Raw genomic sequence first — 72,089 nt, 5'->3', positions numbered from 1 at the left:
AGAAAGGGCTAGTGAGATACCACTATTGTCATATTATATCATGGTTGTTTTGACAACGTGTTGTTGTTTGAGATTTCTTATTATTGCTCGCTAGCTGATTATGTCATTGATATGAGTCATTATAATCTTTAAGAGTTATTGTCGACATGGTTAGTTATAATGTTGGCCGAAAACCTGGGTGTTGTTTAAGCTTATTTATGCAAACAAGAGCAAAAGAGTTCGTGAAAATTTTTCTTTCTCACTTTCAGTTTATCCACTGAATTGCTTGAGGACAAGCAAAGGTTTAAGCTTGGGGGAGTTGATACGTCTCCAACGTATCTACTTTTCTCACGCTTTTCCTCTTGTTTTGGACTCTAACTTGCATGATTTGAATGAAACTAACCCCAGACTGACGTTGTTTTCAGCAGAACTACCATGGTGTTGTTTTTGTGCAGAAATAAAAGTTCTCGAATGGAACGAAACTTTGCGAGGATTTTTTATATCAATAATAAGAATTTCTGGAGCCAAAACCTGCCGGAGAGGGGCACCTGGGTGGGCACAACCCACCAGGGTGTGCCCCCTTCTCCTGGCGCGCCCAGGTGGGTTGTACCCACCTGGTGGCCCCGCTGACCCTGAAACCGACGCTATAAATTCCTATTTTCGAAGAAAAAATCAAGGAGAAAGAATTATCGTGATCCACGAGACGGAGCTGCCGCCAAGCCCTGTTCTTCCTCGGGAGGGCAAATCTGGAGTCTGTTTGGGGCTCCGAAGAGGGGGGTCTTCGTTCTTCATCATCACCAACCCATCTCCATCGCCAATTCCATGATGCTCCCCACTCGGAGTGAGTAATTCCTTCGTAGGCTCGCTGGTCGGTGAGGAGTTGGATGAGATTCATCATGTAATCGAGTTAGCTTTGTTAGGGCTTGATCCCTAGTATCCACTATGTTCTTAGATTGATGTTGCTATGACTTTGCTATGCTTAATGCTTGTCACTTTGGGCCCGGGTGCCATGAACTCAGATCTGAACTGTTTATGAATTCATCTTTATATCCATGTTTTAGATCCGATCTTGCAAGTTATAGTCACCTACTACGTGTTATGATCCGGTAACCCCGGAGTCACAATAACCGGGACTTCTTCCGGTGATTACCGTAGTTTGAGGAGTTCATGTATTCACTATGTGTTAATGCTTTGTTCTGAGTCTCTATTAAAAGGAGGCCTTAATATCCCTTAGTTTCCAATATGGACCCCGCTGCCACAGGAGGGTAGGACAAAAGATGTCATGCAAGTTCTTTTAATAAAGCATGCATGAATATTTACGGAATACATGCCTACACTATATCGATGAACTGGAGCTAGTGTCGTATCGCCCTAGGTTATAACTGTCACATGATGAATATCATCCAACAAGTCACCGATCCAATGCCTACGAATTTATCTTATATTGTTTCTGCTAAGTTACTACTACTATCATCACTGTTACACTTGCTACAAAATTACTGCTATCACTGTTACTGTTACCGTTGTTGTTGCTACTATTATTAAAACTATCAAACTACTTTGCTACTGATCACTTTGCTGCAGATAATTAATCTCCAGGTGTTGTTGAATTGACAACTCAGCTGCTAATACCTTCAAATATTCTTTGGCTCCCCTTGTGTTGAATCTATAAATTTGGGTTGAATACTCTACCCTCGAAAACTGTTGCGATCCCTATACTTGTGGGTTATCACATAACATACCCTGCAAAAACAAGTTAGACATCCTCTACTTTGTTGTTGCAAGTTTTACGTGGCTACTACGGGTTTCTAGCAAGAACCGTTCTTACCTATGGCAAAAACCACAATGGTGATTCGTCAATTTTGTTGTTTTAACCTTCTTTAAGGATCGGCCGTAGTCAAATTTGATTCAAATAAAGTAGGAGAAACAGACACCCGCCAGCCACCTTCATGCAAAACTAGTTGCATGTCGGTCGGTGGAACCGGACTCATGTGCGTGGACATGTAAGGTTGGTCCGGGCCGCTTCATCCCACAATACCACCGAATCAAAATAAGATGTTGGTGGTAAGCAATATGACTATCGTCCCCCACAACTCTTTGTGTTCTACTCGTGCATACCATCTACGCATAGACCTGGCTCATGATGCCATTGTTGGGAAACGTAGCATACAATTTCAAAAAAAAATCGATGCTCACGCAAGATCTATCTAGGAGATGCATAGCAAGGAGAGGGGGAGAGTGTGTCTATGTACCCTCGTAGACCGAAAGCGGAAGCATTTGACAACGCGGTTGATGTAGTCAAACTTCTTCTCGTTTCGATCGATCAATCACCGAACATACGACACCTCCGAGTTCTGCACACGTTCAGCTCGATGACGTCCCTCGAACTATTGATCCAGCAAAGTGTCGAGGAAGTAGATGAGTTTCGTCAGCATGACGGCGTGGTGACGGTGATGGTGAAGTGATCCGCGCAGGGCTTCACCTAAGCACTACAAGAATATGACCAGAGGCGTAAACTGTGGAGGGGGGCGCCGCACACGGCTAACAATTGTTGGTGTGTGTTCTAGGCGCCCCCTCCCCACGTATATATAGGTGGGAGGGGGAGGGGGACAGCCTTGGGGCGCCCCAAGTAGGAGGAATCCCTCCCCTTCCTTCTCTCTTACCTTACCATGTTTTCCGGAGGGGAAAGGAAGGAGGAGGGAGGAGGGGAAAGGAAGGGGGAGGCCGAATCCCTCCCCTTCCTTCTCTCTTACCCTCTTTCCCTTTCTCCTCTGGTGCGGCCCATATGAGGGCGCGGCAGCCCCTACTGGCTGCTGCGTTCCCCCTCTTGGCCCATTAGGCTCATATCTTTGCCAGGGTTGCCCGGAACCCCTTCTGGTGACCCGATATGTACCCGATACTCTCCGGAACACTTCTGGTGTCTGAATGCTATCGTCCTATATATCAATCTTTACCTCTCGGCCATTTCGAGACTCCTCGTCATGTTCGTGATCTCATCCGGGACCCCAAAAAACATTCCATCACCAAATCACATAACTCATATAATACAAAATCGTCATCGAACGCTAAACGTGCGGACCCTACGGGTTCGAGAACTATGTAGACATGACCGAGACACCTCTTTGGTCAATAACCAATAGCGGAACCTGGATGCTCATATAGGCTCCTACATATTCTACAAAGATCTTTATCGGTCAAACCGTTATGACAACTTACGTTATTCCCCTTGTCATCGGTATGTTACTTGCCCGACATTCGATCGTCGGTATCTTCATACCTAGTTTAATCTCGTTACCGGCAAGTCTCTTTACTCGTTCCGTAATACATCATCCTGCAACTAACTCATTAGTCACTTTGCTTGCAAGGCTTCTTATGATGTGTATTACCGAGAGGGCCCGGAGATACCTCTCTGATACTCTGAGTGACAAATCCTAATCTCGATCTATGCCAACCCAACAAACACCTTCGGAGATACCTGTAGAGCATCTTTATAATCACCCAATTATGTTGTGACGTTTGATAACACACAAGGTATTCCTCCGGTGTCCGGGAGTTGCATAATCTCATAGTCAAAGGAATATGTATATGACATGAAGTAAGCAATAGCAATAAAACTGAATGATCAATATGCTATGCTAACGGATGGGTTTTGTCCATCACATCATTCTCCTAATGATGTAATCCCGATCATCAAATGACAACACATGTCTATGGTTAGGGAACTTAACCATCTTTGATTAACGAGCTAGTCTAGTAGAGGCTTACTAGGGACACGGTGTTTTGTCTATGTATCCACACATGTATCAAATTTCCGGTTAATACAATTCTAGCATGAATAATAAACATTTATCATGATATAAGGAAATATAAAATAACAACTTTATTATTGCCTCTAGGGCATATTTCGTTCAGAATTGGGACCGGAGGGGGTGGCGGGTGGGGTGAGGGTTTTTGTGACGTGGGAATGGTGAGTTTTTTTCTTTTTTGAATTGGGTGGTGAGGGTTTTCTGTCCCACAAAGAATTTTGGAGGCAACGGTTTGCTAGAGCCAACCATGTGTGATTGACGCAACAAGAAAAATGAAAGCCATTGCACACGGTTCCAATTTTTGGGACTGTCGTGGATTTAACACGGCAGATGCCCTAGTGAAAGGACTTAGGTGTGGAGCCATCGCAACTATTTTAGCTTAAAGGGGTTGAACGGGACAAAAGGACACAAAGAGTTTACCCAGGTTCGGCCCCTCGTCACGAGGTCAAATCCTACATCCTGCTTTTAGTTGTATTGCTTGAGTCTCGATTACAAGGGAGGGAATGCGCTTGACCTAGCCCTTGATTGATTGTCTCTTGAGTTAACCCGCCGCCGGGTATCACCTTTATATACACAGGTCAAGACCCAGAGGCTTACAGAGTCCCGGCCGGCTCACACAACGCGACCGGCTCGGTTTCTAACTAACCAAGTCTTACAGAGCAAGTCTTCATACATCGGTTCACAGGCCCAGGTCTTGGGCTTTCACCAGGACTGCCTCCAAGAGCCGTCGTCTTCATACTTCTCCTTGGGCCTCCTTGGACCTTCTTCATGTTAAACCACCTACCGCGTAACCCTGCCCCTCCTGGGCAGGTCACACGTCGGAGCTATATCCCCAACGTTAGGCCCCAAGTTGATTTGAACTTGTTCACATCAACCTTCACTGTTTTAACTCAACAGACTGCATCAGTGCCGAATTTTATACAGGCCGCTATAACCCGCCATGACATCATATGACAAAATCATTATAACCCATCATGATGTCATATGAATTAATTTCGCACAAGACCCAGGATATCTCAACGGATCTTTATCTTAATGGGCTTCCCGAAAATCAAGGTGCCCGCATGATTAGTATAATCATTTTGCCTCCTTGATCTCCGTGCATGCCATCTTATCACCTCCTTATAAATAGGGACATGGGGCCTCCTTTTCACTTTTTACCCCTGTCTCTGCCTCTTCTTCTTCCTCGCGACGACCGACGCCTCCGGAGCTCCGCCGCCCCAGTCGACTGCATCAACTTGGCTGACGCATCAACCTGACCTCGACCAGAAAACAACGGCGCCCCTCCACTGTCCACCAGCATCACCAGGTACCCATCTCCCCTTGCCTCCAATGTGCATAAGGGTTCACCTAGTTCTTTGGTGTTCGGCGAAGTTCATCAAGTTCGTCCGTAGTTCACCTGCCATGCCGTTTAGTCAAGCCCAGATGCGATGCCAAAGTCATGTTTCGACTGTTTTAATGTCTGCTATCAATTATAGATCCATTCCCTTCTGTTGAGATTCACCCCCAATACAATTGTTCATTCTCTGCGTATTAGGTTTTATCAATTTCCGCCTATTTTCGAACTGGCGTAGATCCAAAACTGCAAGCGGAACCTGTGAAACTTATTTGCCCAGCACTTAGTGAAATCTCATTCATCTATAGATCTGTAGATATTTGCTTGACCACTGTTATATAGCCGGCTTACTTATGAAATGTTAAACCGCCAACATATGTCCGACATTGATATCACCCAACCGTGCCTTGGCTATTTCTTCTTTCATAACAATTAATATTTGCATATTAACCATTTTTGCATAATAAACTTGCCTTCTCGTAGCTATTGGGCGGCTTATCATCACAAGTTTGACCCGCCGTAACTTCCTTTCTAGGCTTTCACCTGATAAAAAATGACTAAGACTGTCACCTCGTGCGAATGGGTCGACTCCACTGTCACGGAGCAAATTCTTCAAGAATATGTTCAAGTTGGCTTCCTGTCAGCCAAAGATGTTATCCACTGGCGAGCTCCAGGGACAGAAATTAGACCTCAACCAAAGGAGGGCGAAGTCATAGTTTTCGCTAATCATATGAACTGGGGTTTCTCACCACCCGGCTCAAAGTTCTTTCGCGATGTACTGCACTTCTTTCAACTTCACCCCCAAGATATTGGACCAAACTCCATTTCCAACATCTGCAATTCCCAAGTCTTTTGTGAAGTATACCTTCAAGAAGGACCCAACATTGATCTTTTCAGAGAATACTATTATTTGAACCGCCAGACCGAGTTTACAGACGGGCCCAGCCTGGAGCTGGGTGGAATTTCAATTCAAAGACGAAGAGACATTATCTTCCCCTCAGCCGCACTTCTCAGTCACCCTAAGGACTGGAATCAGGCTTGGTTTTACTGCCAAGATACGTCTCCACCTAGCGAAAATCCCCTGCCGGGTTTCCGCGACCGCCGGCTCAGCCCAAAACAGCCACTTCCAGACCAGATCAGCACCGCTGGACGAGCTAAGTATATGCCTACCTTTTCGAAGGTGAGGGCCTTGTTAGCCAATGGACTAGTCGGAGTTGACTTGGTCCGATGTTGGGTCGCCTGGAGGATCATACCTTTGAGCTGCTAGTCCGGCTTAATGTGTGAGTACACTTGCGATGTCAAAGACCCACAATGTCACTGCCAAACGCGCCTGGAAGACAAGGAAATCAATGAGATGACTAAGATGTTGCTCGGGGAGAGCTTAGAAACCTGCAGCAAGACGGGGCTGAACCCCCCACGCTCTTAACCCGGCTCCAGATTTAAGTGCTTCAAGCCAATTTTCTTTAACCATTATTTATGTTAACCTGCACATTCCTTATCACCACTTGCTTTTTTTCAGGCTGGCTCTTCCTTGTGGAGTAAGAAATTGGAAGATAAACGGGCCAAAAAGGCCAGGGCAAAGACCAAAGCTTCCAAGAAGACCAAGAAGAAAACAGACACAACAGAGCAGGTCACCCTGGATGATGAGTCAGAGGTAGAACTTGATTCTCTTGGTTCCTTTTTTGTACATCTTATTGACGCTGACCCCTCTCAGGATGTCGTGGATACTAGCTAGGCAGATGCTGAAGAAGTAACTATTATTTCCTTCGACTCAGAGCCTTTGCCAAGACAGGAAGTTCGGCAACCCGGAAAGTAAGGTTTTCTCACCCTTTAGCTTACTTGGATCAAAACTTTTTTTTGAAGAAACAACAGCATGAAGCTTGGCGTACAACCCGGAACAACAGAGGGGGAGACCTTCATGCTGGCTTACCCACACGCCGGCCCCTCGCAAACGCCGAACAGAGGTGCCTCACTCTCTTTTCCAAAGGCGGGTCTTATCCTTCAACCACTTAATCCTTCCGAATCATATTATCAGGGAACCTCTCACTCATCCTCCGGCGACTCTATTGGGACTCAGATACCTCCCTTCAAAATTGCCCCTGGGTGAGAACATTTGATTTCTTTGTTTTAGCACCTGTAAACTGATATATTAACATCCTCATATGTCTTGTTTTCAGCGTTATAGCCAAACCAAGCAAGAGGTTGAAGATAAGCAAGCCGGTCGAAGAGCCCAGAGTCACTGAGCCAGAGAAACAGACACCAACATCAGAAGCTTCTCATCAGACTCCTGAAGCCACTACTGATGACCCGCCACCAGAAACTCATGATGTCATAGTGGATCCAATGGGTGTTGACCCGTCCAGTGCTAAGCCGCCAAGTCCTATCAAGCCTGCTGAGGAAACTCCTTCGCACCAAACTGTTGAGGACGTCATCATTACTGGTACAGGCTTTAGAGAACCAGGGAATCCTACTATCTTAGCAAAACATAGCGCCAAGGGAGAAGGTTTAACCGCCGAAAAAGGCAAATGGAAATTGGACTTGGAAAGCTATGCCGACTTTAATGCAAGTGAAATCCATGCGGGATACTTGAGCCGCCTTCATACCAGCCGTGACATGGAAAGCCAGTCTGGTAAACTTGATGAAGGAACGCTTTGAGGTAAACAACCAAAACCCTTTTCATATGAATCCATGCCAGCCGCCAAGTCTAGAGGATATGAAAGAAGTGAAAATACTGTAGACTTAAATAATAACTTTCATCTTGCATCTCCTCAAAATCAGTTTATCTCCATTAAGTCCAAATGAGTAGCCCCCAAGGGTCGGCTTAGACTGAATAGTTAAGCCAGGACTTCAAATCATGTTGGCAAAATCCGAACATGTAGCCCCCATGGGCCGGCTTAAATTGAAAAATTAAGCCGGGTCATTAAGTAATTTTTGTTTAAAAAATGACCTACATTAGCCCCCAAGTGCCAAGTAGAGTACTTGTAATGTGCTTGGGACTTTAATAGAATGATCATCATAACTGGTAAGTGCTGCATAATTATTGCTTTTCAGGCTAAATTAAGCATGAAGGAATCACAAGTGGTCGACCTGCGGCAAAATATCAAATCGCGTCAAGCAGAGACTTCAAAGGCCGGGTCAGAACTGAAAACCGCCTTGGAAGTATCTGAGAAATTGAAAATGGACTTCAACGCTAAAAGAGCCGGCTGGGATACTGAGAAAGTGGCTCTATTGAAAAGAGCTGAAGACGCCGAAGCTACTCTTAAGCCGGTGACTAAAGAGTTATCCAGCTTAAAGCGGCACATTAATCATATGACAGTCGCCATCTTTGGTAAGTGACATTGCACTTCAATCTTTCACCATCAATTTATTTTGACCCGCCTGGCGACTTATCAGTATGTTTTACTCAACATGCCCCATGAGCTCCAACCTTGGCCAGGACATGCTTGTGAAGCTGAAAGCCGTGTACACCCTGGTGGAGAAACTATATACTGGCACTCAGCGGACCATAGCGGCTATCTCCCATAGCAAACAACCACCCACACTCATCAGGGAGGTACCAGACAAACTGTGTGTCATGCCCCAAAGACTGGAAGTGATAAAGCGATCATCCGCCAGAGCTAGTGCCACTATCGCTCTGAGCCGGGCCAAAGCATAGCAAGCAGAGCTAGACCCGTGTGACGCCCCCGATTCAATCGTACACTAATCATGCACGCAAACGTGTACGATCAAGATCAGGGACTCACGGGAAGATATCACAACACAACTCTAAAATCATAAATAAGTCATACAAGCATCATAATACAAGCCAGGGGCCTCGAGGGCTCAAATACAAGTGCTCGATCATAGACGAGTCAGCGGAAGCAAAAATATCTGAGTACAGACATGAGTTAAACAAGTTGCCGTAAGATGGCTAGCACAAACTGGGAAACAAATCGAAAGAGGCGCAGGCCTCCTGCCTGGGATCCTCCTAAACTACTCCTAATCGTCGGCGGCCTGAACGTAGTAGTAGGCACCCTCGGTGTAGTAGGGGTCGTCGTCGACGGTGGCGTCTGGCTCCTGGGCTCCAGCATCTGGTTGCGACAACCAGGAAGAAAAGGAAAGGGGGGAAAGAGGGAGAAAAGCAACCGTGAGTACTCATCCAAAGTACTCGCAAGCAAGGATCTACACTACATATGCATGGGTATATGTGTAAAGAGGCAATATCGGTGGACTGAACTACAGAATGCCAGAATAAGAGGGGGATAGCTAGTCCTATCGAAGACTACACTTCTGGCAGCCTCCATCTTGAAGCATGTAGAAGAGAGTAGATGGTAAGTTCACCAAGTATCATCGCATAGCATAATCCTACCCGACGATCCTCTCCTCGTCGACCTGTGAGAGAGCGATCACTGGGTTGTATCTGGCACTTGGAAGGGTGTGTTTTATTAAGTATCTGGTTCTAGTTGTCATAAGGTCAAGGTATAACTCCGGGTCATCCTGTTACCGAAGATCACGGCTATTCGAATAGATAAACTTCCCTGCAGGGGTGCACCACATTACCCAACACGCTCGATCCCATTTGGTCGGACACACTTTCTTGGGTCATGCCTGGCCTCGGAAGATCAACATGTCGCAGACCCACCTAGGCACAACAGAGAGGTCAGCACGCCGGTCTAAATCCTATGCGCGCAGGGGTCTGGGCCCATCGCCCGTTGCTCACCTGCATGTTGCGAACGCGGCCGGAAGCAGACCTAGCCTACTAGGCATTCCAGTCCAATCCGGCGCGCGTCGCTCAGTCGCTGACGTCACCAAGGCTTCGACTGATACCACGACTTCGAGTGCCCATAACTGTTCCCGCGTAGTTGGTTAGTGCGTATAGGCCAGTGGCCAGACTCAGATCAAATACCAAGATCTCGTTAAGCGTGTTAAGTATTCATGAATGCCGACCAGGGCCAGGCCCACCTCTCTCCTAGGTGGTCTCAACCTGCCCTGTCGCTCCGCCACAAAGTAACAGTGGGGGCCGTCGGGAACCCAGGCCCACCTCTACCAGGATGGAGCCACCTGCCCCTTCAGCCCCCATCTCCGAACAGTATCATAAGTAATGTAACAGTATAAAGTTTATAGCATATGCCCGTGATCACCTCCCGAAGTGATCACGACCCAGTAGTATAGCATGGCAGACGGACAAGAGTGTAGGGCCACTGATGGAACACTAGCCTCCTATACTAAGCATTAGGATAACAGGTAAAGGTATCAACATTTGTAGCAACAATGACAGGCTATGCAGCAGAATAGGATTAACCGAAAGCAGTAACATGCTACACTACTCTAATGCAAGCAGTATAGAGAAGAATAGGCGATATCTGGTGATCAGGGGGGCTTGCCTGGTTGCTCTGGCAAGGAGGGGTCGTCAACAACGTAGTCGAACTCAGTGGCATCAGCAACAGCCTCGGGGTCTATCGGAGAAGAAGAGGGGGGAAGAAACAGTAAATACGGAGCAAACGAAGCATCACAAAACATAACGAGGCAATACGCGGTGCTAGGTATGCCCTAACGTGGCACTAGGCGATGCCGGCGAAGGGGGGAAACATCCGGGAAAGTATCCCCGGTGTTTCGCGTTTCCGGACAGATGAACCGGAGGTGAAAAGTTGCGTGTTTGCTATGCTAGGGATGTGTGGCGGACGAACAGGATGCGTATTCGGATTCGTCTCGTCGTTCTGAGTAACTTTCATGTACAAAGTATTTTCATCCGAGCTACGGATTATTTTATATTAATTTTCAAAGTTTTAAACAATTTCTAAATTATTATTATTAAATTAATTTCGAAAAATAGCATTACTGCATCAGCACGACGTCAGCACGACGTTACCAGTCAACAGGGGGTTTGACTGGGTCAATAGATGTGTGGGTCCCGGTTGTCAATGTCACAGATTAGCTAATCAGAGTTAATTAGTTTTAACTAAGTGTCTACGTTAATTAACTTGATTAATTAGGTTAATTAATTTACTAATTGACTAATTAATTAATTAATTTTTTTTGTTTGATCTTATCTCCAGGGTGTGGGGCCCGTTTGCCATAGGTCCAGAGGCCAAATGGGGCGGGCTACCGGGCGCGGGCAGGAGCACCCGCCGTGCGCCGCGCCTAGCAGAACCCAGGGGAAAGGGAGGCGCGTGGGCGCCGGGGTCCGGCGCCGGCGGCTGTGGCCGCGGCCGCTGCTGGTCCAGCAGCAGCAAGGGCCGGTGAGCGGAGCGAGCAGGGGCTGTCGGGGAGGCGCGGTCGGCGCGGCACGGCAGGGCGCGGGGTAGGCGTGGCCGGTGCGGGGCGACGGGCGACCAGGGCTCGCGTCGGCACGGGCGAGCGTGAGGGGAGGGAGCGGGGCAGCTGTGGTAGGGGGAGGCAGGGGCGAGGCCAGGGCGCGGCGTATGGCTTGCGAGCGCGCACAGGGAGGTTAGCAGGCGCGGGTGCCAGCGCACTCCAGCAGAGCGCGGGCGCGCCCAGGTGGAGGCGGGTGTGGCGGCACGCGCGGACATGCGAGGGGCTCATGGTGGAGGACGACTGCAGCGAGTGGGCGCGCGAGGAGCGGAGCTCCTATGCGGCCACGACAGGGCTTCGGTCACGGCGATTGTGAGGTGACTGCGGGCATCGGCGCGGACGCGGGGCATGGCGGGCACAGGGGAGAGAGGTGGCGGAGGCCGGGGGCCTCACCCGCGTTGGATAGACGATGGGCACCGTGGATTGGGGGAAGCCGGTCGGGAAGGTCCAGGGCGGGGCAGTCTGGCGGGATCCAGCAACGACGCGGTCGCGGATGGGGCGGCGGGGTAGCGGGAGGCACCGGGCGGCGGCGGCGCGGTGAAGGGGTCGGGGCCCTCCGCCCCGATCCAGACGAGGGAGGGGAGAGAGGCGTGTGGGATCGAGGGGAGGGGAGTTAGGTTAGGGTTCCTGGGGGTGGGGGGCAATGTAGGCCAGGTGCGGGGTGGGCCGGCTGGCCAGCTGGGCCGGCGTGCTGGGCCGAGGTCCAGTTGGCCATAGGGGGCTGTTGTTTCCCTTTTTTTAGTTTTCCCTTTTCCTTTTCTGTTTCTTTTTATTTGTTATGTTTTGTACTTATCTTAAATAGCAAATAGGTTTAGTAAAATAGGAAACTTGTCCCCATAATTCACATTCCAAAATTAGACAATGCCACAAAAAGTTTGATCCCAAAATAAAATAATTTAACATTTATAATTAATAAAAGGCATTTATTAAATTGGTTATGCTGTTGTTTCATTCCCATTTGAGCATTTAAACATTTTATAAAAGTGTGGTTTCTCCACCATAATTACCTATGCATTATTTTTCTCACTCCGAACATTTTAGTTTTAATATTTGAAAACTTTTATTGTTTGCTTGATTTTGAATTTTATTCGAACCGGTTTCGAACTAACGCGAGATTAGCAACAATAATTGAGGTGACGTGACATCATTAGCAGAGGTTCACTTTAGCTTAATTACCCGGGCGTCACAATTCTCCTCCACTACAAGAAATCTCGTCCCGAGATTTAAGAGGTGGGATAAGGGGGAAAGGTCTGGTTACGAAATTCTAACGAATCTTGTCGGTCTTGTTTGCTCTTCTCGAAGAGGTCGATCCATAGCGTTGATTTCTGCATACCTATGCATCAATGCATCATGATGAAGTTGTCGTCCTTTCTTCGGGAACTCCATCGTACTTACGAAAGAATAAGGGGGGTATTCCGGGAGAATGGACCTCTACAAGGTTGTCTATTTGGTACTCCCTCCGTTCCGAATTACTTGTCGCAGGTATGGATGTATCTAGATGTATTTTAGTTCTAGATACATCCATTTCTGCGACGAGTAATTTGGAACGGAGGGAGTAGATAACATCGGGGAAGGTGGCGGAAAGTAACTCTTGAATTGAAACTTAAGAAAATATTGAGAGCAAGTAAGACGGTGCAATAAGAAGTTTTGAGCGGGTAGGCAATTGTTCATTACCTGAAACAGAGTGTGAAAGGGGTTCAGAGCAATGGGAATAAGTATTGTGTCTCATACCAGAATTGATGATCTCTCGGAAGGTGGTTCGTGAATTACATACGAAGCCAAGCGTGAGGAATAACTTCGTAAATAGGGGTGTACAGGAGAGTCAATCCTGTGGAATTGTGGGTTATGGGCCCACCATGTGGGTTTAAAAGCAACAGGGGCGAAGACATCTTGCATGGTCTTGGTAGCAAGGCATGTCAGAGGATAGTCTGTCATTTAAGTCGGCAACAACATCGGTAACAAGGGCGAGAGAAAAAGAGAACCATTTTCCTGCTCGTTGAATGAGGCGGGCCTGTAGGCAAAGTTCTCGTCCATCGGTGGTTACCGGAATGTCATCAAAAATAGTAACAGGGTCTTACTGACTAGGTTGTACACCAAGGTGTTTACATAAGCAGGAGAATATTACTGCTTAGATCATATAGACCACAAGGAAGGTTAAACAAAACAATGGAAAGGAAAATGTGATTATTAGATTAAACAGAACAATGGAAAGGAAAATGTGTTTAAACACATATTCCAGGGGTATATCCTTCCCAAGGACAAGCAGAGCATGATATCCATGACAGGATATAAAGTAGAAAAACCTTTAGGTAAGGGGAGAGAAATTTCATGACATTACCCATACAACGGTGTTAGGATAAATGCTATAGAGAATTTAGCATTTTGCTTCAAATGCTCTTATTGAAAATCGGAGTACCACAGACATGCTTCGGGATAGCATTGACATGGTCTTCAAGCAAAGATCGGACTTTGGATACACAAAGGATCCATCAGGATAAACTTATTAAACAAGGCATTCAATTTCCTCATGGAAAAATGATTAACCTTGTTAAAAAGGAAACTATAACACTAGGTCCTCTGGTCAGGTGTGCTAGGCATGACATCACCTTACCGGGGCATATAGGGACCAATGTTATAACTCTTGAAAATATGTTCCAACCATCATATCTGACCAAGATTCAGATCTGATTGGTGTCAGGATACCTTAGACTCAGGATGCCTGAGAAGAAAGGTGCAACACAAATTGTCGAGGTGACATTGTAAGATTCTCGGGAATTGAACTATGGAAGCGAGTTCCGAAACAAGAGTTCATCAGTAAACCAACGAGAGGATGAGGAGGTGGCTGATGGAATCAGCGACAATTCATCGAGATTAACAAAAGATGGATTTCCACAACTATGTGAACAAGGAGATAACATTTGTCAGATCAAATGGTATAATGATGTATGCTCGAGGAAAACATACACAATTAAACATTGGTTGGAAGGTGCACCCGAAATATGGGCTCGGTTGCACGATCAATGTTAGAATGGTGACTTAATGAACAAAAGAATTAGAAGGAAACTATCGACCATTCACTTCAAAGCAATAGGGTTGCTAGAAGTTTTGAACTCACACATCAAAGTTCAATTGCCGGTATTCCGATTAGAAACAACACGGGGACCAAGAATGAACGGAGATGGCGAGAAGTATTACTATATCAAGTATTCTTAAGAGGTGGTGAAATTCCCATGACATTCTTGACATAAAAGGTGGTAATACTCCAAGGTAAACAAGAACAGATGCTGGATAGCAAGGAACTCAAGGTATAACACAAAACACGAACAAGTTTGTGTTGGAGGGAAGTCAATAAAGTGGTCGATGACAACACAAATCATCGAGAGCAAGGATGGTATTTCTCATCATGAACTCAATTGATATCCTGGAAGAGCTCAGGATGTTGATGATGATCATGACACATTTGTCGAGAGATTTCATGAAGATGTAATCAATCAGGGACGACATCAAGTCAAAGGAATGATAAAGCAAAAGGTTTTTGGAACCATGGGTACGACATCAACTTGGAATCAAGCTCGCTGTTCGAAGTGAACAATAAGACGAGGAAGATCGACGTAAGCTTAGCTCATCGTCGAAAGCTGTGCTCTGGGAATAAGGACCATGTGGCACAATTTAAAATTTAGCACAAATAATGATATTAGCCAATCAGGCTAGGAATGACTTCAAGGATTATTAAACTCATAAGCAACGAAAATTACTTAGAGTTATCGTATCGGAGCGCGGAATTGATTCACTTATGGATGTTCTCGGTTGACGACAACCCAGAACCCATGGAGTCACTATGACAGGGAAGGTGCTACTTCATCAGAAATTCATAAGACGTAGTGCAATAGCATGATATCCTCGAGATAGTAGGGGGCAATACTCAAGGTAGTTTGGTATATAGGTTGGACAAGCATATTGATTTGCAGAAGACAAGTGCTTTAACTTGTCCGCGAAATGGGATCAAAGAAGAACAATCATGGTCAGAACCACGAATGCAAAGGACCAAAACCAAATACAAGATGATTTTATAATGAGGGAATAATTATTATTACAAGAAGCTTGCATGATAAGTTCCACATCGGGTCCATGGGCATGAACGCAAAGGTTCAAGGTCGACTCCCACTTCTTCAATACACAACTTCTCATTTACTGCTCCCAGTTAAGAATGTTTAGAGTTTGAAAGTTTAACTGGCGGAATACCAGAAGGTTATGACCCATGAAGACTTTTGGGTTCACACAAATTAAGGAAGGTATATGTTCAACCCATCAGGGCATCTTAGAAACAGATACCACAAACTTCGGAGTAAATAGTACAAGCTCGAAAGTAGAGTATGGCTATCAAAGCAGAGGATACAAATTGCCAAAGGCATTATATAACAGGGAAAGAACTTCTCGAGGTTTTTGTATACGAAGGACACTGTCGGATGATATTTCAACAAAGGATCCGATGGTCCATAGCGAAGCTGATGTGAGTATCGACACACAACCAGAGGAAGAAACAATGTGAAGGCATTGGATTATAGAAGCAACTGGCTAATTCAAAGCTCACATGTAAAGGAATTATGATTTCCAAATCAAAGGATTAGAAGCAAATGCTCTGATTAAGGATGGATAAGTTGAGAAAGCTTAGGGGTAAAATCGACAACAATTTTATTGGTCGAGATCCAGCTCATGTTTAAAATGACGTCTGAGCCGAAAGGATGAATTCTAGGATCTGATTGAGGATAGCGAGCATTCGCAACATATTGAATCAATGGACTCAAAATGATAATGACAAAGGATGTCAATAGGATTTTGAGACTTATGGGATTAACCATAATGCATGCAAGCAAGAATTTCAAGAGCAATAGGCGGTTGAGGATTCTCGGAAGATCGAATGGTATTTCGAAGACTTTTTTTTGAAATACATGAATCAACTGGGGAGGAACGGATACTCGATAGGTGCAAGAAATTATCCGTATGGGTAATAATGCGAAAAAGGGTTGCAAAGCAGTAGGCACAAAGGATTCTCGAAATATCAGAGAAATTTTTCAGGATATCAAGTAATAACAAGGGCAACTGGGAACGAAGGTATGAACAGCAAACGGAAGTAGTTATCCATAAGGATTTATCGGTGGGCGGGAATAGCAAAAAGCGGTGAGCATAAAGTCTTGAGAGAACATCGAAGAGTATCTTCGGAATCCTTCGGTGCACTAAGCAATCATCTGGAGTGAGGGGCTCTCCGGGAGGAAGTAATTACGAGAACCTAGAGTTAGCGTTGGTAAAATCATTTAACCCGAATAGAAGAGAGATTAGAATCCCGGAGTATAGATGAGGAATAAAAGATCCTAATACCACCCAATTGGCGACGTGAGCTCGTGAGCCACACAACCATGTTAGTAAAACAGTTTTCACTTACTAGACTCAACTTCGGCCAAGGAGTTTGGAAGGGGGATTCCTACAGGCAGTCGGCTCTGATACCAACTTGTGACGCCCCCGATTCAATCGTACACTAATCATGCACGCAAACGTGTACGATCAAGATCAGGGACTCACGGGAAGATATCACAACACAACTCTAAAATCATAAATAAGTCATACAAGCATCATAATACAAGCCAGGGGCCTCGAGGGCTCGAATACAAGTGCTCGATCATAGACGAGTCAGCGGAAGCAACAATATCTGAGTACAGACATAAGTTAAACAAGTTGCCATAAGATGGCTAGCACAAACTGGGATACAGATCGAAAGAGGCGCAGGCCTCCTGCCTGGGATCCTCCTAAACTACTCCCGGTCGTCGTCAGCGGCCTGCACGTAATAGTAGGCACCTCCAGTGTAATAGGAGTCGTCGTCGACGGTGGCGTCTGGCTCCTGGGCTCCAGCATCTGGTTGCGACAACCAGGAAGAAAAGGAAAGGGGGGAAAGAGGGAGAAAAGTAACCATGAGTACTCATCCAAAGTACTCGCAAGCAAGGATATACACTACATATGCATGGGTATATGTGTAAAGAGGCAATATCGGTGGACTGAACTGCAGAATGCCAGAATAAGAGGGGGATAGCTAGTCCTGTCGAAGACTATGCTTCTGGCAGCCTCCATCTTGCAGCATGCAGAAGAGAGTAGATGGTAAGTTCACCAAGTATCATCGCATAGCATAATCCTACCCGACGATCCTCTCCTCGTCGACCTGTGAGAGAGCGATCACCGGGTTGTATCTGGCACTTGGAAGGGTGTGTTTTATTAAGTTTCCGGTTCTAGTTGTCATAAGGTCAAGGTACAACTCCGGGTCGTCCTGTTACCGAAGATCACGGCTATTCGAATAGATAAACTTCCCTGCAGGGGTGCACCACATTACCCAACACGCTCGATCCCATTTGGTCGAACACACTTTCTTGGGTCATGCCTGGCCTCGGAAGATCAACATGTCGCAGCCCCACCTAGGCACAACAGAGAGGTCAGCACGCCGGTCTAAATCCTATGCGCGCAGGGGTCTGGGCCCATCGCCCGTTGCTCACCTGCACGTTGCGAACGCGGCTGGAAGCAGACCTAGCCTACCAGGCGTTCCAGTCCAATCCGGCGCGCGCCGCTCAGTCGCTGACGTCACCAAGGCTTCGGCTGATACCACGACTTCGAGTGCCCATAATTGTTCCCGCGTAGTTGGTTAGTGTGTATAGGCCAGTGGCCAGACTCAGATCAAATACGAAGATCTCGTTAAGCGTGTTAAGTATCCGTGAATGCCGACCAGGGCCAGGCCCACCTCTCTCCTAGGTGGTCTCAACCTGCCATATCGCTCTGCCACAAAGTAACAGCGGGGGCCGTCGGGAACCCAGGCCCACCTCTACCAGGATGGAGCCACCTGCCCCTTCAGTCTCCGAACAATAACATAAGTAATGTAACAGTATAAAGTTTATAGCATATGCCCGTGATCACCTCCCGTAGTGATCACGGACCAGTAGTATAGCATGGCATACGGACAAGAGTGTAGGGCCACTGATGGAACACTAGCCTCCTATACTAAGCATTAGGATAACAGGTAAAGGTATCAACATTTGTAGCAACAATGACAGGCTATGCAGCAGAATAGGATTAACCGAAAGCAGTAACATGCTACACTACTCTAATGCAAGCAGTATAGAGAAGAATAGGCGATATCTGGTGATCAAGGGGGGGCTTGCCTGGTTGCTCTGGCAAGGAGGGGTCGTCAACAACGTAGTCGAACTCAGTGGCATCAGCAACAGCCTCGGGGTCTATCGGAGAAGAAGAGGGGGGAAGAAACAGTAAATACGGAGCAAACAAAGCATCACAAAATATAACGAGGTAATACGCGGTGCTAGGTATGCCCTAACGTGGTACTAGGTGATGCCGGCGAAGGGGGGAAACATCCGGGAAAGTATCCCCGGTGTTTCGCGTTTCCGGACAAATGAACCGGAGGTGAAAAGTTGCGTGTTTGCTATGCTAGGGATGTGTGGCGGACGAACGGGCTGCGTATTCGGATTTGTCTCGTCGTTCTGAGCAACTTTCGTGTACAAAGTATTTTCATCCGAGCTACGGATTATTTTATATTAATTTTCAAAGTTTTAAACAATTTCTAAATTATTATTATGAAATTTATTTCGAAAAATAGCATTACTGCATCAGCACGATGTCAGCAGTCAGCAGGGGGTTTGACTGGGTCAATAGATGCGTGGGTGCCGGTTGTCAATGTCACAGATTAGCTAATCAGAGTTAATTAGTTTTAACTAAGTGTCTAGGTTAATTAACATGATTAATTAGGTTAATTAATTTACTAATTAACTATTTAATTAATTAATTAATTTTTTTTTGTTTGATCATATCTCTAGGGTGTGGGGCCCGTTTGCCATAGGCCCAGAGGCCAAATGGGGCGGGCTACCGAACGCGGGCAGGAGCACCCGCCGTGCGCCGCGCCTAGCAGAACCCAGGGGAAAGGGGGCGCGCGGGCGCTGGGGTCCGGCGCCGGCGGCTGTGGCCGCGGCCGCTGCTGGTCCAGCAGCAGCAAGGCTGGCGAGCGGAGCGAGCAGGGGCTGTCGGGGAGGTGCGGTCGGCGCGGCACGGCAGGGCGCGGGGTAGGCGTGGCCGGTGCGGGGCAACGGGCGACCGGGGCCCGCGTCGGCGCGGGCGAGCGCGAGGGAAGGGAGCGGGGGAGCTGTGGCAGGGGAAGGCAGGGGCAAGGCCAGGGCGCGACGTATGGCTTGCGAGCGTGCACGGGGAGGTTAGCAGGCGCGGGTGCCAGCGCGCTCCGGCAGAGCGCGGGCGCGGCCAGGTGGAGGCGGGTGCGGCGGCACGCGCGGACGTGCGAGGGGCTCATGGCGGAGGACGACTGCAGCGAGTGGGCGCACGAGGGAGCGGAGCTCCTATGCGGCCACGACAAGGCTTCGGTCACGGCGATTGTGAGGTGACTGCGGACATCGGCGCGGACGCGGGGCATGGCGGGCACAGGGGAGAGAGGTGGCGGACGCCGGGGGCCTCACCCGTGTTGGAGAGACGATGGGCGCCGTGGCTTGGGGGAAGCCGGTCGGGGAGGTCCAGGGCGGGGCAGTCCGGCGGGATCCAGCAACGACGCGGTCGCGGACGGGGCGGCGGGGTAGCGGGAGGCACCGGGCGGCGGCGGCGCGGTGAAGGGGTCGAGGCCCTCCGCCCCGATCCAGACAAGGGAGGGGAGAGAGCGTGGGGGATCGAGGGGAGGGGAGTTAGGTTAGGGTTCCTGGGGGTGGGGGGGCAATGTAGGCCAGGTGCGGGGTGGGCCGGCTGGCCAGCTGGGCCGGCTTGCTGGGCCGAGGTCCAGGTGGCCATAGGGGGGCTGTTGTTTCCCTTTTTTTAGTTTTCCCTTTTCCTTTTCTGTTTCTTTTTATTTGTTATGTTTTGTACTTATCTTAAATACCAAATAGGTTTAGTAAAATAGGAAACTTGTCCCCATAATTCACATTCCAAAATTAGATAATGCCACAAAAAGTTTGATCCCAAAATAAAATAATTTAACATTTTATAATTAATAAAAGGCATTTATTAAATTGGTTATGCTGCTGTTTCATTCCCATTTGAGCATTTAAACATTTTACAGAAGTGTGGTTTCTCCACCATAATTACCTATGCATTATTTTTCTCACTCTGAACATTTTAGTTTTAATATTTGGAAACTTTTATTGTTTGCTTGATTTTGAATTTTAATTCGAACCGGTTTCGAACTAACGCGAGATTAGCAACAATAATTGAGGTGACATGACATCATTAGTAGAGGTTCACTGTAGCTTAATTACCCGGGCGTCACAACCCGGAGGCCATTATGCTCAATCATTGATCCATTCAAGAAACACACTCGAATATTAACTATGCCCATGCACAAGTATGACAATAGTGTTCCCTAGTTGGTGCTTTATAAGAGAAGATGGAGACTCAATAAAAATAAAAAATACATAACGTAAATAGATAGGCCCTTCGCAGAGGGAAGTAGAGATTTGCAAAGGTGCCAGAGATCAAAGCTTAAATTGAGAGATAAAATTGTTTTGAGAGGCATGCTTTTCCTGTCAACAAAAACGACCTAGAATTCCCAATATCTTCCATGCTAGATACATCATAGTCGGTTCCCAAACATAAAATGAAGTTTATTCCCCTTTCTACCATTCTTTCACAATCCATGGCTAGCCGTATCCACGGGTGCCTTCCATACCAACACTTTCCAAGGAATTTATTATTGACAACATAAATAAAATTTCTTTTCATTTCGGGACTGGCCATCCCTATTACCTGCCACACTCTCGTGCAATGACAAGTGAATAAACACCCACCTTGAGAATAACACATCTAGCATGGAAAATATTGGCCACCCCCTACCCCTTCATGAGTGGTACGGGCACACAAAAAGGAAATTCGTTTTGAAAATTAGAGTTGGCACATACAAATTTACTTGGAACAACATGGAAATACCACATATATGTAGGTATGGTGGACTCATTTGGCACTACATGGTTTAAGGAGTTTGGATGCACAAGCAGTATACCCGCTTAGTACAAATGAAGGCTAGTAAATAGATTGAGAAGCAATCAACCAAGAAACGAAAACGATCATAAACGAGCATTGAACATAACTAACACCGAATAATGCACCACAAGTAGGATATAACTTCATTGCATAACTATTGACTTTCATGCATGCATAGGGAATCACAAACCGTAACACCAATATTCCTACTAAATCATAGTTACTCACCAACCTCACTCACATATTATTATCTCCATATCGCAAAACTATTGCAAGGAATCAAACTTATCATATCCAATGATCTATATGAAAGTTTTTATTACATCATTCTTGGATATTCATCATATTAGGGCCAATTTCATAGCTTGTGCAAATTTTCATCACTATTATAAACTCCCAAAATAATATAAGTGAAGCATGAGAGTGTTCGACAAACTACTCCAAAAAGATATAAGTGAAGATCAAGTGAGTAGTTAATTAAATAGGTAGCTATGTGAGGACTCTCTCTTATTTAAAAATTTCAGATCTTAGTATTTTATTAAAACAGCAAGCAAAAAAAATAAAAAGACATTCGAAGAATAACACATATCATGTGAAGAAGCAAAAGCTTAGGTTCAACCAATACTAACCGATAATTGTTGATGAAGAAAGGTGGGATGCCTACCGGAGCATCCCCAAGCTTAGATGCTTGAGACTTCTTGGAATATTATCTTGGGATGCCTTGGGCATCCCCAAGCTTGAGCTTTTGTGTCTCCTTAAATTACTTTTATATCACGATTTCCCTAAATCTTAAAAACTTTATCCACACAAAACTCAACAAGAACTCGTGAGATACATTAGTATAAATCAACTCAAAACCTTATCATTCTATACTGTAACAAATCACTAAAATTATAATTTAACATTGCATACTAAATGCTTCTGCATATTTAATACTCCTATCCTCAAATAGAATCATTAAACAAGCAAACATATGTAAACAATGCAATCATAACAGCAATCTGTCTAAACAGAACAATCTATAAAGGATGAAGAAGGATCTTTACTTATTTAACTCAAAAAATCTGAAAATTTACCAAGCTGTAGAAAATTTATTATAGCTTATTGTGCAAAAAAACAAACTTTTATCATATTCTGACTTTTCTCAAAAAATCACGCACTAGCTTGCAACTTTCTGTTTTCAAACAGCCACATATAGACTTGCAAATAAGCATGGTAAAGGCTATACTTGACATTTTTATTGAAATAAAAGATGCAAAACATTTCTAAATAATAGCAAGCAAATCCTAACAAAATAAAATGATGCTCCAAGCAAAACACATGTCATGTGACAAATGAAAATATAGCTCCAAGTGAGGTTACCGATAATATTGGAGACGAAAGAGGGGATGCCTTCCGGGGCATCCCCAAGCTTAGTTGCTTGGATCTTCCTTGAATATTACCTTGGGCGTGCCTTGGGCATCCCCAAGCTTACGGTCTTGTCACTCCTTTTGAATGTGCATTGCATTGAATTGTGTTCCTTCTCTCTTAGCCGGTGTTGTTCCTTCTCGGTAGCCGATGTTTCCGACAATGTGATCGTTGACACCAGTGAAGAGCTACACTATCTTCAGAAGTGACAGGCAAGCAACCCCCTTGATCATTCCGATACAACTCTACTCTCTTGCTCCTGCTCTATTTTACTGCATTAGGACAACAACAATTCAATTGTTACTTGTCACGGTAGTTGAACCTATTCCTCTGCATGACATGTCTTTGCCACAGTAAATAGTTAAAACCCACTAGCATGAATAGGAGTTGTTTGAGCCATGATGTGCCTACTCATTCTTGCTTGCTTGTTATGCCTGCTGCGCTTAGAGTTGTGTCAGGTCTGATTCATCTGGGATGGATTGGAATGGTGGCGAACATGTCCTACTGTTGAGAGCTAAGTGTGTGAATACGATTTGGTAAAGGTAGCGATGAGAGGCCGTGTAGGAGTACATGGTGGGTTGTCTCATTGAAACTGTCCTCAGAAACTAGGTTTTGTGTTTGTGATCCAAGACAGTTACTACCACAAATTGGGATACTTAATTGACCCTCTTGACTTATGAATCGCCTTGATCTCTGTCCAGGAGTTGCAACTAGTTTTTAGTGTTTGTAGGATATGTGTTAGAGGCCATGCATAGCACTGACCCTAGGGTGGGCTATGATGCAGTAGAGAAACCAAGGCACGGTGTACCAGGATGACACCCGAATGGTGCTCTTGGGAACCCTACTCTCATCGTTTAGGGTCGTGATAGAACCTCAGTCGGACTTCCATTGCGGGCACAACCTCAAATAGGCGATAAACCTCCACTAGAGTATTGTGTGGTTAGTTAGGTCGTGGCTGACACCCTCGCCAGGCTTCCACTTGAAGGTTGCCGAGATACATGACGTGTACATGGTGGTAAGTGGTGAGAGCGTGTGTGAAGAAGTACACCACTGCAGGGTTAATTATCTATTTGGATAGTCGCGTTGAAAGGAACGAGAAGAGGGGTCTAGAGGGGGGGTGATTAGACCCTTAACATGTAAAAGTGGCAGTTTTTAGTTTCTTCAAGTTAAGATTGAGTTTAGCACATGTTAAAGGACATCCAATACATCTCAAGCAAGCATGACAAGAGTATAGGCAGCGGAAAAGAGTAAAGCATGCAATTTTCAAGAATGTAAAGGGATGGGATTGGAGTGTGCAAACACAATGGAGACACGGAGAATTTTTGGCGTGGTTACGATAGGTGTTGCTATCGTACGTCCACGTTGATGGAGACTTCAACCCACAAAGGGTAATGGTTGTGCGAGTCCACGGAGGGCTCCACCCATGAAGGGTCCACGAAGAAGCAACCTTGTCTATTCCACCATGGCCATCGCCCACGAAGGACTTGCCTCACTCGGGTAGATCTTCACGAAGTAGGAGATCTCCTTGCCCTTACAAACTTCTTGGTTCAACTCCACATCATGTCGGATGCTCCCAAGCGACACCTAACCAATCTAGGAGACACCACTCTCCAAAAGGTAATAGACGGTGTGTTGATGATGAACTCCTTGCTCTTGTGCTTCGAATGATAGTCTCCCCAACACTCAACTCTCTCTCACAGATTTGGCTATGGTGGAAGAAGGATTTGAGTGTAAAGCAACTTGGGGAAGGCTAGAAATCAAGGTTCAAATGGTAGGAATGGAATCTCTTGATCTCAACACATGAGTAGGTGGTCTCTCTCAAAAAATGAATGATGGAAGTGTAGGCACGTTCTGATGGCTCTCCTCACTTATGAAGGAGGGGTGGAGGGGTATATATAGCCTCTGATAACCCACAAGTATGGGGGATCATTTGTAGTCTTTTTCGATAAATAAGATGTTGAACCCAACGAGGAGCTAAATGTAGAACAAATATTCCCTCAAGTTTTATCGACCACCGATACATCTCTATGCACACTTAACCTTTGCTTTACCCAAAATAACAATAAAACTAGAAGTACTTTGCGAGAATAAAACTATGAATAAATTGCAAGATAATAAATTTAGTAGTTTAGTAGAAAGCTTTTGTCACACAAGAAAGTTATTTGTCCCTAGGTGATCGATAACTAGACCGGTAATCATTATTGCAATTTTATATGAGGGAGAGGCATGAGCTAACATACTTTTTGTACTTGGATCATATGCACTTATGATTGGAACTCTAGCAAGCATCCGCAACTACCAAAGATCATTAAGGTAAAACCAACCATAGCATTAAGTATCAAGTCCTCTTTATCCCATACGCAACAACCCCCTTACTCGGGTCTGTGCTTCTGTCACTCACGCCACCCACCATAAGAAAATCATGAACGTATTACAACACCCTACAGCAGGGATCCCTCACGTTTGCGCGACACGGAGGGCACTGTAGGATAGCACCAAAATAAAATATACAACTCAAACCAATCATGATCATCAATCAGCCCAGAGGACAAAACAGGTATACTCAAACATCATATGATAACCACCTATCATTGGACAATAATATATGGTGTTGAGCACCATGTTTAAGTAGAGAATTGCGGTGAGAATAGAGAGGTTACACCGCTGCATAGAGGGGGAGAAAGTTGGTGTTAACGGTAGCAAGGTTGTTGATGTAGATCGACATCACGATCCTAGCCCCGGCGGCACTCTGGTGCCACCGGGAGAGAGGAGGAGAGAGCCCCCCTCCTTCTTCTTCTTCCTTGGCCTCCCCCTAGAGGGAGGAGGGTTTCCCCTCTGGTCCATGACCTCCATGGCGGCGGAGGGGCGAGAGCGCCTCCTAGATTGGATCTATCTCTCTGTTCTCTTCTGTTTCGCGTTCCTGTTTTCTGGCTGAAAACCATTTCTTATATTCCCGGAGATCCATAACTCCGATTGCGTTGAAATTTTAACAAGATTTTTTTTCCGGATATAAGCTTCCTTGCGCCTGAAGTAGAGCCCCAACCGACTTACGGGGTGCCCACAAGGCACCACCGCACGCCGGGGGGGCAGGCGTGCCCTGGTGGCTAGTGGAGGTCGTGGGCCTCCGTTTGTATTGATTCCACCTCCCAAAAATCATATATATTCCAAAATAATTCTCCGTAAATTTTTATCGCATTCGGACTTTGTTTGATATGGATATTCTGTGAAACAAAAAACATGCAACAAACAGGAACTGACGCTGGGCACTGGATCAATATGTTAGTCCAATAAATCATATATATTGTTGCCAAAAGTATGTGAAAATTGTATAATATTGGTATGGAACAATAAAAAAGTATAGATACGAGGGAGCCGTATCAGCCTCCGCACAAAATCCAACCATTACACACTTTTGACCCATCTCGATGGCACCGATCAGTACAAAAATATGAACGTTAGGAATCTCGGTGGGACCGACTGGAAGAACTCGGTGGTACCGATGTGCTAGGGCTTAGGGCAAACCTCAACTCAGTGACACTGATTGCAACAACTCGGTGGGGCCGAAGTGAAGCAATAAGCAACATAGTATCAAACAGGCCAACTCGGTGAGACTGAAGTGAATGCAACAAGTCATAGAGCGCTGGCAAGTCATAGAGCTCTGGCAAGGCCATCACAAAGCGTTGGCAAGGCCCCTCGCGGGGCGAACAAGCCAGGAGCAGCCTGGCGGGTCGCGCGACACTGCGTCCCCACGTGGGTGACACGCGCAACGACGAGCAGCGCCAGAGGCCGTGCCGGCAGGAGTGGATGTGAAGGCTTTCCTCTTTCATGCTAAGGGCGCACAGACGGTTCGCCAGTTCCCAAAGTAACCCCCAAAGGTTGCCCGCTCGGTGTTAGAGGACCAGGACGATGGACGTGCCAGGATGGAGGTCATCATCGAGCCCACTGGTGCGTCATAGACAACGGCTTTGCAGGCGCGGACTGCTTTTGTCAGGATAGATTGCGCCCCTGTCCCCCTTCAAACTGGCCATTCTGGCAACCCTTCCCGCCGGGTGTTTTCGGGGGAAGAGGACCAAGGCCAGTATAAGAGGGGTAGGGTGCCATCATAGAGAAGGATCAATTCATTTGGCAACTAGAGCTACACGCTTGTACTCCATCTCCCCAAGCAATTCCAACCAAGCAGGAGTAGGGTTTTACACCACGAGGTGGCCCAAACCTGGGTAAACTGTTGTGTCTGTTGTCGTTCTTCCTCAGCTCGACCACGCTGGAGCATCGCCGTGAGGTTGTGAGGATGAGTAGGGTGGTAGTAACAAGTGCACCCTAGAGTTTGAATCTTCTTGGTTCCCCGGAGCCCCGATTCCGACAACAACTGCCGACGCTCCCAAGAAGGTGCCACCCCTTTTTTGGCGAGAACAAGAAGGTGCCATCCTGATCACGGCACACCACACCAACTACGCCAAAACGCCCAGCCTCGACACTACGGTGTCAATATTTGTTGTAGAATTGTCACGGTAGATGTCCTAGTGTGAGGACTTAGTCATGAGGCCAACGCATCTATGTGGTAGCTTGAGAGGGGTTGAGCGGAATCAAGAGACGCAACACAAGACAAGGGTTTAGATAGCTTCGGGCCCCGGGAAACATCATCCGGTAACAACCCTACATGCTGTTTGAGGCTAGGTCTCATTATCATCACGAGGGAGTCGCCGTAAACCGGCTCTCCCAGTTATGTCTTGCCCTAAGATTATCTCTCTCCCCCTCTTTGGGGTGCCCTGCCCCTCCTTATATATGTTGAAGGGGCGGGTTACATGTAGAGCCCAACTCGGATTAAGACTTAAACTATTCTGACTTCTCTTCATGGGCTTCTTAACGTCTTGGGCTTCATAACGTCTCGGGCTTCATAACTCCAGGCTCTGTCTGCCGGGTTATGACTGTCAACCAGTTATCACTGTCTGCCGGTTTATGACTGTCAACCAGTTATCACTGTCTGCCGGTTTATGATGGTCTGCCGGTTTATGATCTAACTGAACACCTGCCGGGTTATCATCTGACTTAACACCTGTCGGGTTATCATCTGACTTAACATCTGCTGGTTTACCACCTGCCGGTTTGCCGTCTGTCTTAGCCATCTATCATAACTGTCTGTCTTAACTATTTGCCGGTTTACCAAGTCCCGGCCGGTTCATACCGCGAGGTATATCCCCGACATTAGCCCCCAGTTTAATTTGGATTTATCCATGTTAAACTGATCCTGATCATCCTTAAGTCCTTGGCATTTCCTTCTTCTAGAAAATCCGGTTCAATCGGCCAGCTTCATAGTCAATTTGCTGACATTGGTTTGTCACAGAGAAATATTGTGAAGAATAATTCATTTGACTCAGCTCCCAATGCTTAACAAAAATATTGGTCCTTGAAATACTCATCTGATCTTCAGTCGGTTTAAGGATGTAGAACTTGCCGGTTTATCATTGCCAAGATTGCCGGTTTATAAATATTGATAGCACCGGGTCATAATTGTAGTTAACATCAAGCTTGAAAATATACCTCTTATATGCCTATCACTTGTAGCCCCCAAGTCTTAAGAAGGTAGCATAGCAACAGCTTAAGACTTGCTTCAATATAAATGTCACCGCCTTGAAGAAAACCGATTTGTTCATCTCCGTCATTAGTCATAAACTGAGTATTCCACATAGGTAGCCCCCAAGTGCCAGGTTGTCATGCTTGCAGCAACCTGGGACTTGAAATCGCTTTATGCTCATAAAAACTTCAACCAGTGTAGCCCCCAAGGGCCGGGTCATTATGCAATAATAAGCAGGGACTTTGTAAATATAATCATGTAAACTTTGAACAGCAACGTGTAGTCCCCAACGGCCGGCTCAGTAAGATAATATTGAGCTGGGACTTTATATATACTTCATTGAAAATAACATCATATAATGTAACTCTCATCATGGGGCTTGAACCCACGTCCACAAGGTTAAGAGCTTTGTGCTTTACCAATTGAGGAGTGGACCCTTCAATATAATAGATTAAAACTTGTGTATCTTGAATTGTTGAGAGGAGCAATTGGTAGCCCCCAAGGGCCGGCTCATTACAATGTGATGAGTGGGGTCTTCAATAAGGTGATGAAAGAATGACTTTGCATTAGCCCCCAAGTGCCCTGGTGCATGCTGGCAGTGACATGGGACTTGCATATTTGATATAATCTCAATTTGAATAATGTAGCCCCCAAGTGCCGGGTCGTAAGCCTACAGCGACTTGGGACTGTTCCTTCCATTGTAGAATAAATCATATCCATTGATGAAATAATAGCCATTGCGCTAAAGCGACTTTGAAAACCTCAATCATGATATTGGTTATTGATAACCATAATAAAAATCCAGCCATGTTGGCTATTAAAGATTTGAATAATATACCCAATGATTTATAAGCACATGATTCCAATGGCGCAATATATACTGGCGACTTATAGTCCAAAGCCAGGCCGGGTTAATAAACACCGGATTATAACTGATCATGTACTGACAACTTGTAGTTCAAAGCCAAACCGGGTCAATAAACGTCAGTTTATCAAAAAATATTATAAATCTCATCCAAGGAAAAAGAACTTGGCAAATAAAAGCATAAAAGGAACATGCGAGGCTTTTCACGGGCTGCCAGGCCCCAAATCGAGGCTTTTCATGGGCTGCCAGGCCACTGAGTTAAACCATTTTATAAAGCCTTTTAAGATGGACCTCAATCTTTAACCAATCGTCGTTTTAACTTTGACAAGTTCAGGGTCTATGAGATTGACTTGTCAAAAGTTTGGCGGGTCATACCAGGTTTACCTGGACGGAGTGGCTTACTTAAAAAGGCAGGATAACCCGAGGTTTTAGGTGAATACACCTGGCTTCCAAGCCGTGGCTTGATAGCCTATTACAAGTGTAGATTCTTTGTTCATTGTGAAGCAAAGAATCCCCAAGCAATATTTTGAGCTGTGCTCAGTGGGTGCCTATGTTTGAGTTGTGCTTTTGCAACACTCTCTTTGGCCCCTAAGTAATTTTCTTTTGGCCTTGAGCCAATCAAGAGGTGTAGCTATGGTTCGATAGCTATGGTTCAAATACGACCAAGCCCCCAAGTGTTTTGTAAGAGTGGCATATAAGCCGGATTGAAGGGTAATCATAGCTTCGCTTCAATAAGCCAGGAGCCCCCATGTGATCAATAATATGATAAGCCAATAAGGCAGGATACCCATGTTTGAACCGCGCATCATGGCAACAGGTCCTCTTCGGCAACCTTTAACTTTTTGCAAGAGATAAATTCTTCTTGAATCGGGATTTTGAACCGGATATTGAGAGCGTCAGAGCTTTGCAAGAGATATTTTCCTCTTAAACCGGATTTGAACTAGATACTAAGAGCTTCAGCGCTGTGTGGGAGACGGGGTTTTCATTAAACTGGACTATAAACCGGAAGCATCATTGTGAGCCGGAATATTTCCGACGACCTTTAAACTTTCATCAATATAACAGTAGCCTCCGGGACCGGGTTATCTTTCCCTTCAACATCCTGGGGCACTTAAATTTGCTGAAACTGGCAAGACTTGCTGAGTCATATCATGGTAGCCCCCGAGTCTTAAGATGACTCAAGGAGTTGTCTTGAGATTCTCCGTACTTGACCATAGCAGAAGGTATATATCATTGGTGTTGATAATCGCGATGTAAATCCACAGAAGGTTGAGGTGACTGCGGCGGGTTATAAATGATCCTGTATGAGCCGTGTCAGCAACTCAGCCAATGGTTCCTTCCAACTGGCTGTTTGAAGTTAACCAAATTGTAGTGGCAGCGATTTGTGCGCATGTCCATTGAGCCATCCACCGCAAACGGCGGCTGATGATAATTTGCCTCCAATTTGTTGGAAGAAAACCGGGCTACCCAAGCAACGACTTGCTCATACTCAATAGACAGCTCATGCAGACAGGTGCGGCCCGATGTGTTGATGTAGACCAGGCCTCGGGGGCGGCGATTTGCGCACATCCATTGACAACGAGCAGACGCGATCCCAGCAAGCCGATGTGGACCGGACCGCAAGGGCAGCAGCTTGTGTGCATCCATTCATCATATGATATGTCCCGGATTATCCCCACGCGGAATATTATCAATCTGTGCTCCATATCCGTGGTATAAACCACATTTGTAATGAATAATGGTCCTGTATATAAAAATATACAAATCAAAGTAATTTGTCCTTTGATAGAAATAATATGTGTTAATAAAACAAATTTTAGATGGATATCACCTGATGTTTGCAGATGGCAAACGACTTTGGATGACCCGGAGGCAAACCTAAGAAACAGGCACAGCGGTTCAGCGCGCCGCGAGCTCGTGTAATGAGGTGAAGGCGCGGCCGGTTCAGAGCAGCGCGTTGACTCGGGGTAGTGTCTTAGAGCAGGGGCCAGGGCGGCTCAGCAGGCACACGAGCCGACGACGGTCGCAGGGGCCCATCAAAGGCGTCGGCGGCTTAATGAGATCACGTCGGAGGAGTGCGCGAGGCCGGTGCAACTTGCGGTGACGTCGGCAGAGGCCACGAGAGGTGACGACGGATTAGCGCGTCTGCGGATGAAGCGGCATGATGCTACGAATGCCATGACAGCCGCGGCAATCTTGGCAAGGCCGCGAAAATAGCACAGGCGACCCCCAGGCGACCCGTGGCAGTTGACGCAGGTGGTTCAACACCGAGGCGCGACCCGACGGTAGACGCGGCTGACGGCAAAGGTGAATCGGCGACAGCAGGGCCGGCTTGCGGTGAGCGGAGGCGGCAGGAGCAGTGGAGGTGCCCCGGGGCGTCTTCAGCGTCCGGTTGAGCGAGGCGAGCAGGGCCTACTTGCGAGGCGCGGCGACTTGAGGGCAGTGGCAGTTTGAAGCAATGAGGCCGCGGCCGACTCTGAGACGTTCTGGTGACGGGTCACAGCGAGGCTGAAGCGGCAAGCACTGGTGAGGAAGAGGCAACTCTTGGAGGCAACGGCGGCCTGGTATGTAAGTGTGATGACAGCGACAAGATGAATGGCAGTTCAACTTGGAAACAGGGTGGCTCATAACAAGGCCTCGGCGGTTCAACGCCCGGTCCATGCGGCAGACAGGTGGGCAGCCAAACCCCCGGTGTACACTTTGACATTGGAGAAACAAAAGTAATGCCTGGCAACACCAATTGGAGAGCGGCGACGGTTTAGAACGGCAGCAACGCGCGGTGTAACCCGGCCACGGAGGCAACGGCGGACGGCAAGGCAAAACCAGAGCAGAAGCAAACATGAGCAGGTTCTCTTCTTCTTCTAGATGAACATGAGCAGATTCTGATGGTTTGCTGGTGTTGTGAATCGGCCGTGACAGCCGGATTGACAGCGGTGGCGGCCCAAAGGCGGAGGTAGGTCACAGCCGCGGAAAACCGATGAAGGCGACGGCGGCTCGACAGTGGAAACGAGGCGACGGCTCGGTCATGATTCAAACGACGACGGTTTGGCATCCGGCCAAGAGCTAGCGGAGCGGGTCCGGTCAGCGCTTGATTGGAAACGGCTCAGGGTCGTCGTAAACCGGCCTGCGGCTCAGAACATAGTTGGAGAAAGCGAAGCAGAGCAGGGCCAGGGCGGCTCAGCACCGGGGGTGACTCAACAGCACCCAAGGGCCCGTGGTTGAGGAACGCTAGTGAAGCAGAACCGCCACAAAGAAAAACGAGATGGCCGTGGTAACTTAGCAGAGTGCAGCCAGACGGCTCAGCAGTCCTCAGTATGGATGGAGCGGATTTGGGTGGCAGGTGACTCCATAGAAGCTGGTCGATCAGGGCGAGTGACAGCAGCGGCGACTCAAGACCGGTTGGTGCGGGGGGACGACTGGACGACGACTCGCAGGGTTCAGCGGCCCGACGCGGTGGCGGGTTGCAACGACGGGTGAGGCCGCGAAGCAGAAGCGGCTCGATGCAGTCCTCCCGGGTCGGGGACGTATCCAGCACTTGATGTGAAGGTAGCGGCTCGGCAATTCACCATAGGGTCGTGAAGGCGGCTCCGGGCACGGCCGTTTTGACGCGTCGGCCACGGCAGAGGAGGCCCAATGCGAAGACGAGCCCGGTTCGATGCGGGCGGCGCCAGCCGGTGACTGATACGATTGGGCCGGCCTGCGACAGCCGAGACGGAGTTTAACCCGGAGCAGAGAGGCAGGCCGGCGGCGGGTCTCGACAGCGTCTCGACGGTTTAGCACGAGGCTGTGGGGGCGCAGCTATGGATGCCCCAAGGTCGGCTCAGCTGATTGCCACGGCGGCTCGTGCGGTTGCCGGGCGTAACAAAGACGGGACCAGGCGGATGACAGCGGCAGCGGTTTAGAGTCCGTGGCGGAAACAGATTGCTTGGGAGATTTGGAATAGGCGTGGCGACTCGTGGCACCAAAGCGGATTCGAGGGGAAGACGAGGTTAGCCACGGAGGCATGCAAAGCGCTGTATCCGTCGACCTGGCAAGGGGGAGGCAGACCTGCTCGAGGCGTGGCGGTTTAAACTGAAACGTAATGAGTGCATCCGCGAGACGGCTGTTAGTGGCGGTGGGCCCTCTCATGGAGACCCGACGAGGTGCCGGCGGTTTATGGCAGCGGCGATTCATAGCACAAGCCAATAGCGGAGGCAACCCATGATAGTGGCTTGGAACAACTTGGCCTTATGCATGTTTGATGATTTGCACCCATTGGATTTCGGTGATCCAACTTGAACCAAACGAAACCTTCGAGATCTTCTCTGTTAATCTTGCCAACCGACCGGATACACTCCATTAATCCATAATTTCTGATCTTGATCAAAGTTGATGTAGATCCTTTCAAAACCGACTTTTCTTCCTCGGAAAATTTGCGAACTTCTCGAAACCCTGGGAAAGATCCCTCCAAGAACTCAACACCACCGTGCGCGGGCCCCATGGTGGGTGCCAACTGTCGTAGAATTGTCACGGCAGATGTCCTAGTGTGAGGACTTAGTAGTGAGGCCAACGCATCTATGTGGTAGCTTGAGAGGGGTTGAGCGGAATCGAGAGACGCAACACAAGACAAGGGTTTAGACAGCTTCGGGCCCCGGGAAACATCATCCGATAACAACCCTACATGCTGTTTGAGGCTAGGTCTCATTATCATCACGAGGGAGTCGTCGTAAACCGGCTCTCCTAGTTATGTCTAGCCCTAAGATTATCTCTCTCCCCTCTTTGGGGTACCCTGCCCCTCCTTATATATGTTGAAGGGGCGGGTTACATGTAGATCCCAACTCGGATTAAGACTTAAACTATTCTGACTTCTCTTCATGGGCTTCTTAACGTCTTGGGCTTCATAACGTCTTGGGCTTCATAACTCCAGGCGACTCTGTCTGCCGGGTTATGACTGTCAACCAGTTATCACTGTCTGCCGGTTTATGACTGTCAACCAGTTATCACTGTCTGCCAGTTTATGAAGGTCTGCCGGTTTATGATCTGACTTAACACCTGCCGGGTTATCATCTGACTTAACACCTGCCGGGTTATCATCTGACTTAACATCTGCCGGTTTACCGTCTGTCTTAGCCATCTGTCTTAACTGTCTGTCTTAACTGTTTGCCGGTTTACCAAGTCCCGGCCGGGTTATGACTCCGGCCGGGTCATACCGCGGGGTATATCCTTGACAATATTTATTTTTGCATGATCATCAGGAGGTGGGATCCACCTAGGGACACCGGAGCAAAGTGGTGGTATCGCCTAATATTCAAAGCATCTCTAGCATACCCCTTATATTCCACCGAACTATAAAATAACCGCGAGTTTCCAGTTTTGGACAGAAAAAGTAGCCCGAACAGACCTTATATGAAGGAAATATGCCCTAGAGGCAATAATAAAGTTGTTATTTATATTTCCTTATATCATGATAAATGTTTATTATTCATGCTAGAATTGTATTAACCGGAAACTTAGTACATGTGTGAATACATAGACAAACAGAGTGTCACTAGTATGCCTCTACTTGACTAGCTCGTTGAATCAAAGATGGTTAAGTTTCCTAGCCATAGACATGAGTTGTCATTTGATTAACGGGATCACATCATTAGAGAATGATGTGATTGACTTGACCCATTCCGTTAGCTTAGCATTTGATCGTTTAGTATATTGCTATTGCTTTCTTCATGACTTATACATGTTCCTATGACTATGAGATTATGCAACTCCCGAATACCGGAGGAACACTTTGTGTGCTACCAAACGTCACAACATAACAGGGTGATTATAAAGGTGCTCTACATGTGTCTCCGATGGTACTTGTTGAGTTGGCATAGATCGAGATTAGGATTTGTCACTCCGATTGTCGAAGAGGTATCTCTGGGCCCTCTCGGTAATGCACATCACTATAAGCCTTGCAAGCAATGTGACTAATGAGTTAGTTGCGGGGTGATGCATTACGGAACGAGTAAAGAGACTTACCGGTAACGATATTGAAGTAGGTATTGAGATACCGATGATCGAATCTCAGGTAAGTAACATACCGATGACAAAGGGAACAACATATGTTGTTATGCGATTTGATTGATAAAGATCTACATAGAATATGTGGGAGCCAATATGAACATCCAGGTTCCGCTATTGGTTATTGACCGGATACGTGTCTCGGTCATGTCTACATAGTTCTCGAACCCGTAGGGTCCGCACGCTTAATGTTCGGTGACGATCGGTATTATGAGTTTATGTGTTTTGATGTACCAAAGGTAGTTCGGAGTCCCGGATATGATCACGGACATGACGAGGAGTCTCGAAATGGTCGAGACATAAAGATCGATATATTGGATGACTATGTTTGGACATCAGAAAGGTTTCAAGAGAGTTCAGGCATATACAGGAGTACCGGCGGGTTATCAGAACCCCCCGGGGAGTCAATGGGCCTTAATGGGCCATAGTAGAAAGGAGGAGGAGGAGGCCAAGGTGGGGGCACGCCCCCCCAAGCCCAATCCGAATTGGGAGGGGGGGCGGCCCCCCTTTCCTTCTCTCCTTCTCCCCCTTCCTTCCCTCTCCTACTCCAACTTGGGAAGGGGGAATCCTACTCCCACCGGGAGTAGGACTCCCCCCTTGGGCGCGCCTAGGAGGCCGGCCCTCTCCTCCTCCTCCCCTCCTTTATATACGGCGGAGGGGGCACCCCATAGAGACACACAAGTTGATCATTGATCTCTTAGCCGTGTGCGGTGCCCCCTCCACCATAATCCACCTCGGTCATATCGTCGTAGTGCTTAGGCAAAGCCCTGCGCTGGTAGCTTCATCATCACTGTCATCACGCCGTCGTGCTGACGAAGCTCTCGCTCGACACTCTGCTAGATCGTGAGTTCGTGGGACGTCACCGAGCCAAACGTGTGCAGATCACGGAGGTACCGTACTTTTGGTGCTAGGATCGGTCGATCGTGAAGACGTACGACTACATCAACCGCGTTGTCATAACGCTTCCGCTTACGGTCTACGAGGGTACATGGACTACACTCCCCTCTCGTTGCTATGCATCACCATGATCTTGCGTGTGCGTAGGAAAATTTTGAAATTACTACGTTCCCCAACAGTGGCATCCGAGCCAAGTTTATGCGTAGATGTTATATGCATGAGTAGAACACAAGTGAGTTGTGGGCGATAATAGTCATACTGCTTACCAGCATGTCATAATTTGACTTGGCGGTATTGTTGGATGAAGCGGTCCGGACCGACATTACGCGTACGCTTACGCGAGACTGGTTCTACCGACGTGCTTCACACACAGGTGTCTGGCGGGTGTCAGTTTCTCCAACTTTAGTTGAATCGAGTGTGGCTACGCCCGGTCCTTGTTGAAGGTTAAAACAGCACATACTTGATGAAAAATCGTTGTGGTTTTGATGCGTAGGTAAGAACGGTTCTTGCTCAGCCCGTAGCAGCCACGTAAAACTTGCAACAACAAAGTAGAGGACGTCTAACTTATTTTTGCAGGGCATGTTGTGATGTGATATGGTCAAGACATGATGCTAAATTTTATTGTATGAGATGATCATGTTTTGTAACGAAGTTATCGGCAACTGGCAGGATCCATATGGTTGTCGCTTTATTGTATGAAATGCAATCGCCATGTAATTGCTTTACTTTATCACTAAGCGGTAGCGATAGTCGTAGAAGCAATAGTTGGCGAGATGACAACGATGCTACGATGGAGATCAAGGTGTCGCGCCGGTGACGATGGTGATCATGACGGTGCTTTGGAGATGGAGATCAAAGGCACAAGATGATGATGGCCATATCATATCACTTATATTGATTGCATGTGATGTTTATCCTTTATGCATCTTATTTTGCTTATTTTGACGGTAGCATTATAAGATGATCTCTCACTAAATTTCAAGGTACAAGTGTTCTCCCTGAGTATGCACCGTTGCGAAAGTTCGTCGTGTCGAGACACCACGTGATGATCGGGTGTGATAAGCTCTACGTTCACATACAACGGGTGCAAGCCAGTTTTGCACACGCAGAATACTCGGGTTAAACTTGACGAGCCTAGCATATGCATATATGGCCTCGGAACACAAAGACCGAAAGGTCGAGCGTGAATCATATAGTAGATATGATCAACATAGTGATGTTCACCATTGAAAACTGCTCCATCTCACGTGATGATCGGACATGGTTTAGTTGATATGGATCACGTGATCACTTAGATGATTAGAGGGATGTCTATCTAAGTAGGAGTTCTTTAGTAATATGATTAATTGAACTTTAATTTATCATGAACTTAGTACCTGATAGTATTTTGCATGTCTATGTTGTTGTATATAGATGGCCCGTGTTGTTGTTCCGTTGAATTTTAATGCGTTCCTAGAGAATGCTAAGTTGAAATATGATGGTAGCAACTACACGGACTGGGTCCATAACTTGAGGATTATCCTCATTGTTGCATAGAAGAATTACATCCTGGAAGCACCGCTAGGTGCCAAACCCGCTGCAGGAGCAACGCCAGATGTTATGAACGTCTGGCAGAGCAAAGCTGATGACTACTCGACAGTTCAGTGTGCCATGCTTTACGGCTTAGAATCGGGACTTCAACGACGTTTTGAACGTCATGGAGCATATGATATGTTCCAGGAGTTGAAGTTAATATTTCAAGCAAATGCCCGGATTGAGAGATATGAAGTCTCCAATAAGTTCTACAACTGCAAGATGGAGGAGAATAGTTCTGTCAGTGAGCATATACTCAAAATGTCTGGGTATAACAATCACTTGATTCAACTGGGAGTTAATCTTCCTGATGATAGTGTCATTGACAGAATTCTTCAATCACTTCCACCAAGCTACAAGAGCTTCGTGATGAACTATAACATGCAAGGGATGGATAAGACAATTCCCGAGCTCTTCGCAATGCTAAAGGCTGCGGAGGTAGAAATCAAGAAGGAGCATCAAGTGTTGATGGTCAACAAGACCACCAGTTTCAAGAAAAAGGGTAAAGGGAAGAAGGGAAACTTCAAGAAGAACGGCAAGAAAGTTGCTGCTCAAGTGAAGAAACCCAAGTCTGGACCTAAGCCTGAGAGTGAGTGCTTCTACTGCAAAGGGACTGGTCACTGGAAGCGGAACTGCCCCAAGTATTTGGTAGATAAGAAGGATGGCAAGGTGAACAAAGGTATATGTGATATACATGTTATTGATGTGTACCTTACTAATGCTCGCAGTAGTACCTGGGTATTTGATACTGGTTCTGTTGCTAATATTTGCAACTCGAAACAGGGACTACAGATTAAGCGGAGATTGGCTAAGGACGAGGTGACGGTGCGTCTGGGAAATGGTTCCAAAGTCGATGTGATCGCGGTCAGCACGCTACCTCTACATCTACCTTCGGGATTAGTTTTAGACCTGAATAATTGTTATTTGGTGCCAGCGTTGAGCATGGACATTATATCTAGATCTTGTTTGATGTGAGACGGTTATTCATTTAAATCAGAGAATAATGGTTGTTCTATTTATATGAATAATATCTTTTATGGTCATGCACCCTTGAAGAGTGGTCTATTTTTGTTGAATCTTGATAGTAGTGACACACATATTCATAATATTGAAGCCAAAAGATGCAAAGTTGATAATGATAGTGCAACTTATTTGTGGCACTGCCATTTGGGTCATATTGGTGTAAAGAGCATGAAGAAACTCCATTCTGATGGTCTTTTGGAATCACTTGATTATGAATCACTTGGTACTTGCGAACCATGCCTCATGGGCAAGATGACTAAAACTCCGTTCTCCGGAACAATGGAGCGAGCAACAGATTTGTTGGAAATCATACATACTGATGTATGTGGTCCGATGAATGTTGAGGCTCGCGGCGGGTATCGTTATTTTCTCACCTTCATAGATGATTTGAGCAGATATGGGTATATCTACTTGATGAAACATAAGTCTGAAACATTTGAAAAGTTCAAAGAATTTCAGAGTGAAGTGGAAAATCATCGTAACAAAAAAATAAAGTTTCTACGATCTGATCGTGGAGGAGAATATTTGAGTTACGAGTTTGGTCTTCATTTGAAACAATGTCACAACTCACGCCACCCGGAACACCACAGCGTAATGGTGTGTCCGAATGTCGTAATCGTACTTTACTAGATATGGTGCGATCTATGATGTCTCTTACTGATTTACCGCTATCGTTTTGGGGTTATGCTTTAGAGACGGCTGCATTCACGTTAAATAGGGAACCATCTAAATCCGTTGAGACGACACCTTATGAACTGTGGTTTGGCAAGAAACCAAAGTTGTCGTTTCTTAAAGTTTGGGGCTGTGATGCTTATATGAAAAAGCTTCAACCTGATAAGCTCGAATCCAAATCGGAGAAATGTGTCTTCATAGGATACCCAAAGGAGACTGTTGGGTACACCTTCTATCACAGATCCGAAGGCAAGACATTCGTTGCTAAGAATGGATCCTTTCTAGAGAAGGAGTTTCTCTCGAAAGAAGTGAGTGGGAGCAAAGTAGAACTTGATGAGGTAACTGTACCTGCTCCTTATTGGAAAGTAGTTCATCACATAAATCTGTTCATGTGACTCCTACACCAATTAGTGAGGAAGCTAATGATAATGATCATGTAACTTCAGATCAAGTTACTACCAAACCTCGTAGGTCAGCCAGAGTAAGATCCGGACCAGAGTGGTACGGTAATCCTATTCTGGAGGTCATGTTACTTGACCATGACGAACCTACGAACTATGAGGAAGCGACGATGAGCCCAGATTCCGCGAAATGGCTTGAGGCCATGAAATCTGAGATGGGATCCATGCATGAGAACAAAGTGTGGACTTTGGTTGACTTGCCCGATGATCGGCAAGCCATCGAGAATAAATGGATCTTCAAGAAGAAGACTGACGCTGACGGTAATGTTACTATCTACAAAGCTCGACTTGTTGCGAAAGGTTTTCGACAAGTTCAAGGAGTTGACTACGATGAGACCTTCTCACCCGTAGGGATGCATAAGTATGTCCGAATCATGTTAGCAATTGCTACATTTTATGACTATGAAATTTGGCAAATGGATATAAAGACTGCATTCCTGAATGGATTTCTGGAAGAAGGGTTGTATATGATGCAACTTGAAGGTTTTATCGATCAAAGGATGCTAACAAAGTGTGCAAGCTCTAGCGATCCATTTATGGACCGGTGCAAGCATCTCGGAGTTGGAATAAACGTTTTGATAGTGTGATCAAAGCATATGGTTTTATACAGACTTTTGGAGAAGCCTGCATTTACAAGAAAGTGACGGGAGCTCTGTAGCAAATCTAATATTATATGTGGATGACATATTGTTGATTGGAAATGATATAGAATTTCTGGATAGCATAAAAGGATACTTGAACAAGAGTTTTTCAATGAAAGACCTCGGTGAAGCTGCTTATATATTAGGCATCAAGATCTATAGAGATAGATCGAGACACTTAATTGGACTTTCACAAAGCACATACCTTGATAAAGTTTTGAAGAAGTTCAAAATGGATCAAGCAAAGAAAGGGTTCTTGCCTGTGTTACAAGGTGTGAAGTTGAGTCAGACTCAATGCCCGACCACTGCAGAAGATAGAGAGAAAATGAAAGGTGTTCCCTATGCTTCAGCCATAGGCTCTATCATGTATGCAATTTTGTGTACCAGACCTGATGTGTGCCTTGCTATTAGTTTAGCAGGGAGGTACCAAAGTAATCCAGGAGTGGATCACTGGACAATGGTCAAGAACATCCTGAAATACCTGAAAAGGACTAAGGATATGTTTCTCGTTTATGGAGGTGACAAAGAGCTCGTCGTAAATGGTTACGTCGATGCAAGCTTTGACACTGATATGGATGACTCTAAGTCACAAACCGGATATGTGTTTATATGGAACGGTGGAGCTGTCAGTTGGAGCAGTTCTAAGAAAAGCGTCATGGCGGGATCTACATGTGAAGCGGAGTACATAGCTGCTTCGGAAGCAGCAAATGAAGGAGTCTGGATGAAGGAGTTCATATCCGATCTAGGTGTCATACCTAGTGCATCGGGTCCAATGAAAATCTTTGTGACAATCCTGGTGCAATTGCCTTGGCAAAGGAATCCAGATTTCACAAGAGAACCAAGCACATCAAAAGACTCTTCAATTCCATCCGCGATCAAGTCAAGGAGGGAGACATAGAGATTTGCAAGATACATACGGATCTGAATGTTGCAGACCCGTTGACTAAGCCTCTCTCACGAGCAAAACATGATCAGCACCAAGACTCCATGGGTGTTAGAATCATTACTGTGTAATCTAGATTATTGACTCTAGTGCAAGTGGGAGACTGAAGGAAATATGCCCTAGAGGCAATAATAAAGTTGTTATTTATATTTCCTTATATCATGATAAATGTTTATTATTCATGCTAGAATTGTATTAACCGGAAACTTAGTACATGTGTGAATACATAGACAAACAGAGTGTCACTAGTATGCCTCTACTTGACTAGCTCGTTGAATCAAAGATGGTTAAGTTTTCTAGCCATAGACATGAGTTGTCATTTGATTAACGGGATCACATCATTAGAGAATGATGTGATTGACTTGACCCATTCCGTTAGCTTAGCATTTGATCGTTTAGTATATTGCTATTGCTTTCTTCATGACTTATACATGTTCCTATGACTATAAAGGTGCTCTACAGGTGTCTCCCGAATACCGGAGGAACACTTTGTGTGCTACCAAACGTTACAACGTAACTGGGTGATTATAAAGGTGCTCTACAGGTGTCTCCGATGGTACTTGTTGAGTTGGCATAGATCGAGATTAGGATTTGTCACTCCGATTGTCGGAGAGGTATCTCTGGGCCCTCTCGGTAATGCACATCACTATAAGCCTTGCAAGCAATGTGACTAATGAGTTAGTTGCGGGATGATGCATTACGGAACGAGTAAAGAGACTTACTGGTAACGAGATTGAACGGATACGTGTCTCGGTCATGTCTACATAGTTCTCGAACCCGTAGGGTCCGCACGCTTAACGTTCGGTGACGATCAGTATTATGAGTTTATGTGTTTTGATGTACCGAAGGTAGTTCGGAGTCCCGGATATGATCACGGACATGACGAGGAGTCTCGAAATGGTCGAGACATAAAGATCGATATATTGGATGACTATGTTTGGACATCGGAAAGGTTTCGAGAGAGTTTGCGCATATACCGGAGTACCGGGGGGTTACCAGAACCCCCCGGGGAGTCAATGGGCCTTAATGGGCCATAGTGGAAAGGAGGAGGAGGCGGCCATGGTGCCCCCCCCAAGCCCAATCCGAATTGGGAGGGGGGCCGGCCCCCCTTTCCTTCTCTCCTTCTCCCCCTTCCTTCCCTCTCCTACTCCAACTTGGGAAGGGGGAATCCTACTCCCACCGGGAGTAGCACTCCCCCCTTGGGCGCACCTAGGAGGTCGGCCCTCTCCTCCTCCTCCCCTCCTTTATATACGGGGGAGGGGGCACCCCATAGAGACATACAAGTTGATCATTGATCTCTTAGCCATGTGCGGTGCCCCCTCCACCATCATCCACCTCGGTCATATCGTCGTAGTGCTTAGGCAAAGCCCTGCGTCGGTAGCTTCATCATCACCGTCATCACGCCGTCGTGCTGACGAAGCTCTCCCTCGACACTCTGCTGGATCGTGAGTTCGTGGGACGTCACCGAGCCGAACGTGTGCAGATCGCGGAGGTACCGTACTTTCGGTGCTAGGATCGGTCGATCGTGAAGACGTACGACTACATCAACCGCGTTGTCATAACGCTTCCGCTTACGGTCTACGAGGGTACGTGGACTACACTCTCCCCTCTCGTTGCTATGCATCACCATGATCTTGCGCGTGCGTAAGAAAATTTTGAAATTACTACGTTCCCCAACATTATACACCTTCGATCTTTTAATTTTTTAAGGGTTGCGGTAAAAAGCTCCTCCCGATCTGCAAAAACACGGTTTCCGTGCCCGCTTCTACGGTGCCCTGTATCGGAAGAAAGCAGTTGGCGGGAGCCCAACTGCCACGGAAACATCGTCATGACCCGTCCGCGTTCGCCGTCTGCGCTGCTCCAGACGTCGGCCACCCGCCCGCGTCTCTCTCGGCGACGGGATGGGTGCTAGCTAGCTACGGCGACGTCGACAACTCCTGGAGTAGATAGCTAGTTCGAATCGATTCGATGGGAGCTAGCTAGCTAGTTCGCTCATGAAGCAGTTACGACGACAACTCCTGGATCGATTTGACGCCGTCCTGGACGTCAGCGGCTTCGTGCGAGCCGTCCTAGACGCTGGCGACTCCGTATTTGGCCGCTTTGTGGGTTGTCTGCCGGCTTCGTAGGAGTGAGCTAGCTGATCATGGACACGGGCGAGAGAAAGAAGAAGACGTGAGGAAAAATAAAAACGAATATTCGGTTTTTTACAGTTTAAATTTGAAGGGTCTATTCGGCCGCAGCTTAAACCGACTCTTAGAACACGTTTTTAGCGAACTGAAAACCGTAGGTCCGCTAGAGATGCTGTCACGCTGGTTGCCCGGAGCAGTCCTGTTTGGTTGGGCTGCAGAGTGCAGCAACACAAACTTGAAAAGAGAAAAAGCGTGCCAAAGAGGAAACAATCGACTGACAAACAAAAATGCTAGAAGTACAGGCTTTTACAGGTTTCTACAGGCTCCTTTCAAACTTTCTAAACACCCCCCCCCCCCCAAATTTTAATGGGATGGGCCCTACCTCTACTAATGACCAATTAAAAACCACCACAACACCCTGTAAACCCCTCATCCCTGTGACATCCTAACATCCTGTACGTGTAGCAAAGCTCACTGACAAATACCGTACGCGAAAAGGAAAGGTTCGAACCTGCAACTGGTGGCGCTGCTTCCCCTTTGCCGCCGTAGCGCCGGCCATGCTCACGGTGTCTCTCCTAGACGCGCAACTCGCTCGGTGCTCCTCCGCGCGCCATCTCCTCCAGATTCACGGCCAGTTCATCGCCTCCGGCCTCCTCGCCGATGCCTTCGCCGCCAGCCGCCTCCTCCTCTTCACCTCCGCTACCCGCCTCCTCCCGCTCCCCGTCCACCATTCGTTCCGCCTCCTCCGACTCGTCCGCTGCCCCAACGCCTTCTCCTGCAACACGCTCCTCAAGGCGGCTCTGCTCGCCGGGACGCCGCACCTCTGCCTACCACTCTACACCTCCCTGCCAGCGTCCCCCGACGCCTACACCCACCCCATCCTCGCCGCCGCCTGCGCCGCCAGGAGGGACGTGAATGAAGGCAGGCAGGTGCACTCACACGCTATCAAGCACGGGTTCGGTGATGATTTGTACCTCAGGAACGGCCTGATGCATATGTACTCTGTTTGCGGCTGCCTCTGGGACGCACGCAGGGTGTTTGACGCAGGTCCCGTGTGGGACGCTGTTTCGTGGAACACCATCCTGGCTGCGTACGTGCATGCTGGGGATGTCGACCAGGCGGTTGGGGTGTTCGCACGGATGCCACAGCGGAATGCCACAGCGGTGAGCTCCATGGTGTCATTGTTTGGGAGGAGGGGTATGGTGGACGAGGCAAGAGGGGTGTTTGACGAGGCCGAGTGCAGGGATATTTTCACGTGGACTGCCATGATTTCTTGCTTTGAGCGGAACAGCATGTTTGCAGAGGCGTTGCACATGTTCTCGTGCATGCGTCGAGAGATGTGGCCTGTGGACGAGGCGCTGATGGTCAGCGTGGTGTCCGCTTGTGCACAGTCGGAGGTGATTCGAAATGGGGAACTATGCCATGGACTGGTTATCAGGGCTGGCCTTTGTTCGCTGCTAAATATTCAGAATGTGCTGATCCACATGTACTCATGTTGCCTGGATGTTGTTGCAGCACGGAGGTTGTTTGACAGCGGTGACTGCTTGGACCAGTTCTCCTGGAACTCAATGATAGCAGGCTATCTAAAGAATGGTCATGTCGAAAATGCAATGACATTGTTCAATGCAATGCCTGACAAGGACAATGTTTCTTGGAGTACAATGATTTCTGGTTGTGTGCAGAATAACCAATCGTCAGATGCACTCGCTGTCTTCGATAACATGCGAGCCCAGGGAGTCAGGCCGGATGAGGTTACTATTGTTAGTGTTATATCTGCATGCACTAATCTGTCTGCTCTGGAGAAAGGAAAGTCGGTGCATGATTATGTAAGGCAAAACAAATGTTACATCACTCTTGTACTTGGGACTAGCCTCATTGACATGTACATGAAGTGTGGATACTTGGAAGCTGCAATGGATGTCTTCAACATAATGGAAGAAAAAGGAGCACCTTGCTGGAATGCTGTCATTGTGGGGTTGGCCATGAACGGCCTTGTGACGAAAGCCCTTGAGATGTTCTCAGAGATGGAAGCATCCGGCACTGCCATCCCGAATGAGATAACTTTCATCGGAGTTTTAAGTGCTTGCAGACATGCTGGCCTAGTTGAGGAGGGCCGCCACTTCTTCAAGTTGATGCAACACAAGTACCGAATTGTGCCGAACATCAGACACTATGGATGCATGGTTGATCTTCTTGGACGTGCTGGATATGTTAAGGAGGCTGAGGATCTGATTGAGAGCATGCCCATGTTACCTGATGTTCCAGCATGGGGTGCATTGCTTGGTGCCTGCTGGAAGCATGGTGAAAATGAGGTTGGAGAAAGGGTGGGCAGGAAGCTTGTCAATCTGGATCCTCGCCATGACGGATTTCACACTATGTTATCTAACATATATGCTAAAGAGGGGATGTGGCAATCAGTAAATGACCTAAGGGACTCCATGAAGCAACGACATGTCCCAAAAGTTTCAGGATATAGTGCCGTTGAAATGTCTCATTCTTGAGATACTAGCAGTTGATCCACCTCAAATGAAAATCTTTAGATAGGTCCAAGTTGAAGCCTTACAAGGTCATGAATGGATCTGTACTTATCTGCGATTTGTGTTTCTGACTTTCTATCATCGTGTGTATTTTGATAAGCCTGTTGTTCACTTCATGTTTCCTCTATCTATGCTTGCAGATTCAAATAAAATATTCACATGGCATCAACGACCAAATTATTAATCTTTTAAACTTTTACCAGAGGTCAGGCAGAACTTCCTTTCCTTCCTTATTTCTTTGCATGATAATCCATCCATCTGGAATACTGAACAGGGAACAACGCACGCCATCGTCAGGGTTTCCTTATTTTTAATTTTTTGTTTGTCGTGAACCATGGTGCAAGCAAATGAATATCTTTCTCAAATGTCAAATGCAATGCTAAACTTACCAGGGTAAGTATAAAAAGAAGATATAACTGGGATCATGATGATGGAAAAAGAAAGGAAGAGCAAAGGTAAATTAACTATGGGGTGGAAAGGTGATACAGAAAAAAGACTTGTAATTCTTTTATCGTCTGAACAACATGTATAAGAAATGCTCAGAAAAAGATTTGTGGGTATTTTTTCTCCATAAAAAGGCTATATCTAGGCTAATTCCTTTCCAAGCTACACATATGTTTATTAGGAAAATATGTTTATTTCACCATCTTCAGAATTGTTACGAAAATGTGATGCCATACTAACATATCTTATTTGTGTTAGAAGAATACAATTCCATTTGGTATCAAGAAATATTTGATTAGGAAGGGAGGTAGAATAAAAGGTATTGGGTATGCAGGTTCTAGTGGTTCTAGTTGAGGTTTACTAATTTCACATAGCTATGGTTAGTTAATAAAGTAATTTCTTAGAACCTTGTAGTTGTAAAGGGAAATGAATTAGAGTCTTATTGACTGATAAAACAAATGTGAGAAGACAATTCACATGTATTGACTTAAAAAAATTCTCATATGCTTGTTGCAAGTGTGAATCATGTGAGTTGCGAGATCAACCTAAACAGAGTCACATTGGACCTACTAAATTATAATTGTAAGACTTGAGGGGACATCAATAAATGACTAAGTGATTGGTCTTTTTACTGTTGGGGGCTTCCCTACGGTTTTCTGGTGAAAAAGAAGACTGACTGGTCTGCTTTTAGACCAACTGAAAATATTGCTGGATACCCACTGTGAGTTCCTGGCACATTACTAGAAAATACGGAACAATTTTGTTTTTTCATACGAGAAGAGATATTATGAAGTAACCATCACAGTCGAGCATGGTTTTTCTTTAGTTTGATCAAGTCCTAGGCTCCTAGGTAGTTACCGTCGGTCTATGCTAAAGGGAAAAGAATAAGTCTCTTTGACCGATAAACAAATGGGGATAATACTATTCACGTTTGTTTGCTTCACAAAAATCTCACATGCTTGTTACAAGAGCTAACATGAACCATGGAAATTGTGAAATCCACACTCACAGTAGACCTGTCTTGAGGGGATATCTGTGCACGACCAAGTTTTTCTGTTTATGAAAAGGAGGGCAGGCCCCCAGCCTCTCCATCGATCGATGCAATCTGTACATGACCAGCTGACCGGTCAATTTTAAAACTGACCGGAAGTGCCACTGGATATCGACTGACGGTTCCTTTTACGTGGCTAGCCTTTTAAGATGAGAAGAGAAAATATGGAACAAGCATCCCATTTCAGCATTTTTTTTGTTTGCTTTGTTAAAGTCCTGGCTAATCAAGGTAATATATGCTAATGGGAAAAATAGTCTCATTGAACAATAACAGAAAAAATGTGTGAAGATGAGGATCGTTTGAGCGGGAGAAATTGCATTATGATGACAGATCTATTTACACGGCCAAAATATCATTATGATGCTGATCCAGATGTATGGTGCAAGTCAACTCTGCCTGCCAGACGTAGAGATCCAAGCCGGAAAATTGGACGATATTCAGTGCCTTAGAAATACATATAGAAATCTCCAACTTGGAGAAACAGAAGACAAGGACTTAGTTGATGCGATTCATGGATATGCTGGCAATGGCATCAAAGAATCTTGAAAGGGTGTCACAAAACAGGACACTATATCATGACATGCAATCCATTGCTATCGGCCAGCCACACGGCTTTGAAGCCACAACTGCTCACAAAGGGAAAATTCAATAATGCGTTCCCATCCACCAATCCAGACGGTAAGAAATTACCACTGCAGTCTTGTTTCAATTATTTCATGAGTCCTCTAGTCCATTGAATGTGAATATTGTTGCTCTTGACATGGTGATTTTTTTGTATACCTCTGACGATGACCATTATATATTTATTTATTTTTTAGGGAAATGACCATTATATATTTACATTTGTACAGGGACAGAACGTTTTTTCCGATTAACATGAGATAGAGGAGACAACAAATACAAGAATCTATACATAATGGACGCAGAGGCCGGGGTGAACGCCGGTGAAGCGTAACGGATAACAGATGGCGATTGGACTGGCACACACGCACACTGCCAATGATCTCCGAACAGAGACTGGATCGTGTTCTCATCAAACCATGACAGGCCTGCGGATGCGCCGGAGCGCGACCATGGCCTAGACCCAGGGTACTTCGTTGTTTACTTGATAAATACAATCGACCGCTCTATGGTGAGGGTAATCCGGAGCGGGTATGATTTCTCCAGGCACGTGAACCATCCAGTCTTCAGTCCAGATGGGCAGAGCATCGCCTTGACATCGGACCTCGCTGTGGTGTCCGCTAATCCAATGTCGCCTCCAATCTTCTTGCACTCGGTGAGGTCCTATTGTGACATCTTCACTGTTGATATCGACCCTGACAACATGGAGAAGAACCAGGATGTGGAGAAGTTTGCCGGCGTCACGCATGACAGATACGAGAACTCCACTCCTGCCTGGTCGGTGTTCTCGACCCATGACCCTCATGCACAGTGGAACCTCCTGGTCATGGAGGAAAGTTACACCCCTTCATACCCGTATGCGCAAATTGACGGATGTGAAAGTTGGCACATGACAGGCCAGATCTGCATCCTGAAAGGGTCTGTTTCTGGCTCGTTTGGGATTAATTGTTTGAGATGTATCTGGAATTTCTGTTTGAATTGCTGTTGGACATTTGCATTTTACACATTTCATCTTGCTGTAATGAGACTTCAGAGTTTTATACGAGGATTCTGAATTGAGTACTCAGACAAGTTTCAGAGAAGTGTTCGTTTTCATCACACAAGTACAAGTGGCCGTAATGATTTATTTACATAGAAAGGGGTTCAGGTTTTCGCGGGGGTGGTTTGCTGGGGTTTGTGGCTCTGGTAGGAGGCAGCAACCATGGATCCTCCCCTTCCTAGGACGTGAGATTATCTGGACGTCAAAGAATCGGGAGGGATGCTTGGTTTTCAGTACACATTTTGTCTTGTTTTTCGTTCTGGTTAGTGTGGTAACAGCGATCTGAGGAAGTACCTGATCTGAGAAAGAAGTTGCCTGCTCTGGAAGCAGGATCCAGTTTGGCTGGGGTTCAAGGATTATTATTTTTTTGTTTGCATAAGAGGCTACCGATAATTTTAGTTGTCATTTTACAACTTTTTTTTTGCGGGAAAATTTTACAACATTTAATTTTCAAAAATTTAAGCAAAGGCCAACAAAACGAGTAGAGAAATACAAAATGTAGTAATCCCTCCGATCATATTACTTGTCGCGGCTTTAATGCAACTTTAGTACAAACTTGTACTAAAGCTGCGATAATTAATTTGAATTAGAGGAAGTACAATTTTACCGCTATCGGTCGACCTCAGCTAAGTTACAAAGCTAAGAATTGCATTCAGAAAGTATACACTAAGAATACAATGAGTTCTTCCTGACCAGAACTACGACAGGTGATAGATACACTAGCAGGTAGTGTGGGGCGGCACGCCGCGCCTCACTGGCATGTCTGGGAATTGTCGAGAACAGCATCGCATGATTTTCTGTTGAACACAACAGATATTGAGTAAATTTGTCAATACAAAGCACAAGAGAGAAAAGGGAGTGAAATATAGAAAACTATTGATAAAAGCTAGATTTCAAGGAAACCCATGGGAATTTGGTTTACTTGACTATATGAAATCCAAACAACTATCGGTAAAAGCAATATTTTAGAGATAACCTATGAGAATTCGTTGTACTCAATTGAAGCAACAACTTGCAAGAGTAAATTTGATGTAAGCAACAACAATTGTAACACATGGTAACCCAGTAGATAGTCACCAAAGTATTTAGAATACAAAATCGGAAGTCATGAATAGAAATAAAAACTAATTACAGATACATCTGATGCGACATGTAGATTCCAATTTATGAAGACACAAGTCAAGTTTTCTGTGCTCTAACATGTACAGCGTAAACTTGTAGATGAACAGATCCTATGATAGAGATAAATTGGCCCAATTATTATGTGAAATACAAACTGGAAATTTCTGAAATTTGGAGAGTAATATGAAACATGAAAGTTTAAGTTGTACAAAGGACAAATGTCTAACGCAAAATGCTTGTTAATATCTATTGCTAATTATTACCACCACTACCAGAGTATATGGCAGGGTAACAGGATACCATACTGGAAAGGAATTGAGGATGATTTTTTTTAATGATTTTGAAGAACATTCAGAGAGCAATCTTTGGAATCAACAACAGGGCATGTGAGCCCACTTTTGATCATAGTCTGGAAATAATGTCATGCCTATATTGTGCAAAATTGCTTATAGATGGATCTAGATCATATAACCTTCTCTAGTACCTATATCAACAATGATACCCTTCTCATCTGATATGCTTCGTTAGGTATTCTCTAATAGCCTTGTAACAAAATAAATAGCTATCTCAACAAATTGAATGAATAGTCAAACCAAGTGAACTATTTTGGCCAGTTAAAAAAATAGCAAGCCAACAAAAGATATGTTGAATTTCTTTCAGGATTTTTTTCATAGTCTGAAAGCAACAAAGAATGAATAGAGAAGACCTCAGAATGAATATGAAATCCTAATTGTGAAGCTGCCAGGACTGGCTTGATCTGGCCATCTTTGCTTGAGTCAACTTTCAGCCAAATCAAGGCAACGTGAACTTCAGCAACCCTCTTGGCAAGAAATAATATGGAACATGGAAGGAAAGGCGATGATTTGCAATGTACAGACGCATGCAAACAATTTTTTATCATTTCTATTTATAGTACAGGCAGGGAAGATGCATCTCCAATTCAATTACTCACAATCTAAATCTATTAGATAGTGTTCTTACACAAAGCCATGAGATTTGAACTCAGAGAAGATATACAATTCAAAACATCAGAATTGTTTAGCACATAACTGTTAGGAATAAGCAACTTGTATTCCCATGAGGCCATAGGCCGATATATATACATGTACAGGTGTGGAACATATGCAGGAAACCCCTTATACAACGGGATAAATACAAAGGGGTACATGACTTATATTATAACTCTAACACCCCCCCTCAAACTCATGGTGGATGAACAACTATGAGTTTGGAGAGATAAAAGCCATGTTGGGCTCTAGTCTGGGCCTTCGTCAGGAAATCCGCCAACTGCAACTCGGAAGGCACATACTGAAGAGCAATGACCTGATCCTGCACACCAGCGCGCACATAGAAAGCATCAACACCAATATGCTTGGTGAGCTCATGCTTCACAGGATCGCGCGCAATGCTAATAGCACCTGTACTGTCAGATAAGAGCAGAGTCGGTGTAGTGACAGAAACACCAAAATCCTGAAGTAACCACCGTAACCAAGTCACCTCTGCCGTCAAAAGAGCCATGGCTCGCAACTCAGCATCAGCACTCGAACGGGAAACTGCAATCTGTTTCTTCGTCTTCCAGGCAATGAGAGAACCACCAAGAAAAACACAGTAAGCAGAAAGTGAACGGCGATCAGAAGGATCACTAGCCCACGTAGCATCCGAATAGGCCTGAAGCTGTAAAGAACTGGAGCTAGGAAAGAATAGACGGTGAGAGATCGTGCCCCGAAGATATCGGAGAACACGAAGGAGATGACTATAGTGAACCGATGTGGGAGCAGAGACAAACTGACTCAGAATATGAACCGGATAAGAGATGTCCGGACGAGTGACAGCTAGATAGACAAGACTGCCAACGAGATGACGATAACGCGTCGGGTCAGGGAGAGGAACACCATCAGTAGCACGGAGGTGAACATTGAGCTCCATAGGAGTCTCAACAATGCGCTCGTCAGTAAGAGCAGCACGAGCAAGAAGATCCTGGATATACTTTTCCTGGGATATAAAAAAGCCATCAGAGGTAGAAGAGACTTCAATCCCAAGAAAGTAGCGAAGAGGTCCAAGATCAGACATAAGAAACTGCTCACTAAGACGGGCCTTTACAAAGGCAATATACTCGGGGTCATCCCCAGTGATGATCATGTCATCAACATAGAGAAGAAGAAGAGTCCGACCACGAGGAGAAAGGTGAATAAACAATGCTGGATCATGAGCACTTGCTGAAAAACCAGCAGTAGTGACCACAGAGGCAAAACGCTCAAACCAGGCGCGAGGGGCTTGCTTAAGGCCATAGAGAGAGCGACGAAGACGACATACCATGCCATCAGGAACATAATACCCAGGTGGTGGCTGCATGTACACCTCCTCACGCAGCTCACCATTAAGAAAGGCATTCTTAACATCAAGCTGAGATATAGACCAGTGGCGTGCAGAGGCAACAGCAAGAAGTGTACGAACAGTGGTCATATGGGCCACAGGAGCAAAAGTCTCGTCATAATCACGACCATGCTCCTGCTGAAAACCACGAGCCACAAGACGAGCTTTGTGACGCTCAAGAGAACCATCGGAGCGAGTCTTAACCTTGTAGACCCACTTACAAGTGATGGGACGGACTCCGGGAGGAAGAGAAACAAGATCCCAGGTACCAGTGCGTTCAAGAGCAGCAATCTCCTCTGCCATCGCAAACTGCCATTCAGGATGAACAACAGCCTGACGATAAGAAGTCGGCTCAAGAACAGCAGCACCAGCAGTGGGAAATCCAAAGCGATCAACAGGCGGACGAGGACGAGAACGCAAGCCATAAGTAGGCTGAGAGGAAGAGGACGACTCATCCAAGGAGGCATCCACAGGTCGTGAACGACGAGTGTAATGCTGAGGAAAAGATGGAACAATAGAAGGAGGAATCGCCAAGGTAGAATCGGGGGGTGGCGACGAAGAAGTCACCGGAGATGAAGGTGTAGAATCCGGTGACATGCTAGGCGAGGAGACCGGAGAAGATGGTGGCTGCAAATCGACTAGAGGTGGAGAAGCAGAGGGAGTGGAACGAATAGGCACAGGCGCGACGGGGGTGATAGGTGAGTCAGGAAAAGTGAGGAAAGAGATATCCTCCACTGAAAAAATCGAGGAAGATGGGCGTGGGTAGAAAGGACGAGACTCATCAAAAGTCACGTCTCGAGAGATACGCATCCGACGACCGATAGGATCCCAACAACGATAGCCCTTATGCTCATCACTGTAGCCTAAGAAGACACACTCAACAGACTGAGCGGTCAGTTTGGTGCGTTCGCGAGGGGCAAGAAGAACATAGCAAACACAACCAAACAAGCGAAGCATCGAATAATCGGGAGAACGATCAAAAAGACGCTCAAAAGGAACGCCACCCTGCAAAGCAGCGGACGGCTGAAGGTTGATGAGATAGGCGGAAGTGGAGATAGCCTCGGCCCAAAAATGAGGCGGAAGAGAGGCGGCGATCATCATCGCACGAGCCGTCTCAAGAAGGTGACGATGCTTGCGCTCAGACACGCCATTCTGAGCATGAGCACCAGGACAAGAGAACTGGGCAAGAGTACCCTGCTCAGCAAGGACTCCACGCAACATCTTGGAGATATACTCTCCAGCAGAGTCAGCACGGAAAACACGAATAGGAGTAGAGAACTGAGTGTGAACCATGGCAGCAAAACGCTTATAGATAGATAACACCTCACTACGAGAAGACATAAAATATATCCAGGTGTATCGAGAGAAATCATCTATAAAAATAATATAGTAGCGATGACCTCCTTTCGAGGCAAAGGGAGCTGGACCCCAGACATCGGAGTGAACAAGGTCAAAAGGACGCTGAGACATAGTGTCACTATGAGGATAAGGTAACTGGACCTGTTTACCAAGCCGACAACCCTGACAGTCTAAAGACACACCGCCGGAGACAGATCCAAGAAGACCACGTCGAACTAAGGATGAGAGACGAGAGCCACACAAGTGACCAAGGCGATGATGCCACTGCTGAAAAGAGCTGGTAGACAAGGCAACAGAGGGGGAAAGACTGGCGGCGGTGGCAGCGGAGGGAAGGTGAAGCCAGTCAAGCTCCCAGAGACCCTGAGAGTCACGGTGTCGGGGGCCAGCACCAAGGAGAGCACCAGTGTGACGGTCCAGAACAGAACAAGAGTCAAAGTCTAGAATCACCCGACAACCGGAGTCAACAATCTGACCACCAGAAAGGAGCTGCATGGTAAGTCGAGGAACATGAGCAACATCAGGAACATGAAAAGATGAGGTGCTAAGAATGCCTCGACCATTAACCGGGAGGGAGGTACCATCAGCAGTAAGAACATGAATAGGAGAATCAAGAGCACGAATAGAAGACAAGGTGGATGAATCATGAGTCATATGAAAAGATGCTCCAGTATCAAGAATCCATGGAGATGTACCTGACTGTGTTGAAGGTGGTCTCACAATGCCAGAGGAGTCAGTAGCAGAACCAGCAGAACCCGTCGGTGAAGAACCAGAGCATGCAGCGAGCAAGCACCGAAGGCGTGTAATCTCCTGCTCAGTCAGGAGCTCAACTGAAGAGGTCGACGTAGATGCACCCGGCAATGAAGAGCCGGAGGCAGTGAGCAGACCACGAAGTCCCACAATCTCCTGCTCGGTGAAGTATATAGCTGAAGTAGATGACGCAGTAGCACTGGGAGAGGAGCGGCCACCAGGCCCACCACCACCTGTGGAAACCGCCAGAGGAGGCGACATAGCATAACCAACATCATCCGTAGAGCCGGCGAAGGAGACGAGGGCACATGCAGACAAGCCCCAAGCGCCAAAGGAAGACGCGGGTCAATAGTCATATGCATCAACACATCCGATGGGGGCCGTGAGAGGAGCCGGTGTAGAACGATAATCACCGATGAAAGTCGCAGGAGGAGTCGATGTAGAGCGACAATCACCACGTGCGAGAGTCGCCACAGGGGACGATAGCACAGACGAACGAGCACCAAGCACTGAAGAAAGGCACATGTGCGAGACGGGGTCAGTATAGCAAACACTGAAAACACCGTCAGGAATCACCTCGGAGCAGGCGAGAGACACCATTTTTTTTAGTAATCAGCCGAATCAGTGGAAAATCCACACACAACGGCCAGGTCAAAGGACCCGAGCCCGATCGGATCAGGCAACACAGAGGGTCCCGATGCAGCGGTAGCAGTTAGCGCTCGGGGAACAAGACCTCCCGATGCAGACGGCCGCAGCCAACGCCCGGGTAACGAAACCAGCCGGAGATGGCGGGATCCGGCGAGGGACGGCGAAGGCCAGCAAGGGGCGGCCGGATCCGGCGAGGGACGGCGAAGACCAGCAAGGGCCGGGCGGGAGGGGCGGACAGCGGGAGGGGCCGGGCGGGAGGGGCGGACGGCGCGACCGCGAGCTGCAGCGCCGGGCGGGAGGAAGCGAGACGCAGCAGCGGGAGGGGCCGGGCGGGAGGGCCGCCCTGGCAGCGCCGGGCGGGAGAAGACGAGACGCAGCAACGGCGCCGAGGCGAGATTGGATCGTAGCACGAGTTGCGCGTGCGAAAAAAGAGACCTAAAGCTCTAATACCATGTTAGGAATAAGCAACTTGTATTCCCATGAGGCCATAGGCCGATATATATACATGTACAGGTGTGGAACATATGCAGGAAACCCCTTATACAACGGGATAAATACAAAGGGGTACATGACTTATATTATAACTCTAACAATAACATCCAGCTCATCTTAATTGCAAATATATATATTAATGCCAATGAGTCCACTGGACACTTGGGGAGGAAATATGTAAAGTAATAACCAGTATTAAAAATAAGCAGGCAACATCAGAGTCCAAGTATTTGATCCAAATTTACAGGCAACAACCTAAATGAAGACAACCCAACCGCAACGTTAAATGATTTTTGTTCACTCCTAGTACAGGCACAAGTTGTGTTGGGATGAAAGGAGCTACTCAATGGCACACTTTGCTGCTAACTGGAAAAATTAACATCACAGTTCAATATAGTTCGATTATTATATTTTCTGCAGTTAATTTAGGACATTGCTTATCTGCTTATTATCATGATTTCTTGGGAGGAGGTCATTTTATTTGCTTGCGCCTGAAAACTCAGCAGTGGATAATTTTGTAACTTATGCAGGTTATGTGCACATTGGAAGTTGTCCAGTATCTCCTGATCATAGATTTCTTGCATATACTCTCCATACATCTGGGGTGAACTGTTTTCGCTGGAACTGAAAGATCTTCAGTCTAAGCATGTCATTTTTACTTCGCCAGACAAGGGAATGTCAGTTTAGCATGGGCTCACGACAGTGAAGATTTATTTTATACTGTGCGATGAGACTCTATGTCCCAATCAGTAATTCTCCTTCCTGCAATTGAGTGTTACACTCAAGAAGCCTGTAGTCTTTTACTGATTTCATACGTTTACATGTTATAGGGTTTTCTGTAAAAAGATGCAGTCAGATGTGGCCGATCAATTGAGTGACCTATCAGGATACATGGCTGAAATGCGTGCACACTTACAATTTCGGTTGTTGTGCAGTTAAATTCTAAATCGATTTGATACGATGGATTTAAAAAATAGCTTTCAGCTAAACACTTTCAGCCAAACAGACTATTCTTTATTTTATACTCCCTCCGTCCTATAATATAAGAACGTTTTTCAAGTTAACATAGCTTGAAAAACGTTCTTATATTATGGGACGGAGGGAGTACATAATAGTATAGCTATATACAGTGAGTGCAAAAGCTATTTGTTTGCCACTTAACCTTATATTCTCCTATTTTCTTTAGCTATCGTCCTTTTACATTTTCTTTATGCAATGGTTGGTTGATCAAGCCGAGGACTTCTCTGCAGTGCTTGGTTTGTTGGAACATGTTTCATTTGGCTAATAAAATAGCACAAGTGTGTGTGTGATTGCTTCATCAATTTTCAGAAACATTTGTTGCCCGGTAGCTTCCAAATAGCAGTTTAGCTTTCTTTACTGCACCTATATACTTGCACATTACCACAACCACTATGTTCGCAAATCCTCTCTATGCATGGCCTTTCTTTACTCATTTAGGAGTTATGAGTTGATTAATATGTCACCCTCAATAAAGTGTTTACTTTAACTGATGAATGACATATATAGTTGGTTCTACAGTGTCAACTTATTTGTTGATTAGTCAAATACTGGCTTTGTGTTAAAGACTGTACCCAGCAATGTCCTAGATTTTTATGTTTGTATGAATTTCATATTTCCCTGGAATATGAGAATACACCAACTGGGAGAACTGTGGATCAACACATTTTCATGGGATTTTAGAAGTTTTATGTTGTGATGTCTTTGATTTTTGTCTCTCTTCCAGATTTACATAGAGAAGCCTCGGTAAGTTCTCAAGAATTACGTTTTCTTTTCTATTGACTGCCTTTAGGTATTTTTATTTTTAGAATGACTCTGAAACGAGGTCACTCCTGGTTTTCCTCCTTGTGTCTGGTGGCAGGATGCTAGGTCAAGAATACAGGGTGAGCGAAAGAAAACTATGAATGTCTCTGGTCATTTGGAGCATATGGAGGGAGCAAGACAGCGGGCTTTGACACTGTCTTCAGGCAGTAGGCTGGTGTGAGCCTGGGTCATTTGATCATCCCGATCATGTAAAGACTCCTCTCTGTAATACTATATGCAATCCTACTGCATGGTTTGAAAAATGAATGATTCTGAAACTGGGGTTTAGAGTAGTGTACGTGCTTGGCCATGGCTAAACCAACTAAATCATGGGTTTTCTTTTCAATGCGCACATGGATTCAGCGGGTCTCTGCGCCATTTGGTGCAAACAGGTCCACTAGTTAAGTTATCTTGTTAAAGCTAGATGCCATATGTAGCAATAATCTACAGTGTACTTTTGAAAGAGAAATGCAGAGCACGTGGAATTAAAATCTAAGGTTCAGTTTCACATCTATCCCAAGAACAAATTCCCAATATTGGACAGTGAGCATAAAAGGTAAACTGAACCAAGTAGTCCCCAATATTCTGCAGTAACTAATAAGTAATAACCCATGATTTGCAAACACAGTATTACTACTCCAGATGGGCACTAAACTCACCACGGCAATAGTATTTATGTTTTTAGGATAAAAAGAGAATGTTTGTCAGTTAACAATCAAATAACCAAACAGGCAAAAACACATAAATAATACGTAGCTGAATAGTCTAAAAAGGCATGTGTTTGGAGTCATTACATATGACTGAATAACAAATTTGAAATGTCGTAATTGTGACGGTCAAGGAAAATGGTGAGATGGAATGGAACATGACACGATTGGCAAACAGAACAGATCAATATAGTATACTGCAGCCAGCAACACATTTACTATATCCAAAAGTACTGCAACCCACAAACTTATTTCAGTAGCACTTAATCTAAGGAAAAAAGTATGTGGTGCCTTATCAGCGGGCTTGACCATGCAGAGGCAGCTGACCACAATTTATCATATAAGTATTAGTAGATTGTCCATGCAAGAGTCAAAATCACCAGTTATATTGATATTTGTAGTGAAAGTCAAATGATGACAGTACCAATCCTTCTTAGAATGTTATATGTATCTCAGAAATAAATTGGTACTGCAGAACATCATTGTGTTCATGTGCCATCCTAAAATAAGAAGAATTGGGAGAAAGAATAGATTGGATAAGTAATTCTTACATGAAAGATACTTGCCCACAGTGCCGTCGCGGACGGCCACGCAGTTGATACACCTGCTCACCGCCGGCATTGGCCCCACTCCACTCATGTCTCTCCTCTCGAGGAACAGCGACAACGCAGCCAGGGCATATGCCCTATTTCTCCTCCAAATCCCCCGCTGCAGGCACCACCAGGAGAGGCGGACTGTTGCGGTGGAAGTCGAGGTGGTGGCCGTGACGATGACCGCGAAAGACCACCGAGGCAGAGGCAGCAGGGGACGGCAAAGACAGAAGAGCCCAAAAGGCCCGCAGAACCGACGTAAAAACTTAAAACGTATAGATCGAAGAACCCAACAGTCAAAGTAACATGCCGAAGCCAGGTAGAGCGGCGACTGCAACATCAAACAAAACGTGCAAAACATCCATCCAGATAAAAAAAGAGCGCACCCAGGAATTCTTTCACTCCCCCCACACGTCACGCTATGGTAAATCATAAAAAAAAAAGTCAAAAAACCCAGAAAAATTGAATCCTTACGGGCCTAATTTCTTAGTTATATATGCTGGTGTACTCTTTTTTTGAGAGCGCGACAAGACTTTCATTCAAACAGAGGCAACAGTACAAATACTTTCCCAAATACAGTCTGGGATTACACATGATAAACCTGATTAACAGTGATCACAACTACGAGCTGGATTGTGCGCTGAAACATTCAGCAAACGACCGACATGATAACAGAACAAGAGTAAATAAAGGGTCTGGTGTACTCTTCGCGCCAAACTTGAGCATAGACCATTGGATGATGCGACTTGACGATGCTTGTCATTTATAAAGGGTCTGTGATAAGCCGTATGACAAGGTGACCTTGATTCGCAACCAAGATATCAGTAACTCTATGCAGCGCCAATCAGGCCCCTTAATTGGTCAAGGCAGTCATTAAGTGATTTATACTCCTCCGTGCCTGAAAAGTCCATTGCCTGTTTCAAGGAGCTTTTAAGATGCATCTCAGCTGACAATAATTCTCGTCTGCTTCCAGTCGTGGAGGAAATTTCAATATAGACCTTGCAAAGTTGCAGAGAAGCTTGAGCATACTTCGTGAACTTCTTCTGGTCATGCCATATTTCTGAACCCTGGAGGGATCGAACTTGCTTCAACAAAGCTTCAGAGCATGCCATGAGGTTGCCCTTGCTTTTATGCCATCTTGCATATAATCCCCATATCTCTGCATTGCTAGCCCCATTCCGTACAATCTGCTGAAGGATATCACCAATTATATCTAGCAATTGATTTGGTAGCCTGGTCTCTCTATTTGCATCATCTGAAGTGTTGCTTATGGATTTAGCTTCTCGAGTATCACTAAGATGTGTGGCTTGTTCTTCGACAGAGACCATCACCTTGTCCAATACATCAACATTGAAGCGCTTGTTTGAGGACAGATTCAATACCATTTTGACAGCTTCAAGTGTCAGTCGCATGTTGCATGTGTCCAAAGCAACCTTACTGTAATTTTCCCAAACTTCCCAGCTATTCCTCTTGAACTTTACAGCTTCCTTGAATGCCTGGACTGCCGCCTGGCTCTTTCCTCTAATCATGTGCAGGCAGGCTATGTTGTTCCACGCTTCTCCGTTTTCAGGATCTATCTGCACAGCGCGACTAAAAGCATCCACTGCCTTCTCAAGATCTTTATCCTTCCATGCAGCTGTACCATAGGCAAACCAGCCATCTGGATACAAAGAATTCAATGCCAATGCAGATCCCCAAAGAATTTTGGATGTATGGAAATCATTCTTGTTGTATGCACTGCGAGCCAGAGAGCGCAGAGCTCGAGCAGATTTGTTATTTGAGACTTCCAGTGCTTTCTTATAATGGTCATCATTATTAGTAGCATCGCCAAGTGAACACCATAACCTTGGGTCATTTGGTGTAACAGAGAGCCGGGTATTTATTAGACTAACAGCATCAGCAACTTTACCCGATAATCGATAGCAATAGATTAGATTATCCCACAATTCGAGTTCTTTGAAGACATTAAGAGCTTCACCAAGTAAACCACAACTTACCAAAAGTTCACCATACTCTTTCCTTAATGCAGGGATAGGCGGCATATGAACTCCAAAAACCAGTTTGGCTCTTTGTGAAACTACAGGAAATTCTTTGGCAATGTCTTCAACCAAATTCTCCATCATTAACAGTGCCCGCTGTTTTGTCCGACTGCGGGTGGACTCCCACCTAATACGCAGAACATCACACAAGCTCCTGACCACAAAGTATGACTTGTCTTGAGAATCAATTGACTCTATGTATGGTGCCGTCTCCCACCCAGACATTTCATCACTCCGACTCCTCCGACTCACATGTAAACATTGTGCAAGTACAGCGGCCTGCTGGATAGCAGATAGCGATATCTGTGTGTTTGCAGATGTCATACTATCACTGCTCGAGTCATTCCCATTTTCAGCCAGTCTTGGTTTTCTTAGTATATCACAAAATTCATCACTTTCATTTGGAACAGAGCTCATCGCTTTTCTGGAAGCCACACCATCACTCTGAGGTCCTGCTAGCTCTGTTGATTGGCCATCATCAGCTGCTGGTTTAGAAGTCTTGGCAACTAGAACCATTTGGGACTTGGCGTCCACCTGGTGTATTGTTCGAAAACCAAGAATCCCTGTGAGAGAGAGATGAATCCCACATGCCTCTTGAGCACTATCCAGATGCAGCCTTGAAGCATCAACTCGACCATATTTATACTCCACGATTCCAGCTTCCAGAAAAGCAGCCGAGACAAAAGAACGGCCTTCTCCATCACATAACAAGGAACCCCAGTAGCTAGAGACCTTTTCAAGTTCACCAAAGTGGGTCAGCATTTGTTTCTTGTACACTTGTACTTGATCAAACAAAGAGGACGATAGCTCATCTAAAATATTTTGCTGGGACAAGGATGTTCTGCACAACCACCATGACACACTGCAACAATCAGAGGAGTCCAGACCCTTTATGCTTGTGAAGAGTAGTTCTGCAAAGACAATGAAGGGCAAGAGAGCGAATTTCCCATGAACATGGGAACCAAAAGAAGCTAACTGATCCGAAGCCCAATCAACCCATTTGCTTCCAGGATCACTATGCCCCCCTTCATCCAAAGGCGAAGTCTGGAAAGGGAAGGGTGAACACTTCCCCGACGGTCCCGTCACGTTCTGCTGCGTGAATGCGAGCAGCGCGGCCACCGCCGCGGAGAGAACAAGCGCGCACCTGCACTGGAACCCCTCGCCCGCGGCCCCTCCGCCATCGCCCCGGAGGAACGCCTCGGCAGCGGCAGTGAGGTCGGCGTAAACTTGCGCTGGGGAGCCATGGGCAACCTCGGCAAAGGCGGAGGAGTGGAAGATGTGGGGGACGGCGGAGGCGATAGCAGCCGCGTAGTCCCCGGCCTCGACGGCGGCGAGGGCGGAGGCCGCGACAGGACCAAGCGGGTGAGCTGGGGGAGGTGAGGGGGGAGCTGGTTGGGAGATCGGGGAGGGGAGGGTGCAGCGAAGGAGGCGGAGCTCGGTCGCACGGAGGAAGGCGGGGGTAGCGGTGGTGGCCGCCATGGCCGTGGCCGGTGGCGAGGTTTAGGGTTTTTGCCTATTCCTTTCTCTGGTCCCTGTGTATGCCCGGCTGCGCGAGCGCTCAGGCTATCACGGGTTCTCTGGTCGGTTCGGTTCGAGGCCGCTGCCTTTTGAGCCCACATGGCGTTTCTTGCATTTGCCTGGGCTCGTGCTCTTTTCTTGGGCTGGGTGGTGGTCCTGTCTACGTTCGGGCCTCTGCCCAGTGGTTATTCGCCTATTCCCTTCCTTTATTTGGTGCATGTTCGTTGTTGCTGTTCTGCCTGCTAGGATATTTGGTGCATGTTCGTTGTTGCTGCCTTTGGCCCCCCTGATTGCGGCTGCCTCTTTTTTTTTTTTTCTTTTTTTTTGCGAGGAGATCGCGGCTGCCTCTTCTGTACTGTACTGTACTGTTTTAGGCCCTGTTTGGTTTATAAGTTCTAGGACTTTTTCTAGTTCCAACTAAAAAGTCCCTAGTCCCTAAAAAGTCCCTCCCTGTTTGTTTCCAGAGACTAAAAAGTCCCTAGTCCCTTCCTAGAGGTTATTAAATGACCATGTTGCCCCTAGTATATAGAAAAATAACAATCAAACAACACCATGGGGTGGCGGGCCAATGGATGCATGGGTTGGAAAAGTCTCAAAAAGTCACAAAAAAGACTCTCCTTGAGAGTCTTCTTCATTTAGTCTCAAATGTCTAGTTTAGTCCCTAAAAAGTCCCTCCCGTTTGGTAAAAAAGTCTTTAAGAGGGACTTTTTCTAGTCCCTACACAAAAAAGTCCCTGGAAACAAACACCCCCTTATTCCGCTGGAAGGGATTTTAAGAAATGAGCAATGGAGTTGTCCTACTCGGGAATGTAACCATCATGCACAGCATTGGATCGACTCTTACTCAAATTAGTTTGATATAATTCTAGAGCAGTCAAAAATCAAGATACAAGGAATTTGATGGACTGTAAGGAACGCAGATTGCAAGCTGCTAGGCAAGAGGCCTGTGTTTGATCTTGGCACCACAAGGACCAAGCTCACCTAAATTGACCAATAAACTGCACTTCTCTAGCCGGGCGTGGCATAGCGAGCCAACCCATCTAGTCTAGTTGGTGAACAGAGGGGACAGGCTGTCTTCCTTGGAAGATAGGGTGAACAAACAGGCTGTTTTACCGCTGAACGGGCTGTTGCATGGATTTGGACCACTCAAAGTGGCCGGAGCATTAGACCAGATACAAATTTGATGATAAAACCCAATGGTAGAAGAAGATCAAAGTAATTTTGGCCCGCAAAACGCAGCCCGTCAGCCGGCTTGGAGCGTGGGAATTTGAGGAAAGTTCATGAAATTCAAAAGAGTTCACGAATTGAGAAAAAGTTCATATATTAAAAAAATCATGAATTCGAAATAGTTCATGAATTTGAATTTTTTTATGACTATGAAATAAACATTAATTTGAAAAAAGTTCATTAAAAAAGGTTCACAAATTTGGAAAAATATTCGTGCATTTGGAAAATTTCACGAATTAAAAAAAACATGCATTTGAAAAGAGGTCCATGATTTTAAAGATCTCATGAATTATAAAAAGTTAACAAATTTGAAAAAATATTGTGTATTTGAAAAAGTCTACACCTTTGGAAAATGTTCATCCATTAGAACAAATGTTTGCCAATTTTAAAACTTTCATCAACTTAAAAAAAATAAAGTTTTAAAAAGTTCAACGATTTGTAGAAAAATCATGAATTTGACGAAAACAGTTCATGGATTTAAAAAATGACAAAAAATGAAAACAAAACACAAGAGAGGATGAGAAAGGAAAAAATAAAAAATGGAAAAAACTGAAAAGAAAAATAAAAACCAATTTGGGAAGCATCTAGAAGCTTGCAAAATCGGAATAGCACCGACGTCTTGTGCGCGCTGCGTCGAGCAGAATGCAATAAAGAAGAGAGGAGAGTTAAATGGGCTGAGCACAGGACGGAGAGAGTGTGTGCCAACTGACAAAAACAGTAAGAAGCATCACGTGGCTAATCTGCACCCGGGCTCAAATGAACCCGGGGATAAACAGTAAAAATCACACAAAAAAACATTTTTTTAATACAATCTGTCTTTTTTACGTGCAAGATGCTCCTGTTCATGATGTCCGTGCAAAAATTGATGAAATTTAGTATTCAAGGAGTTCGTGACAAAAAAGACAATCGAATGTTCAAACACCTCAAAATTTTGCGCGGTCATCACACATTTGAGCATCTTACTCCCTCCGTCCGGGTTTAAAGGGCCTCCTGGCCACGAAGCCTCGTCCCGAATTGTAAGGCCGGGCACACTAAACCTGCTCCAATCGCAATATTTTACCGTTTCCTATTCCCATGCCATGCCTTGTTAATCGCGTGTGCAGTTATGAGCCGTGCATGCAAGCCAGTGCATACTAGCCTTTGCCTGCAAGCCGCCCCAGCCGTGCCTTGTTTCTTGCGTCGGCTGTTTATGGCGTTTGCATGCGCGCATGTAACTGCTGCTGCGGCTCGTTAATTTAGCTAGAACAGAGCCTTCTATTGGCCAATTTCAGCTGTAATTTTCAAGCTCTTCTTTCAAGCACTGCCTTGGTCCTATCAAAGTGGTCTCTGGGCCTAATAAACCCGAATGGAGGGAGTAGATGACAAAAGAAATCAGGTTTACTTCAAAATTTTATGATTTTTTTTACAGTTCACCAAATGAAGATAAGCCTGGGCACCAAATTGAATTATCGCGCTATAAGCGCTAAATAGGAACCTGTAACGTTTACCAAAGAGAAAACGGAGTAAAATATCTCCTGGAGTCTGGTAGTACTAGTACTGATCTTTGCCCCTGACTCCTTCAGCAGAGGGATACACGACCACACACGGCAAACCATGGAGGCGTCGCTGACCGCGGCCGCCGCCGCTACCTCGTCGTTTCCGCCGCAAATCCGTCGCCGAATCATCAAATTCGACCCGCTCGTGCTCCCTAGGCGACCCCAATTCGGGGACTCCAAGATCTGGACCGCCAACTTCCGGGGACACCTGGCTGCGGCCTCGGCATCCACGCCGCCGCCGCCGGGAGGCGGCCTGTACCCGGCGGCGACCTACGAACTGACGCCGGATAACGTCGACCGCGTCCTCGACGACGTGCGCCCCTACCTCATCTCCGACGGCGGCGACGTGGCCGTCGTGTCCGTAGAGGACGGCGTCGTCTCCCTTAGGCTTGAAGGTAAACTGGATTTGTCGCCTTGCGTCCATACAGAAATTCATGGCCAAGATTCCATCGGGGCATCAAATCTTACCGTGCTTACTGGCTGTGGTCTTGTCACCACAATCCAGGGGCGTGCAGCAGTTGTCCCAGCTCGACGACGACGATGAACATGGGCATCGAGCGAGTGCTCAAGGAGAAGTTCGGTGACGCCATCAAGGACATCCGCCAGGTGTTCGACGGGGACCAGCAGCGGGAGGAGACGACGCCTGAGGTCGAGGAGCTGCCACCACCAGAGCAATCTCAATCTCGTATAGTATTTTTGCCTTGAAAGGCTTGAGAAACAGTGTGATCTTACAGAGTTTCTTGGATGGATGTTGCTTGCAGGCGGTGAACCGGCACCTGGACATACTGCGGCCGGCGATCGCGAACTACGGCGGGAGTGTGGAGGTGCTTGCCGTTGACGGCGAGGACTGCCTGGTTAAGTATGACGGCCCAGAGTCCATCGGGAGTGGAGTGAAGGCAGCCATCAAGGAGAAGTTCCCCGACATCACGAATGTGGTGTTCACCCAGTGATCTACAGGTAGGCTGGCCGGCTTGATGCCATCCCAGTGCAGTAAAATGGCGACATGTACGAAATGCAGCGAGATTTTGTTTCGATGTATTGTCTAGACAAGAGTTTCGATGTTTCGTTTGGGTAGAAAAAGTTGCAGCGCACGCAAACACTACGATGGAAAATGAAATGGAATAATTTCTGCATTTTGGATATGCGAGATGAGAATATGAATATATCCCCCCGCAAAAAAAAAAGAATATGAATATATCCGGTTTACTGAACTAAAGCTGAATCCGGCCTCGGGTCCAGCCTCGATTACCGCACGGTTTGTTGAGCTTTGCGCGTCGAATTGTGGTTAGATTTTTGCTTTGCGCCTGGTAGCTCAAACGATCGAGATCGTAAACATGATGTCCCCTCCGGAGAGAGGAATACTGAACTGTGCCTTCGTTCGGCACAATGACATTTTTTTTTTAGAGTACGCCAATGGCACAATGTCTGATGTCTACACATTTCCTTCATTGCATAACATTCTCGGACTACTAAGCTTCCATCTTATTCTTCAAGCATGGAATGCTTTCCTTCTCAATTAAGGTGTTAATCTATGATCTGAAGTCTTATGGTGAGGGCACGGATGTTGCTTATGGAGCATGTTTGATTGGTTGCATCATTTTGGGGTATTTGCATTTGTGACTGAGTTAGGCCTAGCAGAGTAAATATAGGGCAAAAAACATATTCTGCACATAGTTTGGCGGACTGCATGCTGCATTAGAGAAGCAAATTTTCCCTCTTGTTTGGTGGCCTGCATTGAGCTGGGCTCATGCATTACACGTTGTTTGGTTGCATACACTCGACCCGATTAAGAGTTAACAGCTTAACATGACACACAGAGTTAGAATAGAGTAGATAGGCATAGGTCTATTCGCCTTGGGGGTGAACGGTGGCCGCGGTGCCGGGTCTGACGCGATGTGCACGGAGTCGCAGGCGAGCGATCCCGGCAGCGGCGCGGCGAACCAGTTGCTAGCGTCGCCGTAGCATGGGGAGTCCGCGAGAAGGGAAGAGGAGGAGGGCATCAAGGCGAAGGACGGGGAAAAGTGGAGTGCGCTCACGATGGTGGCGTAAGTGTAGTAGGTTGCGCGCGAGGAGGCCGAGAGGAACTAGGCATGACATGTCGCCCATGCGGCAAGGTTGACTATGATCAGTGAGGCGTCCGTGAGGCAAGGTTGATGATGATTAGTGAGAACAGAAAGAAGCCACTCTGAATTTTGTATAAACCATTACATGAACACCTTAAACGGTACAATAGGGAGATGCATATACACTCGTTTATAACCGTTGAAACAGAAAAACATGAAAGTCGTGTGGAATAGTGAGATGAAACTACTGGTCAAAGAAAAATTCAAACGATTGACCGTGCGCCATGAGTTTGACAAAAGGTATCCAAAATAGCTCACGAACTTGAACATTTACATTCAAGGAAACTACAAGTCAATCGTCTAAACAGAACCACAATGTCGATGTGCATATTTTTCATCTACAACTTATCTCGAATCGAAACATCGTAGTATAGATTAGAAGGGACTAAGTGAAGAAGATTAAGGAGTGTCACTAAACCAGTCCATATATCTCTATTATTAAAGAGGAACCTGTTGGTGTTGTCGTCGTGATGGTTCGACCTCCCCTCGTATGCCCTCCCCGAACAAAAAAATCACCGGCAAAAAAATCCCACGTTCGAGGCCAGGGACCAAAGCGACCCGCACGTTCCCCACTTATCCATCCTCAGATCTTTCTCCTGGAACAAAAATCTCCTCACCACCCCGACGCCTCCTTGTCTATTGAAGGACGCCCTCGGCGCCGCCTCCCACTCCATCGGACGGCCCCCTCTTCGGCAACCACCGACGCCTCCCTCTATCCCCATCGATTTTGTGCTGCCATGACCATGGTCAAGACTGACACCGCACCTGGATGGGGTGCTATGACCGCGGACCAATGCGACGGCGGGGTGGGGGTCACGGTGGTCCGAGGCTCCGAGTCACGGGGGTGGATGCACGCGGTCATAAATAGATATGATGTTGTTAGTAATAAAGTGATCGGGAACAAAGCAAACTGCCCATCGGATATTTGAGGAAGAATTTTCTTCAAACGGATTGTCTGACACCTTTGAAACAATCATGTACAAAACATTACATAAGCTAATTAGGCGGAATTGGGAGAGCTTGGTATGGTTCGATACCTTAGGAATTAACACTAGAATAGTTGAAATTAGGCTCGCGTCAAGCGGGTAGATTAGCATGCAAGGTTGAGTGAACACAAGCCCACCTACAAACTCAAACCCTAGTCTAGGCTCACACAAACTACATTTGGTCAAACCTAATAAAATGACGACCCAGGTCAGTAATCCCTATAAACAATATTCACCTGAAAAACCAGCCAATTGAGTCACTAATTTCTACATATTCATTTCTCTCAAAGTGCTGCGGTTCCCTCTCGTTAGGGTTACTTTTTCTCTCGGGGCGACTCTCCGCCGCCATTGAGATCTAATCTTCCCTACCCTCGTTCTGCCACACCGCCGATCTCTGACTGATCAAGGGGTGATCCCAGTGATCGCCGCCCGGTCTTGGAGAGGCTGTTGTGGCACGGGGAGTCCAGGGTCCCTCGGTGAAGGCCCGATTAGTTTCATCGCGTTAGGGTTTGAAGATGGCTGCCGCGGCGACGTCGGGTGCGGGGGGCACAAGCTCAGTGGATGATGTGGCGCGGCTGATGGAAGAATTGGGACTGAAGGAGGAAGACCTCGATGATGTAGTGTTCGACGAGAAGGAAGCTCCTCCAGAGGCGACTCGTTGAATTGCAGTAGCAAGGGTGCACTCGAAAAAGCACTATAGCCAGTATTAGTTTTACAAGAACATGCGTTCGGCCTGGGATCTAGTGTAGGAGGCAAAGTTCAGACCTCTGGAAGATAATCCCTACACAATTCAGTTCTCTTGTTTAGGGGACTGGGAGCGTGTTATGCAGGATGGGCCATGGCACTTCCGAGGTGATATGGTAACAATCAAATCGTATGATGGTGTGACGAAGCCCTCAACAATTAAGCTGGATATCATTGAGATATGGGCGCAAATTCATGATGTTCCTGATCTATATGCGCACCTTGTGTCGTCCCTCGCAGCTAAAATTGGAGAGGTCTTATTCACATAACAACAATCACAGGATTTCACGGGTAACTTTTATCATGCTTGGGTCAAAATTAATGTTGATAAACCCCTAAAGAATGTTGTGTCGATGATCCAAGATGCCAAGAGACAGATCTACAAAGTGAAATACGAGAAGCTCCTGGACTGGTGCGCAGTTTGTGGCATGTTGGGGCATCTCTACCAGGAGCATGGTTCTGGGATTCACCCTCCCTCGGCCCTAGCTTCAAGGAGCTACGTGCAACTTGGTTCATGAGAACCTCGGATCACGCGTCATTGCTCCTCTAGGTTGGCGCCCTCCAGGACGAGCATAAAAATCGCACTTTCAAGTATGAGCTGATGTGGGAAACTCACGAGGGACTAAGAGATATGATAATGGAGGGCTGGGATCCCAGGGCGCCATGTGCCATAGTTGATGAGATGTGCATCAACCTCCATAATCTGTCACGGGGTTTGGGCAAGTGGAGTAATGAAACTTTTGCTAGTGTCCGCAAGGAGATTAAGAAGCTAAAACATATGTTTGAAGAGCTACGCAATGATCCACTCCGGACGGCTCCATCTAATGTCGAACTGACAATTAACGAACAATTAATTGAGATGTATCACAGGGAAGAGATCATGTGGTGACAAAGGGCACGAGTAGAATGGCTCTCGGCAGGAGACAAGAATACTAAAAAAATTCATCTTTGCGCAAGCATGAGGAGAAAAAAGAATAGATAAAGGCTCTTCAAAATTCACTGGGAGTGGGATAACTGATCCGGCGGAGTTGCGGCAATTGGTCAACGATTTTTATCAGAATCTGCATGCATTAGAGGGAGTACACAATATGGATGGGGTGCTCAACCATGTCCTTAGGAAGGTAACAGAGGAGATGAATGCAACACTTTGTGCACCCTATACCAGCGGCGAAGTAAAAATTGCCTTATTTCAAATGTTTCCTACAAATGCACCAAGTCCGGATGGTTTTCTTGCTCATTTTTATTAGCGCCATTAGGACATCTGTGGGGAAGAGGTCACACAAATAGTTTTGAGGATTTTCAAAGGAGAGGAAAGCCCTGAATGCATTAATGACAGAATCCTAGTTCTGATCCCCAAGGTAACTAACCCAGCAACTCTAGCCCAGTTTAAACCCATCAGTTTATGTAACGTTCTATATAAGATTGCTTCGAAGGTGGTTCCTAATAGATTGAAGGTTATTTTACCGGAGATCATATCCGAAGAACAGTCTGCTTTTGTTCCGGGCAAATTAATCACAGATAATATTATTTGTGCCTATGAGTGTTTGCATTTCATGAAGCGGACAAAATAAAAAACAAATAGTTATTGTGCTTTGAAGCTAGACATGATGAAGACCTATGACAGATTAGAATGGTCATATTTGAGAGCTATCATGGCCAAGCTAGGCTTTGCAAGACAATGTATTGATGTTGTCATGAGCATGGTCTGCTCAGTTTCATTTTCTGTGTTGTTCAATGGAGGGAAGCTTCATGAGTTTAAACCGTCAAGAGGTCCGACAGGGAGACCCAATTTCCCCTTACTTTGCAGCAGAGGGCCTTTCGTGCCTCATGACTGAAGGAAATATGCCCTAGAGGCAATAATAAAGTTGTTATTTATATTTCCTTATATCATGATAAATGTTTATTATTCATGCTAGAATTGTATTAACCGGAAACTTAGTACATGTGTGAATACATAGACAAACAGAGTGTCACTAGTATGCCTCTACTTGACTAGCTCGTTGAATCAAAGATGGTTAAGTTTCCTAGCCATAGACATGAGTTGTCATTTGATTAACGGAATCACATCATTAGAGAATGATGTGATTGACTTGACCCATTCCGTTAGCTTAGCACTTGATTATTTAGTTTGTTGTTATTGCTTTCTTCATGACTTATACATGTTCCTCTGACTATGATATTATGCAACCCCCGAATACGGAGGAACACTTAGTGTGCTATCAAACGTCACAACGTAACTGGGTGATTATAAAGATGCTCTACAGGTGTCTCCGATGGTGTTTGTTGGGTTGGCATAGATCGAGATTAGGATTTGTCACTCCGATTGTCGGAGAGGTATCTCTGGGCCCTCTCGGTAATGCACATCACTATAAGCCTTGCAAGCAATGTGACTAATAAGTTAGTTGCAGGATGATGCATTACGCAACGAGTAAAGAGACTTGCTGGTAACGAGATTGAACTAGGTATTGAGATACCGACAATCGAATCTCGGGCAAGTAACATACCGATGACAAAGGGAACAACGTATGTTGTTATGCGGTTTGACCGATAAAGATCTTCGTAGAATATGTAGGAACCAATATGAGCATCCAGGTTCCGCTATTGGTTATTGACCGGAGCTGAGTCTCGGTCATGTCTACATAGTTCTCGAACCCGTAGGGTCCGCACGCTTAACGTTCGGTGACGATCGGTATTATGAGTTTATGTATTTTGATGTA

At 46.2% G+C, this 72,089-nt stretch overlaps 3 protein-coding genes and 1 pseudogene across 8 annotated transcripts; 2 read left to right on the top strand and 2 right to left on the bottom strand.

Annotated features, from left to right (window-relative positions):
* The first annotated feature begins 44,099 nt into the window (after positions 1–44,099).
* LOC123097649 (pentatricopeptide repeat-containing protein At1g05750, chloroplastic) lies at positions 44,100–49,387 on the top strand. Of its 6 annotated transcripts, XM_044519446.1 has the most exons (4): positions 44,100–46,216; positions 46,328–46,392; positions 47,956–48,360; positions 48,534–49,386. In XM_044519446.1, exon 1 carries the CDS (start codon positions 44,208–44,210, stop codon positions 46,149–46,151), a length of 1,944 nt encoding a protein of 647 aa, XP_044375381.1. In that variant the 5' UTR covers positions 44,100–44,207; the 3' UTR covers positions 46,152–46,216; positions 46,328–46,392; positions 47,956–48,360; positions 48,534–49,386. The 6 variants fall into 6 exon arrangements, with proteins under 6 accessions (XP_044375381.1, XP_044375378.1, XP_044375382.1 ...); XM_044519443.1 differs by having other exon boundaries at positions 46,328–48,360; positions 48,534–49,387; XM_044519447.1 differs by having other exon boundaries at positions 44,100–48,360; positions 48,534–48,771; positions 48,850–49,387.
* A 3,399-nt stretch (positions 49,388–52,786) lies between these two features.
* LOC123096927 (uncharacterized) lies at positions 52,787–59,232 on the bottom strand (annotated as a pseudogene).
* Positions 59,233–59,694: 462 nt separating this feature from the next.
* Positions 59,695–62,816, bottom strand: LOC123097648 (tetratricopeptide repeat protein 27 homolog). The gene has a single exon (XM_044519441.1). It carries the CDS (start codon positions 62,717–62,719, stop codon positions 60,032–60,034), a length of 2,688 nt encoding a protein of 895 aa, XP_044375376.1. The 5' UTR covers positions 62,720–62,816; the 3' UTR covers positions 59,695–60,031.
* A 2,690-nt stretch (positions 62,817–65,506) lies between these two features.
* LOC123097647 (nifU-like protein 1, chloroplastic) lies at positions 65,507–66,661 on the top strand. Its single transcript, XM_044519440.1, has 3 exons — positions 65,507–65,914; positions 66,025–66,167; positions 66,281–66,661. Exons 1-3 carry the CDS (start codon positions 65,578–65,580, stop codon positions 66,467–66,469), a joined length of 669 nt encoding a protein of 222 aa, XP_044375375.1. The 5' UTR covers positions 65,507–65,577; the 3' UTR covers positions 66,470–66,661.
* Positions 66,662–72,089: the final 5,428 nt, after the last annotated feature.

Source organism: Triticum aestivum, chromosome 4D (genome assembly GCF_018294505.1).
Source record: "Triticum aestivum cultivar Chinese Spring chromosome 4D, IWGSC CS RefSeq v2.1, whole genome shotgun sequence".
Lineage (NCBI taxonomy): Eukaryota > Viridiplantae > Streptophyta > Magnoliopsida > Poales > Poaceae > Triticum > Triticum aestivum.
This window is presented reverse-complemented; position numbering and strand designations above follow the sequence as displayed.

What these genes read in the sequence shown, in the direction of transcription:
- LOC123097649 (XM_044519443.1), top strand. Translation starts at nt 44,208, where the DNA reads ATGCTCACGGTGTCTCTCCTAGACGCGCAACTCGCTCGGTGCTCCTCC.
- LOC123097648 (XM_044519441.1), bottom strand. Translation starts at nt 62,719, where the DNA reads ATGGCGGCCACCACCGCTACCCCCGCCTTCCTCCGTGCGACCGAGCTC.
- LOC123097647 (XM_044519440.1), top strand. Translation starts at nt 65,578, where the DNA reads ATGGAGGCGTCGCTGACCGCGGCCGCCGCCGCTACCTCGTCGTTTCCG. An exon ending in CGTCTCCCTTAGGCTTGAAG is followed by an intron (nt 65,915 to 66,024) that starts GTAAACTGGATT and finishes ACCACAATCCAG; the next exon opens with GGGCGTGCAGCAGTTGTCCC. An exon ending in GGGAGGAGACGACGCCTGAG is followed by an intron (nt 66,168 to 66,280) that starts GTCGAGGAGCTG and finishes TGTTGCTTGCAG; the next exon opens with GCGGTGAACCGGCACCTGGA.